Genomic DNA, 69,789 nt, shown 5'->3' on the forward strand with positions numbered 1-69,789 from the left:
GTCATGTCTGCCAAGCATCCCAAGATTTCCATGTGGGAATGGTGCCTCCCCTCAGGCTGGATCACTCCTGGCAGGAGACAGATCCCAGGGCCTTGTCCTGCTGCTTCTTCTGCTCCTGGGGTGTCCCAGTGCCTCCAACACGGATCTGGAGTGTGCATCCCACACGTGTGCTCATTCCAATGGGTGCATCCAACATTTGCATCCAGCACGTGCAGCCGTGGGAATCCGGTGCGTTTTCCTGGAGTTTGCATCCAACGTGTGTCCGACTGCTCATCCATGGGAATCCAGTGCATGCATCCAATGGCTGCATCCAAGATGTCCACCCAAGGGATGCATCCAACATGTCCACCCAAGGGATGCATCCAAGATGTCCATCCAATGGATACATCCAACACGTCCACCTAAGGGATGCATCCAACATGTCCATCCAATGGATACATCCAACATGTCCATCCAGTGGAGGTATCCAATGTTTGCTTCCAATGGATTCATCCAAGGGATGTATCCAACATGTACTTCTAATGGCTGCATCCAACATGTGCATCCAGTGCACGGAACCAATGGATGCATCCAACATCTGTGTCCAACACGTGCATCTATCAAGCGTGTCCAGCATGTATCCATGTTGTATCCAACATGTCCATCTAAGGCGTAGAACCAATGGATGCAACCAACTGACGCGTCCAGAACGTGTGTCCAACATGTGCATCCAACACCTGTATCCAACATGTGCATCCAGTGCCTGTCCCCAGTCCACACATCCAACACGTGCATCCCACCCACATTCCAACACAGAATCCAAGCCCTGCATCCCACTGGGAGTGTGCCCCAGCACAGGGTCCTGCAGCATTCCCCCTCCTCATCCACAGGCAGGGAATCGCTGCCCTCCTGCCATTTCCAACTTGTCCCCCACCTTTCCGTGCCCGGATTTCCTTCCTGGCTGCTCTGGAGAAGGATTTCCCATCTTTCAGCAGGGTCACACCGAGGGTAACGGTGTTCCAGCCTTTCCAGGACGGATGGGGCTGTTGGAGCAGAGCTTCCCTGCCGTTTATCCTCTGGATTTCCCTCCTCTGGATTCATCCCCTCTGCTCCCAGGCCAGGAGACAGCACAGATAGATTTTCTAAGATCCTTTATTTTCCATAAAAAATATTGGATGGCGGCATTCACAGAGCTCTGGTGTAAAAGGACAAGGAAATATTTCCAAATGGTTTCTCTGGCAGCTGGGAATTTCAGCTCCTGTCGCTTATTGACCTCTAATTGTTTCCAGCAGGAGCAGGAGACAGGAAGATCAATAGGAATTGGAGAGACTTAAAACCCTCTCGGTGCACTTCACTGTAGTTAGGAACCACTGGAATTCATCTTCCCGGGATTTCCAGTGGTAATTGGAACATTGGGATTGCTCCATGTGCTGGATTCCGTGCAGAGCGTTAATTCCTTCCCCAGTCCCGCTCCTTGCCTGGTCCCAGGGCTCGGAGCAGCCTCATGGTTCTTCAGCCGCCCTTCCCTGCTGTGTTAGAAATCCAGGAGACCCAAATTTGGGTGGAATTCCAAAGGAGCAGGAGGATTCCGGCAGCTGGAACTCCACAGGAAAGAAGGGATGGATCAGTTGAGTGAGGAGAGCGCTGACACACCAGGATACAGGAGAGGATGTGGGAACGATGTCCCGGAGAGGCCTGAGGATGGAGCTGGATTTTCCCACAGGGAGCTGCTGAGTTTGGGAATGTTCTAGGTGATTTTGGTGTGGGGACCAGGTGGCCACCACTGAGTTGGTCCCATCCCAGCCACCGGTGTTTCCCTGGGAATTGTGCTTCCCTGGGATCTCCTCCGCTCGGTCGGTGGTGGTGCAGCAGGTGCCGGTGGCACTCCCTGTTCCCAAGGGAAGATCTCAGCTCCCAGTGGAAGCTCCTGGCTCCCAATGGAAGCTCCCTGTTCCTGTTGGAAGCTCCTGGTTCCCGATGGAAGATTCCTGTTCCAGTTGGAAGCTCCTGGCTCCTGTTGGGAGCTCCAGTTGGAAGCTCCCTGTTCTCGATGGAATCCCTGCTCCCAGTGGAAGCTCCTGTTGGATGCTCCCTATTCCCTATGGACACTCCCTGTTCCTGATGGAAGATCCCAGTGGAAGCTCCTGGTTCCTGATGGGAGCTCCCGGCTCCTGTTGGAAGCTCCCTGTTCCCGGTGGAAGCTCCTGTTGAATCTCCCTGTTCCCGGTGGAAGCTCCTGTTGGAAGCTCCCTGCTCCCGATGGAAGCTCCTGTTGGAAGCTCCCTGCTCCCGGTGGAAGCTCCTGTTGGAAGCTCCCTGTTCCCGGTGGAAGCTCCTGTTGGAAGCTCCCTGTTCCCGGTGGAAGCTCCCGGCTCCCGGCGCTGCTGTCACCAGGAATCACGGCCCAGCCCTAATCTGTCATTAGCGCATTCAGCACTAATTGCTGGCAGGGTGCCACGCGCCTATTTTCCCGTTTTAACAAAACATTTATGCATGGAAGATTTAATGCCAGGTATCAAGCATATCATTGTAAATTTACCACTAATTAAGCCTAATTAAAATAATTAAATGGCTGCCGAGTCACAATGTGAATGAAAATCACATTTCCTCTCGTGTGCTCGCCCCTCTCCTCGCTGGCCTCACTCCGGCTTCCCAACACAAATATTTTCCCATTTGGATGCGGGAAGAGAGGAGTTTTATCCCAACGACAACGCTGGGATCTGGGGGGAGGTTCCTCAGTTCCAGGACCTCTGGAGATTTTCCTTTCTGGGGATGAAGGATGGACGATCTGACAAATCTGTTCCTCGGAGCTTTTGCATATTCATCACTGCTCGGATTTTTAATCAAAGCCTGGGCCATGAATAATGGATGGGGCTGGGATGGGGTGGGATGGAAAGGGATGGGATCCAGGAGCTCCAGAGGGTGCTCTGGGCAGAGGCTGCAGGGAAAGCTCTGGCTGGAGATCCAGCAGCTCCAGGGAATGCTCTTGGAAGGGCCTCCAGGAGAAACAGGGACACCAGAAGATGTTCTGGCTGGAGGCTGCAGGAAATCCAGGGGATGCTCTGGGCAGGGATTCCAGGTACTCCAGGGGAGGGAAGGAGGGAGGATGGGAGGGAGAGGGAGGGAAAGAGGGAAGGAAGGAGGGAGGGAGGAGCCCACGGCCGGGCCGGTCCCGTTCCCGCTGCTGTCGCGGCCCCTGTGTGGTCCCAGCCCGGGCTCACAATGGGCTCAAAGCCCCTTTGTGCTCCGGCTGCATTTTAGGCTGGGCTCATTCAAGGCCAGCCTGGCAAAGCTCCGATTAACCTTTGCTTTCCCAGGCACGGCCCCATTCTGCCTCTCGGCGGGGTCCCGGCCGCCTCGGCCCGCCGGGAATGGCCGGGAAGGGGCTGGGAATGGGAGTGTGGGAATGGGAAGTGTGGGATTTCCTGTCCGTGCCCGCTGGGATCGCAGGAACACCCGAGGTGCTGCCTGTTCCTCTCCTCCTCCGTGGGTCCCGAGCTCAGGGGGCATTCCTGCTTTGTTATCCCAGGAACGAACATCATCCTCCCGCCATGATGTCATCACCGTCCTGCTGTGACGTCATCATCATCCATCATCATCCATCGTAATTATCGTCATCATCTTGCTGTGACACCATCATGATCCTGGCATGACATCATCACCGTCATCCTGCTGTGACATCATCATCATCGTCATCTTCATCGTGCTGTGACATCACCATAATTGTCATCATCATATTGCTGTGACATCATCATCCTCCTGCCATGACATCATAATAATCATGCCGTGAAATCATCCTCCTGCTGTGACGTAATCCCCCACCATCGTCCTGCCGTGACATCATCCTTCCATGACATCATCATCCAAGCATGATGTCATCCTCCACCATGGCATCATTCTTCTGCCATGACGTCATCCTCCCACGACTTCCTCTTGCTGTGACATCATCCTCCCACCATGACATAATCCTACACCACAGCATCCTCCCTTTGTGACATCATCCTCCTCCTGTGACATCATCATCATCTTGTGACATCATCTTTCTGCCATGACATCATCCTACCACAACACATCTTAGTGCAATGACATCGTCCTCCTGCCATGATGCAATCTCCCCACCATGATGTCACCCTTCTGTGACGTCACCCTTCTGTGACGTCATCCTCCTGCCATGACATCATCCTTGCTTTCCCATCCCCCATTTTCTGGGAATCACATCCTTCCCCAAGGGACACCAGCACAGGAGCCCCTGCTCCCTCTCTCTCCTCGTGCTCCCCCCGGATCAAACATTGGTTTTTTTGGAGGACCATTTTTTTTCTGGGAATTGACCCCTTTGGCATTCCCAGATCCCTGGGCAAACAGAGCCGTTTGTCTCCGTGTTTGCTCATTTCATCCCAAATATTTGCCTGCCAAGCGAACGCCCGTCTCCCGGGATGTGCTATTAATGGGATAATTAGGCAGCCGCTAATGAAAAGGATTCCTGGGAATTGTGGCAGGATTTGTTTTGGCATTTGGAGGCTGGAGTGCTCCAATCTACCTGAGAGTTAATTAGTTAATTAGTGCTGGTGGAACACACCTGGAAAAATAGGGCAGCCAAGGAAGGCTCCGGTTTATTTTCCAGGAGCCTGTGGAATGTGTTTTTCCATGGGATATTGGGGAAGAAAACAAAATCCTCTTTCTTTCAGATGCTGGGATCTTCAGGAAAGGCTCAGATCCTGCTGATTTGGGGTGTCCTGATCCTTTTGGGGTTTCTCTGGTGTCGCTTTGGGGGTTTGGCCGAGAGCAGTGGGAATGGCCGTGGATTTTCCGGATCTTTCCCGGTTATGTAACCCCTCCCTGGCTCCCGCCGTGCTGCGGGTGCTGCTGCTGGTGACAAACCCCGCGTGGGGCTGGCCCCGCGCTGATTAATTAGGAAATTACATTTATATAACCCCTAATCCCCGGCTGGGTCTCGCCAGGGGCTCGGGAATTACATCCAGATTAGCTCCGAGCCCGAGAAAAACCCAGGCTGGAATTATTGCCCGGGCACACATCAGCAAATTGGACTGATCTGGGACAAAACAGCCAAAATTCAGCTTTTTTTGGGGTTTTATTTCCCTTAATTCCCTCCTCCCACGGGGCCTGCGAGGGGTGGGAGCTCTGTGCAGCCGGAGCCGATTCCGGCTGAACGTGGCCTTCGGTTTTCCCAACAAAATTGCTTTTATCCTTCCCAACATGTGTTCCCAAAGATTACAGGGCTGTAATCCCACATGGCTTAACTGGGAGGGGGCTTTGGGAGAGCTCCGGGAACGGCGGCGCCGGAATTCCCCCCCTCCCACCCCAGCTGGGACTGGGAATCCTGGTTATGGGAACAGAAAGAACCTTAAGGGATAAAGGATTGGGAAGGAGGGATTGGAATACTTGGAGGGATTTGGGGGAGCCGGGCGATCACAACAAATCGTTTTTAAAGCGTTTTTGTGGATTTGGTTTGGGGTATTTTTTTTTTTTTTTGTGGAGGGCTGATTGGAAAATAGGTCGTGGCTGCGGATTGATCCGGAGCCCGATCGTTAGAAAGGATGAGTTTTCCCTTTAATTACTGGGACACATCCAGGAGGAAGCCTTGAGGCTTTGGGAATGCTCCACTAATGGACCAAGAGCCCTGCCTGGGTTCCCTGCTCCAAGGGAATTTTGGGATTGATCCATCCTGGAAGGCACGGGGAGCCGAGCACATCCTTGGGAATGTCCTTCAGGAGGGGGTGAAATTCCCAATAGGTTTGGGATGGGCTGGAAAGCAAGGGAAGGACTGGAATCCTAGGAATTCCCTCTGTTCCAGGGAGCTTGGGAGGATCCAGTGGGGCTGGGGCTGCACCCTCCTCATCCTGTCCTGGTGATGGGATCTGGCAGGAACAGGATTCATTCCAGGCTTGGGATTTGCTGGAGGGGGGAATTGCAGATCCTGAGGATCCTGTGGTCTGGGATAACTACGGCTGTCCCGGGATAATTCCCACTGCTCTGGGATAATTCCTGCTGTAATTCCCGCTGTCCCACTCCCTAAGAGGATTGTGAGGATTAAATGAAATCACGAGACAAAAATTCCAGCCCAAATCTGATTTTCCCCTGGGAATCAGGGTTCAAACTTTGGGAACTGTAAACTTTTCCCGTGGCCACTCCAGAGGGGGCATTCCCAGCAGCCAGGCCTATCCCCAGGTGTTCAGAGCAATTCTGGGATTCCCAACGGGATCAGCAAAGCCCCCTCGGATTCCCTGATCCCACCAAAGCGCTGGCACGGGGATGGGGCTGGATTTGGGGCTGGTTTTGCCCTGCCAGGACCCAAATCCTTTCAGATTCCCCATGAAATGTGGCTGGAATCTGCCCGTGGATGCAGGGACACCTCCCACCATCCCAGGGATGGGGCAGCCAGTTTCTCTGGGAATTCCAGCCCAGCCCCTCCCAGGGAAGGATTCCTTCCCAATATCCAGGCAATCCCTGCCCTCGGGAAGGTGGGAATAAAACCCCGGGAGCCTCCCTGACCCAGCATTCCCTTCAATGCAACCCCGGCCCCAGCATTCCCTTCAACCTCCAGGATTTTCCCCTCCAGCCCTGGAAAAATGTCATTTTTTGGCCCCGTGTTCCGCAGCAGCGGCGGAGTCTCCGAGCTGTGGATTTTCCTCCTGTCAAGCAGAGTAAGGAGATTATCCCGCTGCAAATCTGATGGAAAAGATTCCCTTTAAAGTCACCGATAGAGCTCAATAAATAACGAGCTCCGCGGCTGCTTCCCGGAGATACGGGAACAGAAAAAATAAAAAAAAACATTCCAGTGGTTGTTACTGGGAGGGAAAATAACCCCAAAGCAAAACCTTGGGGTTCTCCGGGCTTGGGGCAGACCCCAAATTATGGGTGGGGGTTTATCCCCCTCCTCCTGAGGGTGGACAAAAAATAAATGAAATTTAGGGGGTTTGTGGGAGAAGGAGAAGGACTTGGAGGGGGAGGAGGAGGAGAAGGAAGGGGGAGGAGGAAGAGGATGAAAACAAGGAGGAGGAGGAAGGGGAAGGAGGAGGAGGAGAAGGAAGAGAAAGAAAAGGATGAAAACAAGGAGGAGGAAAGGGAAGAGGAAGGGGAAGGAGGAAGAGAAAGAAAAGGATGAAAAAAGGAGGAGGAAAGGGAAGAGGAAGGAGGAAGAGAAAGAAAAGGATGAAAAAAGGAGGAGGAAGGGGAAGGAGGAAGAGGAAGAAAAGGATGAAAAAAGGAGTAGGAAGGGGAAGAGGAAGGGGAAGGGGGAAGAGAAAGAAAAGGATGAAAACAAGGAGGAGGAGGAGGAAGGGCAACAGGAAAGGGAAGGAGGAAGAGGAGAAGAAAGAGGAAGAGAAGGAAGAGGACGAAAAAAGGAGGAGGAGGAGGGACAAGCTCTCAGCAGAATTTGGGCTCGGCAGAATTTGGGCTCAGGAATCTCCCTCGGACACCGGGAGAGGCCCCGGGGCCACCCAGCTCGGGGCTGCCCCCGGATGATCGATCTCCTCCCTCCTTCCGACCTGCAGGAAGCGCGGCTTTGGGGAGGCTTTTCCCTTTGTTTTTTTTTTTTGCTTTTCCCTTCGCGGGCCGCCGGCGCTGCAGCTCCATTGGAAGCCCGAGGGATTTATGGCCTCTCCAGTTTATTGTTGATACAGATCTTTATCTGCCCCGGGCTTATAACTGACATTTAAATTACACTGCAAACAATGAATCAATATTTATGGATTAGCGCGCCAATACGAGTTGTCCCGGGATTCTGGCTGCCGGCAAACGGGACAATGAGGTCAAGGTCAAGGCTTTGTCTAATGAGGGACCGGCACAGACAGGAGCTGCCAGCCGGGTATTGACTTCCTAATAGGAATGCATTTATGGCCGGCATTGAGCCCCCGCCTCAGTTTCCCATTCCTGCCCTTCCCCGCTGATCACTGGGGATCGTTCCAAGCCCCGAGCCCGGAGTGTGTCCCTGCAAAAACCCGGGAGAAGCACCCGGCTCCTCGCACCCCGCTGCTTTTCCAGCCCGGATTTTCCAAGGGGATACAGCCAGAGCTCCTCGGAGGGGATCAGAGCTTGGGAAATTCATCCCGGGCTCTGAGAACCCAGAGGAGTCAGGATCGACCCTGCAGCCCCAAAAAAACTTCCTGGGATGGAGTCGGGATCATCCCCGCACCCCTTAAATCCTTCCCGGGATGGAGTCGGGATCATCCCCGCGCCCCTTAAACCCTTCCCGGGATGGAGTCGGGATCATCCCCGCACCCCTTAAACCCTTCCCGGGATGGAGTCGGGATCATCCCTGCACCCCTTAAACCCTTCCCGGGTTGGATTTGGGATCATCCCTGCACCCCTTAAACCCTTCCTGACTTTCAGCCTCCAATGGGAGCTTACTCCCTTTTCCTGCCTGAAATCAGGAGTCAAGCTGGCCCAAAAAAAAAAAAAAAAGAAAAAAGAAAAAAGAAAAAAAAAGAAAAAAAAATTAAAAATATAATTATTAATTTTTTTAGGGCTTTTCCAGGCCCTGTTCCTGTGGAATTCCAGCAGCAGCCGTGTGGATGTGGCCCTTGGGGAGGTGCCTTGACAGTGCTGCGGGAACGGTTGGAATCAAGGCTCTCAGAGGGCTTTCCCCGGAGGAATAATTCCCGAATTCCATGATTTTAACCATTGTTTATAGCACCAGGTACCTGCTGCTCGCTGCCTGTCACAATTCCCGGCGATTTCCCTCCTGGCAGAGCCACGGGCGATGCTCCCCGTGGGATTCTCCCCCCAGTCCTGGCGAGCTGCACCCCGAGGAGGAAATTGGGGGAAAAAAGGAGGGATTGGGGGGATTTTTTGGCGCTGTTTTTGAAGCCGTGTTTATCCCCTCGTTAAAAACCCAGCTGAAAACTTTCAGGGCTAAACGAGCCCCGTCCTCCTCCTCCTCCTCCTCGCCGCGTTTATTTACATTATAATCATCCCGAGCCTGCGAATTGTGTCAATTATTCTTTCCTCGGGGCGAGCCAAGGATTCTTTGTTCCTCGCTGGTTTACAAAAGTGAAATATAGGTGAGGTTTCGGACCTTTTAATCCCCCGATGTAATTACTGCTCCCCGCGGGCTCGGCCGCGTTTCGGCGGCGCTGCCGGGCTCAGATTAGACACACAAAGTCCCTGCTCTCCATCAAAGGCTTCCTTATCTGCCCGAGACAGCCAAACAACAAACGAGCCCCAAATCTCGCCGGCCCCGCTGTTTATTTGAGCAGGCCCGAAATAAATAAATCGGCTGCAGCCAAACAGGCGCTTTTTTCCCTGAGAACGGGGGCTCGGCGGGCGCCTGGGTGGGAATTTCCAGGAGCCTGAAGAGGGCCCGCGACTACAGTGGGGCTTTTGAAGTGCTTTTTCCACTTTTTAGGAGCCCAAAACGAGGATGAAACTAAAATGACACGAAGAAATAATCCCCCATTCAGCCCTGAAAGGATTATTCTAATTACTTTGATTATTAAAGATCAGACAGATTTTTTTTTTTTCCCTGCCAGCAGAAAGTAAACCAAGCCCCGAAATCCAAATCCTCGCTGGGAATTGAGGAACGTCTTAAGTAAACAGCGGGAACAAACGGGCTGTGTGAGGACCCGCAGGGTCCGGCAGCCGGCCCGGGGGGGCTCCTTTGTGCGGCCTCAATGGGGGCTAAACGCCCCCCGAGCCCCCCGAGCCGGGGCCGCGTCTCGCCCCTTTCAGATGCAAATGCGGGGGGCTCGCCTTTATCCCGCTCCGAGCTGCCGGTGTCAAGCTGAGCCGGCCTGAAAGAGCCGGGCCGGGCTCCGGGGGGCTCGGGGGGCTCGGGGGGCTCTCCCCGGCCCGGGAGGGGCAGAGCAGATGGTGCCGCCGAGCCCCCCGCCCCGGCCGGGCCGCGATTCGTTTAAGGAGTCTGTTTGTTTCTGCTGATGAGGGCTGTTTAATTTGCACAGCGGTCTCATTAGGCCTAAACCACCAATTAATTTCTTTTGTTCTCATTAAACGGCCGATTCCGAAACATTTCGGCAGCCACAATGGATGGCTCCGAGCCGCAGCCCCGGCATCCTCCCCGCCGGAGCTGGCGGCGTTCCTGGAGCCCCAAAAAACCCCGGCACCGGCCCCGGATCTGCCTGGCTACCTCAGCATCCTCCCCGCATCTTCCTTGGGTACCCCAACATCTTCTCCAGCAGCCCCAGATCTCCCCTGGGTACCCCAAAATCCACCGCAGCGGTGCCGGCGCCTTCCCCGGGCACTCCAAATCTTCTTCAGCAGCTCCAGCATCTTCTCCAGGCAGCTCAGCACCCTCCTGACAGCCCTGGCATCCTGTCCTGGCATCCTCCCCTGGAGCCCCCGGCTGCCCCTGCTACCCTGGCGTTGTCTCCTGGCATTCCCTGGGTACCCTGGCGTCTCTTCCAGGGATCCCAGCATCTTCCCCAGCTGCTCCAGCGTCCTCACAACGCCTCTGGCACCTTCCCCGGCAGCCGTGGCGTTTCCTTGGCAGTGCTGGCATCCTCCCAGGCAGCCCCAGGCTCCTGTCCCTGCTCTCCAGCCCGGTCCCCGCCTGGAAATCCGGGCACCCAACGCGCCCGTCCTGCCCCAGCTGCCGCCCCGGGCTGGAAAAGAGGAGATTCCCGAATCCTGGAGCACGGCGTGGGCTTGCCAGGCAGGCAGGCCAGAGCGCCGAGCTCTCCCCTTGATTTCCCCAAATCAAAATAAGATTTGGAGTTTTTAAAATTTTTTCTTTTTTTCCTTTTTCTTTCTCTCCACTCCATTCTTTTTCCCGGGCCAGGAGGAGCCTGTGCCTTGTGTTTCCCGGCTTGGCCACACACAATTCGCAGCCGCTTTGAAGAAGTCCTTGGCTGTCCCTGAGCGGTTTAATGTCCCCAAGTGTCGCCTTTTGTCCGGCAGTGCCGCTGGGGCGAGCCCGGAGCGCCGCTTGATTTTCCTGCGGCTCCGCCCGGGCTTGGGGATCGAGCACCCGAGGGGAGTCTCCGGAACCTGGAGCAGAAATTCCCAAACCGAGCCCACCAGTCGGGATAACCTGGATTTGGGGTTGGTTTGACAGTCAGGGCTGCGCTTTGGGATGTCCTGAAATAATGAAAAAAAACAAGGAGAACACAGAACTGCTCCCAGGGCTGGAATTCCTCTGGAGCCGGGCTGGGAGAGCTGGGAATGTTCCCCTGGAGAAGGGAAGGATTCAGGGAGAGCTCAGAGCCCCTGAAGGGCTCCAGGAGAGCTGGAGAGGGACTGGGGACAAGGGATGGAGGGACACAACACAGGGAATGGCTTCAGAGTGGGAAAGTGGAGATTTAGATGGATATTGGGAAGGAATTCCTGGCTGTGGAGGTGGGCAGGCCCTGGCACAGCTGAGGCTGCCCCTGGATCCCTGGAATGCCCAAGGCCAGGCTGGAGCAGCCTGGGACAGTGAGAGGTGTCCCTGCCATGGCAGGGGTGGAATGGGATGAGCTTTGAGGTCCCTCCCAACCCAAACCACTCCGGGATTCCATGAGAAGCAACAAATCCCAGCCCTGTCCCTGGAATCCCCTGGGAACGCTCCCAGCTCCCTTCCCAACCTGGAGCAGGCAGCTCGGGGCCCTGCCCATGGCCCTGGGGTGGGAATTGCTGGAACAGCCTGGGATAAGGTGCATTGGTCTTCAGGAGGGCAGGAGAGCCGGGAAGGAGCCGCGGAGTGGCCTGCGAGGGGCCCTGTGCAGGGATCACCGGCCTTGCTGCCAGGAACGGAGAGGAACGGGAAGAGCTCCAAGCTGGGGATGGCACTGCTGCTCCCTGCCCCTGGAAAAACCTTCCTGCCCATGGAAAACCCTTCCTGTCCTTGGAAAACCCTTCTTTGTCTATGGAAAACCTTCCTGACCATGGAAAACCCTTCTGTCCTTGGAAAACCATTCTTTGTCTATGGAAAACCTTCCTGCCCATGGAAAACCTTTCTGGTCCATGGAAAACCCTTTCTGCCCATGGAAAACCACTTCTGTCCTTGGAAAACCCTTCTTTGTCTATGGAAAACCCTTCCTGCCCATGGAAAACCTTTCTGGTCCATGGAAAACAATCCTGGTCCATGGAAAACCCTTCCTGCCTATGGAAAACCATTCCTGTCCTTGGAAAACCCTTCTTTGTCTATGGAAAACCCTTCCTGCCCATGGAAAACCTTCCTTGTCCTTGGAAAACCTTCCTTGTCCATGGAAAACCTTTCTCGTCCACGGAAAACAATCCTAGTTCATGTAAAACCTGCCTTGTCCATGGAAAACAATCCTAGTCCATGGAAAACCTTCCTTGTCCATGGAAAACCCTTCCTGTCCTTGGAAAACCCTTCCTGTCCTTGGAAAACCCTTCTTTGTCCGTGGAAAACTCTTCCTGTCCTTGGAAAACTTCCTGCCCGTGGAAAATCCTCCTTGGAAAACTCTTCCTTGTCCATGGAAAACCTTCCTTGTCCATGGAAAACAATCCTTGTCCATGGAAAACAATCCTAGTCCATGGAAAACCTTCCTTGTCCATGGAAAACAATCCTTGTCCATGGAAAACCTTCCTTGTCCATGGAAAATAATCCTAGTCCATGGCAAACCCTTCCTTGTCCATGGAAAACCTTCCTTGTCTGTGGAAAACTCTTCCTGTCCTTGGAAAACTTCCTGCCCGTGGAAAATCCTCCTTGTCCATGGAAAACCCTGGACCTGGAAAATGGGGATTTGGGGCTGGTTGGGTGGGGACAGGCAGGGAGCTGGGAAATGGGGATTTGGGGCTGGTTGGGAGCAGGCAGGGATCTGGGAAATGGGGATTTGGGGCTGTTTGGGAGCAGGCAGGGATCTGGGAAATGGGGATTTGGGGCTGTTTGGGAGTAGGCAGGGATCTGGGAAGTGGAGATTTGGGGCTGTTTGGGAGCAGGCAGGGATCTGGGAAATGGGGATTTGGGGTAGGGACTGGCTCGTCCCAGCCTGGAGCTGCTCTGTCTCTTCTCCGGCGATCTGCTGGTGTTCTGTAAATTCCATGAAAAATTTATGGCCAGGACAGAAAGGAAAAATGGGAAATAAAAAAAAAAAACAAAAAACCCAACCCAACCCAACCCAGGGGCCAGCTGAGCCTCCCCATAAATTCCCGGGATTTGCTTCCCAGGGTGGTCCGGGAGTGCGTGCCAGGGGGAGGATCCCAGGGAGGGGAGAGCAGCTGATGGAAGGTGTTACGAGTAGAAAAGTTGTCCAATTTTTTAAAAAGTTAACAAGTCAAATCGATTGCTGCCAGGCTGGAGTTCTAACTACTCGTCGTTAATTGTTCCGTGTTGCAATCACCTGTCGTTAATGGTTTTTCTTTAATTACCTGCTGGTGGTGGTTACAAATCCCTCTTGGTCGGGTGTCCCCCTGTTCTTCCTGGGAAACGGCACCCGGGAATGTGAGGGGGAGGTGGAGACACCAAAGGCAAACACCAGAATTTGGTGCAAATGTGGAAACACCAAATCCAGCAGGAAAAACCCCAAAAACAACGAGCTGCCACGGAATGAAGAGATCCAGGTGGTGTCTAAAGGTGGGGAACTGAATCCAGTGTCTGCTGAGATCCTTTCTACCTCTCACCCTCACCTAATTAAGAGAATTAAGAGATCCAGGTGGTGTCTAAAGGTGGGGAACTGAATCCAGTGTCTGCTGAGATCCTTTCTACCTCTCACCCTCGCCCAAGGATGTTGGCTGGAAAGAGGACCTGGAATTCCAGAGTGAAAAATCGGAATCTCCTGGTGCTCTCGTGAGGGTGGAAGCCCCAGCTCTGCCTGCAGACCAGTGGACACAGCTTCCTCCTCCTCCTCCTCTTCCTCCTCCTCCTCCTCCTGGGCTCCCCTGGGTCCCTCTCCGAGCCCGGCCGGCGCCGTGGGAGCAGCCCAGGAAATCCCGGCCATCCATCAATCCCGGTTCTCCTCCTTCAGCGTTCCAGGTGTGCCCAGAGCAGCTCCTGGGGTGGCACGGGGGGCTGCCCAGCGTGTCCCTGTCCCCCAGTGTGCCTGTCCAGCCCCAGCTTTGGCGAGGGTGGACATTCCCAACAGCTGGAGGACCTGGAGCGATTCCAGAGGCTCTGGAGCCGGGCTGGGAGAGCTGGGAATGCTCACCTGGAGAGGAGAAGGATCCAGGGAGAGCTCAGAGCCTGAAGGGGCTCCAGGAGAGCTCAGAGGGACTGGGATGGGCATAGGGAGGGATGCAGGACAGGGATGCAGGGCTGGGGTTCTCCGTCCCCTCCCAGCCCTGCCTGCTCCCGAGGGGAGCTCTGCCCTTCCCCCCTGCATTCCCAGCCTCCCCAAAGCCACGGATACGCTGATCCCGGGGTGCAGGCAGCTCCTCCCTTCGCTCCTGGCCCTTTGCTGCCAGCCTGGAATATTCCATGTCCATCCCTGCAAATCCCAGGGAAGCAGAGGGTGCCAGCCAAGTGCCACCAGCCCTGCCCCAGGAGCCCTCTGGGTGCTCTCCCAGCCTGGAAAAGCACGGAGTTTTTATTAAACCATAAAAATCTCCCAGATCTCATTAAGGCCCAGCTGCCCCCGCAGCCCCAGCAGCGCTTTAATGCAATTTTTTATCTTTTCTGATTAACGCTGAACTGCTCAGCCCTGGGACAAACCCAGCCCTGCACCCCTGGGACCTCCCCAAAAAACTGGGGACACCCTGGGGGTGACACAGGCACCCACAGCCCTGGGGACACCCCAAAACCCTGGGGGTGACCCCACGGGGTGACACAGGCACCCACAGCCCTGGGGACACCCCAAAACCCTGGGGGGGACCCCACGGGGTGACACAGGCACCCACAGCCCTGGGGACACCCCAAAACCCTGGGGGGGACCCCACGGGGTGACCCAGGCACCCCCAGCCCTGGGCTGGGTTTCCCAGGCAGGGCCCAGCTCGGGGGGTCCCTGCAGCCCCCGGGGGTCCCTGCAGCCCCCGGGGCTCCGTGGCTTTCCCGGGGATAACAAGGCCTCTGTGTGCTCCCAGTTTTTGTTTGGGGCTGGAGCTGGCTCCGGAGGGAAGTGTTGTGTGAGGGTGTTGTGGAAAAGCCTTGGCTCCATCTGGGAGCTGTCAGGGAAAGGCTGAGCTCAATCACACGTTGTTATGAATAGCAGCGTTTGAGCCTTTAAAACCTTCGTCTTTTTTTCCTTCTCTTTTTATTTTTTTTTTCCTCCTTTTTTTAAAATTTTTTTTCCCCTCCCCCAGGTACATTCCAGCTGGGATCAATGCTCCCCAGGAATTCCCCCGGAGGAAGTTGGCTGTTCACCAGCTCATCTTGTAAAAAATAATAATAATAATAATGGTAAAAAAAAAAAGATTCATTATTCCTGTTGAGCTGAGATGAAACAATTCCCTGGAATTAACGAGGCTCCTTTTGGCCAGTCCGGGTTCTGCTCCAATGAAAGTTTTTATTGTTGCCCAGAAAAGCCAAAAAAACCCAAATTCCCCTGGGGGGTGAGGACGGGGCTCTCCCAGGGCCCTCCAAGAGGTGCCCCCAAACCCCGCGTTCCCAAATCCTGGATGGGCAATGCCAGGCAGAAACCAGGGATGCTCCGGGCTCAGCAGGGTGGGGGAAGCTCGTCCCACATCGCTGGGGGACAGAGGAGGGGGTTAAAGGCAAATCCAACCCCCGGAGCAGGGTGGGACAAGAGCCTGGAATGGCAGGGGACAGCCCTGGGGACAGGAGTGGCAGTGCCAGGGACAGCAATCCAGGGAAAAGGGGATTTCTGGTGGGTGGATCATGGAATCCTGGAACGGTCTGGGTGGGAAGGGACATGGAAGGACATCCAGGCCCATGGCAGGGACACCTCCCGCTGTCCCGGGGTGCTCCAGCCTGGCCTTGGGCTCTTCCAGGGATCCAGGGGCAGCCACAGCTGCTCTGGGAATTCCATCCCAGTGCTCCCCACCCTCCCAAGGGCACAATTCCTTCCCAAAATCCCATCCCTCCCTGCCCCCTGGGGTGGGGAGCCATTCCCTGTGTCCTGTCCCAAGTCCCCAGTGTCACCATCCCCTCCCTCCACGGGCACCCTGTGCCAGCCCCGGGACGGATTTTTCCAGCAGCGCTGGGATTTTTCCTGCCGGGCTGTTTCCCTTCCCGCCTGGGCTCTGCTTGCTGGCATTTTTATTTGTTTTTATTTTTATTTTTATTTTTCCGGGGCGGATTAAGCCGCTGGAGCTCTGACCCGTTCCTGCCGTGCTCCTGCGGGATCCCGGGAAGCCGCAGATCCGGGAAGAGGAGCACGAGGAGCATCCCAGGCCCGGGGCGAGCCTTTGGAAGCGATGCCAGCCCCGGAGCGGCGAACAAAGCGCGGGCAGGGCCGCCCCCAGCGCGGGCACAGCGGCCCCGCACAATCGTTCATTATAACTCAATTACTGTAATTAAAGCTGCAGAGGCAGGGCCGCCGAAGGGAGCCGTGCCAGCAGAATTCACGCTCGGCGGCGGCAGCCAGCGACAGCGGCAGCTGGGGGTGTCCCCGAGCGCCGCCGCCATCTGTCCCCAAGCCGGGGGTGGCACCAGGGCAGCAGGGCTGGGGAGGGAGGGGAGGGGAGGGATGGGAAAGGGGATGGGGAGGGTTGGGAATTGGTTGGGAAGGGATGGAAAGGGATGGGAAGGGGATGAGAAGGGATGGAAGGGATGGGAAGGGATGGGAGGAATGGAAAGGGATGGGAAGGGGATGGGGAGGGTTGGGAAGGGATGGAAAGGGATGGGAGGGATGGAAAGGGATGGAAAGGGGATGAGAAGGGATCGTGAGGGTTGGGAACAGGTTGGGAAGGGATGGGAGGGGATGAGAAGGGGATGAGAAGGGATGGAAGGGATGGGAAGGGATGGGGAGGGTTGGGAATGGGTTGGGAAGGGATGGGAAGGGATGAGAAGGGATGGGGAGGAATGGAAAGGGATGGAAAGGATGGAAAGGGATGGAAAGGGGATGAGAAGGGATCGTGAGGGTTGGGAACGGGTTGGGAAGGGATGGGAGGGGATGAGAAGGGGATAAGAAGGGATGGGGAGGGATGGGAAGGGGATGGGGAGGGTTGGGAAGGGGATGAGAAGGGATGGGAAGGGGATGAGAAGGGATGGAAGGGATGGGAAGGGATGGGGAGGGTTGGGAAGGGGATGAGAAGGGATGGGAAGGGGATGAGAAGGGATGGAAGGGATGGGAAGGGATGGGGAGGGTTGGGAATGGGTTGGGAAGGGATGGGAAGGGATGAGAAGGGATGGGGAGGAATGGAAAGGGATGGAAAGGATGGAAAGGGATGGAAAGGGGATGAGAAGGGATCGTGAGGGTTGGGAACGGGTTGGGAAGGGATGGGAGGGGATGAGAAGGGGATGGAAAGGATGGAAAGGGATGGAAAGGGGATGAGAAGGGATCGTGAGGGTTGGGAACGGGTTGGGAAGGGATGGGAGGGGATGAGAAGGGGATGGAAAGGATGGAAAGGGATGGAAAGGGGATGAGAAGGGATCGTGAGGGTTGGGAACGGGTTGGGAAGGGATGGGAGGGGATGAGAAGGGGATGGGAAGGGATGGAAAGGGATGGGAAGGGGATGAGAAGGGATGGAAGGGATGGGAAGGGATGGGAGGGATGGAAAGGGGTGGGAAGGATGGAAAGGGATGGGAAGGGGATGAGAAGGGATGGGGAGGGTTGGGAATGGGTTGGGAAGGGATGGAAAGGGATGGGAAGGGATGGGAGGAATGGAAAGGGATGGAATGGGATGGAAAGGGATGGAAAGGGGAAGAGAAGGGATGGAAAGGGATGGAAAGGGATGGGGAGGATGGAAAGGGGGATCCTGTCATCCCGGATTCCCCGGTGGGCAGATCGTGTGGATGTGCCTGGGCAGAGCTGGGTGTGTGCTCTGCTTTGTGGCTGGGGTGGGCGCAGCTCAGCGTGACACGGGCCACAGAACATGGCATGGGACATGGGACATGGAACATGGCATGGTACATGGAATGGCATGGGACACAGAGCATGGCACGGGACACAGAGCATGGCACGGGACACAGAACGTGGCACGGGACATGGAACATGGCACGGGACACAGAACATGGCACGGGACACAGAATGTGGCACAGGACACAGAGCATGGCACGGGACACAGAACGTGGCACCGGACACAGAACGTGGCACAGGACACAGAACGTGGCACGGGACACAGAACGTGGCATGGTACATGGAATGGCATGGGAGAATGGCATGGGACACAGAACATGGCATGGGACACAGAACGTGGCACAGGACACAGAACGTGGCACGGGACACAGAACGTGGCACGGCCCAGCACGGCTCTGCTGTCCCTGCCCCTTTCCCAGTGCTCTCCTTCAGGGACACAGCCCCAGCCTGGGAAAAGCAGTTTTGATCCTCCAGGACCAAACCCCTGCCCACCTCCTCGGGAGCCCTTCTGTGCAGGGATCCCACGCTCACACAAGGAAATCACCAACAAGAAGAGGGCAATGCCACCCAAAAATGCCGTGTGCCAGGTGCCACCTTCACATCCTCAGGATCCCGGGGAAGCCATTTCCAGCTCTGCCTTTCCTGCCAGCGTGGGCCAAGCCTGACCTGAGAGCGCCTTTAAAATCCCTCATGGATTTAGAATTGAAAATTCCAGCGTGGCAGGGAAGGGTGGGAATAATTGAATTACAAAACCTGGGAGCTGACAGCACAAACGGGACTGGGAGAGCCCAAGAGCTCCTCCCCAGCACTGGGAAAAGCCGAGTCCACCCCGTGGAGTGCCGAGGGCAGCTGGGGAGGGAAGGGAATCCTTTCCCTGTGCTGGGCTGGAAACGCAGCCGGAGCCACTCGGGGGTCCCTTCCCCTGCCCTGCCCGGGCTCTCCCCATCTCCCAGCAAAGGATTCCTTGCCATTCCGACCTTTCAGTGGTCGCCCGTGCGAGCCCCCCGCGCATCCAGCCTCTTCCCTGCCCGTGATCCCTGCCCGTGATCCCAGGCGCTGCTCCTGCCCTCCATCCCTCCATCCCGCCCCCGCAGCAGGTCCTGTCACCTCCGATCCATCACGGGACGCTCCAGCTGGCCCAGCTCATGGAAGGGCTTTGAACGGGGCCGGCAGCTCGGGAATGCCGCTGGGAACGGCGCTGCTGCAATCCCGGGAAAAAGGATTCCCTGCATCCCAAAATCCTGGCAGGAGCAGAAGTGCCAGGGTGCTGGAAGGGAGGGAGGGGGTTTGGGATGCGCCGGGAGGAGCCCAGCCCTCGGCAGCACATCCCGCGGGATGGGGGAGGATGCTGAGGGCTGGGAATTTCTCCCATCGATCCTGGGCTCCATCCCACCTCCAGCACCACCCCCAAACTCGGGGGTCCCTGTCAGGGCTGCCCCCCAAGCCTCCCCTGTCCTGCCTTTCCCCCCACCTCCGTGAAATTCCATGGATCAGAGGGTTTAGAAACACTTTGCTTGCGGTTGAGCTTCAGTACATTGACTTTTTATTCTTTTTTTTTTTTTTTTTTTCTTTTTTTGGCCCTTTTTTACAAAAACCAGTGGTAGTTATTAACAGCTGTACAGATTCTGCTACATACTTTGGTGTGAAGTTGAGAGCCTGGCTCCGGGCGGCTCCGGAACACGCAATTCCTGCAATTCCTGCATTCCACTCCTGGCATTTCGGGGAGAAAAACCGAGCAGCTGAGCTGCAGCCCCCCGGGAGCCCGGGGGACACGAGCTGGGGGTGACCCCACTGCCAGGGGGGCCCTGGGGACAGGGCAGAGCCCCCCAGCCCTGCCCCATCCCTGCAGAGCGCGCTCCGGAGCCCACGGAGCTGGGAATGCTGTGCCCAGGGTCAGGGTGCAGAAAGGGGCACGGCTGCCCCCACAGATCCCAAAAACCGACCCCAAAACACCCCCGGGACAGCCCTGGACCCCTGCAAGGCTCCGCTGGCCCCAGGGCCAGTCGTTAATCTGAGCCAAACCACCCTAAAATGCCTTTCCCCAAAAGCAGCTTTAGAGAACTTTTCCTTCCTCGGATCATCAGTGCCCCAGACTGATCCCACGCTCCCACGGAGCCACCCGGCCTGGAACATTCCCCCAGCTCAGCTCAGAACCCTCCACTTGGATGGGAACAGCAGCAGAGCTCTCCTCCTTCCCAGCCCCTCCGTCTGCCCCGGGAGCAGCCCGAGGGATGGGATGGGATGGGATGGAGGCTCCTGGGAGGGCTGCAATTCCAGGTCCCACCTCTCCATCCTCCTCTCCAAACCCTTCTCCCCTCAACCCTAAACATTTTATTTTTTTTTTTTCCTTTTGGACCAGATCGAACTCGCCAAAAATAATCCATAAAAATGCGGTATAAAAATCCTCTGCCGTGTGCTACGATACAGGTGAGCACTTCTGCTACACAAATACTTTTATTTTCCCGTTAGGTCTTTGTTTGTTTTTTTTTTTTTTTTTGTCCTTTTTTTGTCCTTTTTGGAACCCTTTAGTACAAAAGGCCTGTGGGGGGAGGGAGTTGCTCCATAAAACCAGAAGACACAAGACCATAAAGCCCACAAGGACCACAAACAGCCCCCCCACCACACACAAACCCTACTTGTTAGTAAACTTTTCGCTTTTAAAAAAAACTGTATTTTTTTTTTTTTGTCTTTTTTTTTTTTTCAAGGTTATCAATTCTAATTCTTTACTTTCTTTTGAATACAAAACACATAAGTTTGCTATTATCTTTCGTGGCTCCCTGAGCTGAATTTTCTAAGCTTTCTTTGAAATCACTCCTCATTTGCTTCTGTCCGAAGACCAAGAAGGGCTTGCGTGGGCTTCCCCTTTTCTTCAAACATCCAAGCACGGAAAAAAAAAAAAAAATAAGGGTAAATCCATAAATCCATCTATAAAAAACAAACCCCAAGGTGATTGTGTTGATGTCCCGTCAGTAGCTGAGGATCCGAGCGATTCCCCACCATCACTAACACACGACGCACGACAGGAGGAACAACTTTTCACCAGTGGACATCTCTGCTCAGCCTGGATGGCAAAGTCCCCACGGACACTTCCAGAGGGGGGAAGGAAAAGGGGGAAAAAAACCCCAAAAAAAAAAAAAAAAACCCAAAAAAAAAAAAAACCAACCAAAAAAAACCCCCAGAATAAAATTGCCACCACCAAAACCATCAGTGGAATACAATTACAGCAGACAAAAATACACAACTAAGTGTACTGGGAGGGTCCCCCCTTCCCACGCTATTTCCTAGTCCAGTATTTACATTTTTCACAAGTCTTATGCGGGATGCACAAAAAAAAAAAGTCCCAATAAAAAAGGAGTCCTTTATAGTGCCACCAAAGCCAGACGGAAAGAACCGGAAAACAAAACAACAAAAAAAAATCAAAAGGAACCCCAAAACCTTAAAACCAAATAAAAATCCGTTTAGGGCTTCCATGTGTGCCAGAGTTGCAGATCTCCAAATAAATCCGAGTGTGGCGGTGCCGGGCGGAGCTGGGCCGGGCCCGGGGCCTCCCGGAGCATTCCCGGAGCATTCCCGAGTGCTGGAAATCCCAGGCTCAGTAGATGACCTCGTAGACCGTGGCCTTCTTGTCCCCAGAGCCCGTGACGATGTACTTGTCATCCGCAGAGATGTCACAGCTCAGCACGGACGAGGATTCCTTGGACTGGGAAAAGAGGGAGGGGAGAGAACACATCAGGGTGGGAGAGGGAGAGAGAACCCAGCAGGGTGGGAAACAGAACCCATCAGGGTGAGAGAGACAGAACCCAGCAGGGTGGGAGAGAGAGAGAGAGAGAGAGAGAACCCATCAGGGTGAGAGAGAGAGAACCCAGCAGGGAGGGAGAGGAAGAGAGAGAACCCAGCAGGGTGGGAGAGAGAGAACCCAGCAGGTAGGAAAGAGACAGAACCCATCAGGGGGGGAGAGGAAGAGAGAGAGAGAACACACCAGGGTGGGAAACAGAATCCATCAGGGTGAGAGAGAGAGACAGAACCCATCAGAGTGGAAGAGAGAGAGAGAGAGAGAGAGAGAGAACCCATCAAGGTGGGAGAGAGACAGAACCCATCAGGGTGGGAGAGGAAGAGAGAGAGAGAACACACCAGGGTGGGAAACAGAATCCATCAGGGTGAGAGAGAGAGACAGTCTCTCCAGGATAATGAGAAAGAGAGAGAGAGAGACAGAACACATCAGGGTGGGAGAGGAAGAGAGAGAGAGAGAACCCATCAGGGTGGGAAACAGAACCCATCAGGGTGGGATTCCAGGATCTCCCAGCAGCATCCATGCTGGGGGCAGCACCACATCCCGCACCTGACACCCATTTTGGCTGCCCCAAAGGATCTCCCCTCTCTCCAGGATAATTGGGAATGGGAATCTGGGAGCAGCCCCCACCCCGTGCCCTTCCCAAGCTCTCCTACCTGGAAGATGCTGGCTCCGTAGGGCGTCCTCCAGGCATTGAGCAGGTTGTCCTTCCCAGTGCTCACAAACCACTTCCCTGCGTTGGGAATTTGGGATCAGCAGCTGAACCCTGCTGGTGCCACCTCCCCAACCCTTCCCTGTCCCCACCGTCTGTCTGAGCCCAGAGATTTGGGAGAAATGGCAAAACCTGGAGGTTCCCTGGGGAGTCCTGTCCAGCCCCACTCTGCTGGGACAATCCCAGTGCTGCCACAGCTGGGATGGGGTTATGGGAATAAACCCTGCCAAAACCAGGATGGGGGTATGGGAATAACCCAGGGAATAAACCCTGGCAAAACCAGGATGGGTTTATGGGAATAACCCAGGGAATAAACCCTGGCAAAACCAGGATGGGTTTAGGGGATAACCCCCACCACAGCTGGGGTGGGTTTATGGGAATAAACCCTGGCAAAATCAGAATGGGCTTATGGGAATAACCCAGGGAATAAGCCCTGGCAAAACCAGGATGGGCTTAGGGGATAACCACAGCCACAGCCAGGATGGTTTTATGGAGATAAACCCCACCACAACCAGGATGGGTTTATGGGAATAAACCCCAAGTGCAGCACCCACGGGATGGATCCTGCTGGAAACATCCGTGCTCAGCCCCCCTTGCTGTGCTGAGCTGTTTCCCAACCCCTGGAAGCGCCCACAGCCAGGCCAGATGGGGCTTGGAGCACCCTGGGATCGAGCGCTGCGCTGAGCACCATCCCTTCCTGCAGTTCATGGACATCCCCGTTTCCCAACCCCTGGAAGCGCCCACGGCCAGGCCGGATGGGGCTTGGAGCACCCTGGGATCGAGGGAGGTGTCCCAGTTTAAGGTTCCTTCCCAGCCATGCCGCTCTCCAGGATCCACCCCTGCCCTGCTGCGGGCTCACCGCAGTAGGCGAACTTGAGGGAGAGGACGCAGCTCTCGTGCAGGTGCAGCTGGTACTTGTCGGGCTTGGTGTGGTGCAGCACCTCCACGTTGCTGCTCTCCATGCCCACCGCCAGCCACTCGCCCGTCGGGCAGTACCCCAGGGAGAAGATCTGCGGATAGGAGCGGGATAAGCGGAGATCAGCGGGAATTCCCAGCCCTCCAGGGATGGGAGATCCTCAAGGTGACTCTCCCAGCCCAGCTGCTCTGGGATGTGTGGCACTGCTGGAGCTGCTGGCCAGCCGCAGATGGGTGGAGCAGGTGGGGAGAGGCAGATCCCTGCGATGGGATGGATCCATCCCTGTGCGTCCCTTGCCAATGGGACGCAAGGTCCCAGCTCTGCCCCTCTGGATCAGGCTCTGCTGGAGGAGGCAGGATCCTGATCCCTGACCCCTGCTCTCATCCCACCCCCAGGGCACCCAGAGATCCCTGTTACATCCACAGGCATCCCATGAAAAGAGCTGCTTCCTCAACAGCAGCCTCGTCCTGCAAGGATGGCAAAGATGAGCTGGCACAAGATCCAGGGAGCCCCATGGCCCCAGCATTCCCGAGCCACCCCGAAACCAGCGGGAACAGCCACGCTCGGAGCTCCCAGGGGGTTTTCCCAGCAGGAAAAGCCCCTCCAAGGAGCAAGGGGCCGAGCAGGACCCCCTGTTTTCCGTGGGGATGGATCCCTGAGGCCGTGGCCCCGCTCCCTGGCCCTACCTGGGAGGTGAAGTCGTGCTGCTGCAGCTGCCGGCCTTCCCGCAGGTCCCAGGAGCGCACCGTGTTGTCCAGGCCCCCCGTCCACAGCTTCGTACCGTCGTGGGAGATGTCTATGCAGCTGGCCCCGTCCGTGTGCCCTTGGAATTGCCTTGGGAGCAGAAAAAATGATGGAGTTCTGCAAGGGGAGCGCTAGAAAAAGCACGGAGCTGCGTTCAAGGTGCTCAGACGACGTTTGTGTGGCGCGTCCACGCCAAATGTTCCTGGAAATCCATCCAGGAGCATCCTGGGCTGAGGAGCACCAGCCTGGCCAAGGATGGGGCTGGTTTAGGGATGAGCACCAAGAGATGGTGAAGCAGCACCAGAGGGTGTTCCAGGTTCCAGCCCCGAGGGGATGGGGGACTCCCCATCCCTGGAATGTTTAAGGCCAGGATGGAAGGCTTGGAGCAACCTGGGATAGTGGAAGGTGGTTTTGCCCATGGAAAAGAGGAAAGGGACATCAGTGGGACAAAGAGGAAAAGGGACCATGATGGGGAGAAGAGGAAAAGGGACCATGATGGGGAGAAGAGGAAAAGGGACCATGATGGGCAGAAGAGGAAAAGGGACCATGATGGGGAGAAGAGGAAAAGGGACCATGATGGGCAGAAGAGGAAAGAAACAGCAATGGGGTGGGGAAAGAGGAAAAGAGAGATTGATGGCAGGAAGAGGAAAGGGATGTTGACAAAAGAAGAGGAAGAGGGACACTGACAAAAGGAAGAGGAAATGGGATACTGACAAAAGAAAAGAGACATTGATGGAAGGAAGAGGAAGTGGGACATTGACAAAAGAAGAGCAAAAGGGACACCGGCAGAAGGAAAAGGAACACTGACAAAAGGAAAAGGAACACTGACAAAAGGAAAAGGAACACTGACAAAAGGAAAAGGAACACTGACAAAAGGAAAAGGAACACTGACAAAAGGAAAAGGAACACTGACAAAAAAGGAAAGAACACTGACAGGAAAAGGGACGTTGTGGGGGAAGAGGAAAAGGAACACAGACAGGAGAAGGCGAAAAGGAACGCGACGGGATGAACACAACCTTCAAGGTCCTTCCCACCCCACCCCAGCGCAGGACCCCTGGGCAGCAGGAGCCCGGCGGGGGCTCACCTGACGAGGGTCTGGTTGTGCAGGTCCCAGACGGCGATGTTGCCGTCGCTGCAGCACGAGAAGCACACCTTGGCGTCGGGGCTGATGGCCAGCGCGTAGCACGCGGGCGCCGACGACGTCAGCTCGGCCTTGATGCGCGGCGTGGGCGACGCCAGGTCCCAGATGGTCAGGGTGCTGGCCTCGCCCCCCACGATCAGCGTGCGCCCGTCCGGCAGCAGCTTGCAGGAGCGGATGTAGTTATCCCTGTTCTGGGGACACAAGGGACCGTGAGGGACGGCCTGGGGAAGGGGGAGACGGTGACGGAAGGGGAAGGGGGTGGAGAGGAAATGGAATGTGGAGGGGGAAGAGGAAGGGAGTGCAATGGGGTGGGAAAAGAGGAAAAAGGGATGTTGATGGGGAAAGAGGAAAAGGGACGTTGATGGGGGGGTGGAGAGGAAACGGGATGTGGAGGGGGAAGAGGAAGGGAGTGCAACGGGGTGGGAAAAGAGGAAAAAGGGATGTTGATGGGGAAAGAGGAAAAGGGACGTTGATGGGGGAAAGAAGAAAAGGGACGTTGATCAGGAGAAGAGGAAAAGGGACTTTGAGGAGAAGAGGAAAAGGGATGCTGATGGGGAGAAGAGGAACAGGGATCTTGATGGGGAAAGAGGAAAAGGGACGTTGATGGGGAAAGAGGAAAAGGGACCTTGATAGGGAGAAGAGGAAAAGGGACCTTGATGGGGAAAGAGGAAAAGGGACGCTGATCAGGAAAAGGGATGATGATGAGGAGAAGAGGAAAAGGGACGGTGATGGGGAAAGAGGAGCAGGGATGTTGATAGGGATAAGAGGAAAAGGGACATTGATGGGGGAAAGAGGAAAAGGGACATTGATGTGGAGAAGAGGAAAAGGGACGTTGATGGGGGAAAGCGGAAAAGGGACGTTGATGAGGAGAAGAGGAAAAGGGACGCTGATCGGGAAAAGAGGAAAAGGGATGATGATGAGGAGAAGAGGAAAAGGGACTTTGATGAGGAGAAGAGGAAAAGGGACATAAGGGATAATGATGAGGAGAAGAGGAAAAGGGACGTTGATGGGGAAAGAAAAGGGACCTTGATGTGGAAAGAAGAAAAGGGATGTTGATGGGGAGAAGAGAGGTAACGGGAAGAGAAATAAGACAGTAACAGAAGACAAAGAGCTGGTAACGGGGAACGGCAGCAGGATGTTAAGGTGGGAAGAGGAAAGGGAGGACAGAGGGGGAAAGAGGAAACATAAATGGCACCGTGGGGAACAGAGGCTGACGTTAACGGGGAGAAGATGATTAACAACACGGGAGGCGGGTGACGGCAGGGGACACAGCCCTGGGGACAGCAGCAGCCCCACCACGGGGACGCCAGCCCTCACCAGGCAGTCCAGCTGGGAGATGGGGCTCTTGCTGCCGGGCTGGCTGATGTCCCAGATCTTGACGCAGCCCTTGCCGCCGGTGTAGACGTGGCGGGTGGGGTTGCTGATGGTGACGGCGCACACCACCTCGCCGTGGCTCAGCGTGTTGATCTGCCGCGCGTGCCGCGGGATGCCGGGCCCCGCCAGCGCGTCGTGCGGGAACGGCACCGGCTGCATCTGCCCGTCCGCGCTCACGTGGAACGAGTAGGCCCTGCCGGGGTGGGAAAAGGGCTCAGCTCCAGGGATGGAGCCTGCGGGGCTGGCACACCGCGGCCGCAGCGCCAGCCCCGGGTGAAGGCCGCCCTCGTCTCCCTCCCGGCCGCTCGTCCCCTCCGATCCCACAAAAATCCAAGCGGGGCTTACGGTTTCCCTCCAGGGATGGACGCCAGGCTGGAGGGCAGGCCCGGGGCTCGCATGGGTGGGTGAGGGTCAAACCCGACCTGCCAAGAGATGCACGGACACAGGTGAGGCCGGGAACGCCACACGGCTTCCCAACCACAACCCCCTGGGGACACTGGGCAGCTCCTGCTTTTCCCCTGCTGCTCAAAGCTAACTGGCATTTGTCCCTGGCAGGAAGGGGAACCAGCCAAAGGTTTTTGGGTCTGCAACCAGGTGGGACACGCTCCCTTTCCCTGTGTTGTTCCCAAGCCCCAAGGGATGGATTCAGCCACGTTGTACACAGCACCCTGAGGGCAGAAACCCCAATCTCTGCTTTAGTGGCAGAGACCCCAATCTCTGCTTTAGTGGCAGAGACCCCAATCTCCGCTTTAGTGGCAGAGACCCCAATCTCCGCTTTAGTGGCAGAGACCCCAATCTCCGCTTTAGTGGCAGAGACCCCAATCTCTGCTTTAACAGCAGCTTTTGACTCCTTGCTCTGCCTTAAAACAGTTTAGTGAGAGGAATGGGAAGGGGGTTGAGGAATGGGATAAGGGGCCAAGGAACAGGAAGGAAAAACCCCAACCCAGTGACACATGCACGTCACCCCACCTCCATCCCCAGCCCTTCAATCCAAAGCACAGCTGGCTTTGAGAAGGAGCCCCAACCTCCCAGCCCCCAGGAGCCCCCCAGCCCTCCCCCCAGCGAGAAAGGAGCTAAAAGTGCTACGTACAGCTCCAAAGCTCACCATTGGTGACCGGCCGTAGGCGGCGGCGGCGGCGGCGGCCGCGCTCATCTGCGGCGGGAGGTTGTGCAGCCCCGCGTAGGCGCCGGGGCTCGTCAGGGACCCGTTCATCTCGTGGTGCCCCATCATGGCAAAGGGCGCCGCGTAGGAGCCCGCGATGGAGATGGGCGTCCGCAGGGCCGAGGCTGCGGGAGGGGGACACGGTCAGGGTGGGGACACGGGCAGGGTGGGGACACAGGCAGGGTGGGGACACAGGCAGGGAGCTGAGGACACGGGCACGGAGCTGGGGACACGGGCACGGAGCTGGGGACACACATGGGGACGGCTGGGAGACGGGACGGAGCTGGGGACACGGGCACGGAGCTGGGGACACGGGCACGGAGCTGGGGACACGGGCACGGAGCTGGGGACACGGGCACGGAGCTGGGGACACGGGCACGGAGCTGGGGACACGGGCACGGAGCTGGGGACACGGGCACGGAGCTGGGGACACGGGCACGGAGCTGGGGACACGGGCACGGAGCTGGGGACACGGGCACGGAGCTGGGGACACGGGCACGGAGCTGGGGACACGGGCACGGAGCTGGGGACACGGGCACGGAGCTGGGGACACGGGCACGGAGCTGGGGACACGGGCACGGAGCTGGGGACACGGGCACGGAGCTGGGGACACGGGCACGGAGCTGGGGACACGGGCACGGAGCTGGGGACACGGGCACGGAGCTGGGGACACGGGCACGGAGCTGGGGACACGGGCACGGAGCTGGGGACACGGGCACGGAGCTGGGGACACGGGCACGGAGCTGGGGACACGGGCACGGAGCTGGGGACACGGGCACGGAGCTGGGGACAACACACGGGCAGGGAGCTGGGGACACGGGCATGGAGCTGGGAAACGGGCAGGGAGCTGGGGACACAGACATGGCTGGGACATCGGCACGGAGCTGGGGACACAGACATGGCTGGGACATGGGCAGGGAGCTGGGGGGGACACACGGGCAGGGAGCTGTGGGGACATGGGCACGGCTGGGACACGGGCACGGAGCTGGGACACGGGCAGGGTGGGGACACGGGCACGGAGCTGGGGACACGGGCATGGCTGGGACATGGGCAGGGAGCTGGGGGGGACACACGGGCAGGGAGCTGGGACACAGGCAGGGAGCTGGAGACACGGGCAGGAAGTAGTGGGGGACACAGGCATGGAGTGGGGGGACACACGGGCAGGGAGTGGAGCAGAGCACAGCCACAGGAAAACCCAACGCCATGGAGTCCATCCCCACCTTCCTCCCAGCCCAGAGCACTGAGTGCCATATCCCTGGACACCTCCAGGGACGGGGTCTCCACCACCTCTCCCTGGGCACCCTTTTCACAAAGAAATTCCTCCTGATGTCCAACCTGAACTTCCTCTAGCACAGCTTGAGGCTGGCCCCTCATCACAACCCTGCTCACTCCACGACCAGCCCTCCCTCCTCACCCCATCAGCTGTCCAGACCCAGATTAGGTCCCCCATAAACCTGACTCCCACAAATGCAATCCCCCCAGAGCTGCTGTTCCCCGTTGTCAGGGACAAGCCGAAGTTGTGCTGGGGACAATGGTGACACCCAGTACCCACCCAGGGGGTCCATGCCGCTGGGTTTGCCGGGCATGGGCCGCAGCCCCGGGGTGCTGCTGGTGCCCGGGGTGGGAGCGTCGTTCCTGGGCGTCGGAGTGTTGGACTTGAGGCCGGGCGTGGAGGATTTGTCATTCTGGGGGGAGAAGAGATGGAGAACGAGGGATGAGCTCCAGCTGCTGGGAGCCACAGCCCCCGCCCCAGGGACCCCCGGGAGGGACGTACGTGGCCCAGGTCCTTGGTCTTGGAGGAGGGAGTGCTGCTGGAGGAGGCCACCGAGGCCGGGCTGTTGGGAGCGTCCCCCTTCTTCAGCCCGCGGGCTTTGTCCAGGCCGTTCTCCGGGGGGGAATGGGCCGGGCTCACCCGGGGGGTGGCGGGGTCCTGTGAGGTGGGAAAAGCCTTGGAATTCCCTCAGTGGGAAGGAGGGGCTCCCTCCGGCTTCCCCTTCAGGCCGGTGTTGGGAGGTCCCTAAGGAATCAGCTCCCACGTCCCAAAGCCAGAGCTCACCTCGTTGGAGACATCGACCACCAGGTCATCGCTCTTGTCACCATCGCTGTCCTGGAACACAAAGCGTGTCACACCCTGCAGAGAGCCCCAGAAACTGGGGGGATCAGCCCCCCGAGGAGCCAAACCACCCCCAACAGCAGCAGGACACCCGGGCTGGAGATCAGGGGATATTTTTTCATGGAAAAGGTGGTCAGGTGCTGGAAGGGGCTGCCAGGGCAGGGGTGCCTTCAGCCAGGGGAGTGGTTGTGGCACTTGGGGACGCAGATTATGGTGGCCTTGGCAGTGCTGGGGGATGGCCCAGGTGTCCCCGTGGCCTGCAGGGCTGTCACTGTCACTCACATATCGGCTCATGCTGTCCTTCTCCTCCGCTTTCCGCTTCTTGGAGTCGATGCTGTAGTCCGTGGAGCTCCGGTGCTTCTCGCTGGCCCGCAGGCTCTCCGAGGGGGACACGGAATTATTCTGTGGGGATGGGAGAAGCTTTGAAGGGGGAACAGAAGGAAACAAGGCTACACAAGCAGCAGGTCCCAGGGGACACGCACAGCCCTGTCCCAGCAGGGATGAGAGCCCCTGGTCGCCCCCATGCCACGGGATCCAGGGGACAGATCCAGCATCAGCCTCGCTGGGAGCACTGGGAATGCTGTGAGGATCCCCATGGACACCTGAGCTGCTTTGCTGCAATAGCAGGAAAAAGCAGGAGGAGGCTGTTTGTAAAAACATCTGGGAAAAGCCACATGGCCAGGAATGGCAGAACCCAGCTCTGGAATGGCACAGCTCTGCTCCCTGGGAATTCTGTCCTTGCCTCAAGCAGCAAAGCCCAGGACGTGCTGGCATTCCCAGGAAAGCTCCAGAGCCCGGAGTTCTCCCTCTGGCAGAGCTGGGAGCCTCAGCCAGAAGGAGCAAAGGAACGGCTGCATCCCAGCCCTGGTACCAAAGGACATCCACAAAATGTCCTGGAAAACCCACGTGACCAGGAGTGCCATGGCACAGGGGGGATTCTGCCCTTGCTCCAAGCAGCAAACCCAGGAGATGTTGGCATTCCCAGGGAAGGCTGGAGGCAAACACGGCAGCACAAGAGGAGAATGCCTGACCCTGATCCTGCGTTCCCTCCCCTCAGTCCCTGGGAGCAGCAGCATCCATCCCCGTTCTCTCCCTGCACATTCCCTCCTCTCAGTCCCTGGGATCAGCAGGATCCATCCCCGCTCTCTCCCCAGCCCAGGATCCATCCCCATTCTCTCTCTGCACATTCCCTCCCCAGTCCCTGGGATCAGCAGGATCCATCCCCATTCTCTCCCTGCACATTCCCTCCCCAGTCCCTGGGATCAGCAGGATCCATCCCTGCTCTCTCCCCTCAGTCCTTGGGATCAGCAGGATCCATCCCCATTCTCTCCCTGCACATTCCCTCCCCAGTCCCCGGGATCAGCAGGATCCATCCTGGTTCTCTCCCTGCACATTCCCTCCCCAGTCCCTGGGATCAGCAGGATCCATCCCTGCTCTCTCCCCCCAGTCCCTGGGATCAGCAGGATCCATCCCCATTCTCTCCCTGCACATTCCCTCCCCAGTCCCTGGGATCAGCAGGATCCATCCCTGCTCTCTCCCCTCAGTCCTTGGGATCAGCAGGATCCATCCCCATTCTCTCCCTGCACATTCCCTCCCCAGTCCCCGGGATCAGCAGGATCCATCCCCGCTCTCTCCCCAGCCTGCCAGCCCCGCCGTTCCTGAGCCGTGCCCGCCTTTCTTCCCCGGCTGAAAGGGAGAACCAAAGCAGTTCATGTTTCTCCTCGGTCCCCACTAAGCAGCTTTGGATAACACGGAGCTCTTTCTTCCCAGGCAGTCATGCTGAAAACCCTCGCAGCTCCCAGAGAATCATGTCAGGCATTTAGAGGCATCGATCCATTCAGCCCCGCTCCTGGCCCGCCGCCAAGGAACTAAATATTTTTTATTGCACAGGCAAAGGCTGGGGAAAATATGAATGACTAACGCTGATTATCGCACACATTAAACCTCCACGGGGAATACCCCGGCTCGCAGTTTATGGATTGGGAAGCTGCCCGGCTCCGACGGCCCCCTGCCCGCCCGAGGAGCGGGTTAATGATGCCCAATTCCCCTCTGCCTCTCCCCCCTCGCAGAGCACTTCCCTTCCCCGCTCTCCAAAGGGCTGTTTGTGGGCTCGGGGCTGGCAGGAAATCGCTGCCGAGCCGCAGCTCAGCCGGGCTTTGTCCTGGCAGCTTTTCACACGGAATGCTGGGCTGGGGAACGAGCTCCGGCATCACCGAGCCCGACCTGGGGCCAGCCCCACCCTGTCACCAGCGCAGGGAGCTCAGGGACACGTCCAGGACATGCCTGGACACCTGCAGTGCCTCCCTGCGCTGCCCCTTCCGAGGTTTCACAGCCCTTTCCATGGAGGAATTCCTCCTGATGTCCCATTTTCCCTGAGCACTGGGGTGGGAGGTGCTGGCTCAGCCCCATTCCATGAGCAGGGCAGCCCCCACCTGGCTCCTGCCACCCTCCACATCCTCTCCATCCCTGCATCCCAAGGGCAGCCTCCGAGGTGTCTCCAAAATCCAGGGATTTCCCTGGTTAGGAGCTGCTCAAGCTTCCAAGTCCCGCATAATACGGAGAAACAACCAACCCCATCCCAGATTAGGTGGCCCCAGAAATTGGGGGAGTGATCAGGAAGGAACCAGCTTCCCTGAGCACCCAGGGGTTCTGGTCTGACCACGCTCACTCAGCCAAAATGATGGAATTTCCCGACGTTCTGCCACAAGCAGAGGGATTTAAATCACGTTTCCAAACCGCCACCACGGAGAAGGTGACTCTGCTCATCCCAGCACAGCTCTTCCAGGCAGGATGAGGGATTTTACTGCCTGGTTTATTATTTAATACGAGCTGTGCCAAAGGCAGCCCTGCAGCTCCCAGCCACCAGGTGGGTTTTTAAGGGATAAATCCAACTCAGCCGTGCAGCCACCAGACAGTGGGAGCAAAAGGAAGGAATGGCACTTACTGCACTTGAGTCTCGCTCTTCAGGAGATGCCAGGGCAGAGGGCAGGGCACAAAACAGAGACAGGAAAATAAAGCAAGTTAGGATAAGTCTTAAAACAGAAAAATAAATGCAGAACCTCCTCGTGCTCTTAACTCAAGCCCTGTCAGGGCTCTCTCCAGCTTTAGAATCTCCCTCCATCCATCTCTCCCATCCAATTCCTGTCCCTTTTTGTCCATGTGATATATCTGGCCAAACACAGCTGGACATGCCCTGGATCCAAAGGGAATGGCAGCAGCCCCAGGTCTCTGTCCCTGGAGTCACCCCATGGCCCTGGGGGCACAGCTCCACACCCAGGAGGTGGCTCAGCCCTTCCTCTGTACCCAAATTGTGCATTTTCTCTGGAAGCTCTAGGAATCTGAATCCATGCAGGAAAAGGAATGGAACAGGAGCATGGCTACCAATGGTTTTGTCTCATTGCTTTTTTTTCCACCCCAAATCCCCCAGCAGAGCCCAACAGCTCAGGGAGGCTGTGGGAACCTGCCCTGCCAATGGGAGAGTGGAAATATCCCAAATCCTCCTGTGCTGGTGGACAGGGGGATCTGCCAGGACAATGCTGAACACCGCTGGTTTGCAGCTGGATCCACAGACCCTTCCATCTGCTAACAAATGGTCAGATGCCAAATAATGGGGAAAAGCACCAAGCTCCTGCTGCACAGAGCTGGATCCCTGACCATGGCAAGGCTCTGGTGGTGATGGAGAGGAGGAGGAAGAGGAGGAGGGTGAAGGCTGCTTTCCCATTAAGGCACAGCACAGGAACTGCAGCCAGGCTCCACCAAAGGCTGAGCATCATTTTAGGGAATTCTGCATCCCTAAAAAGTACAATCCCATGATCTGAATGCAGCTGACCTGAGGGATGGGGTGGTGGGAAATGAGCCAAGACAGGACCAGGGAGCTCCCCCAACATCTGAGGGACCTGGAGCAACTCCTGAGGAGGCCACAGAGCTACTCCAAGGGCTGGAGCTGAGCTGGGAACATTACCCTGGAGAAGGGAAGGCTCCATGGAGAACTCAGAGCTCCTTGCAGGGCTAAAAGGCCTCCAAGAGAGCTGGAGAGGGACTGGGACAAGGAACAGGACACAGGGAACGGCTTCATAGTGGAGAAGTGGAGATTTGGGTGGGATATTGGGAAGGAATTGCTCCCTGTGAAGGCAGCACAGGGTGCCCAGAGCAGCCGGATCCCTGCAAGCGCCCAAATCCCGCCGGGATCCTCCCCCCCGGTGTCATTTTTAACCTTCCTCTCCCTTCCAACCCACCCACCCCGGGACTGAGGCCGCGGGATCAGCTGCCCCTCTCACCTCTGTGGTCCAGGTCGTGGTGGTTCTTCTCGTCCTTGACGGCCAGGTGAGCCTGGCTGCCCAGGGCGCCGAGGGCCAGCAGCCCCGAGCTGGTGCCGGTGACCGGCGGGATCCCGGGGGGCTGGAGCCCCGAGGGGTGCGGAGGCAGCTGCACCGGGGGGCCGTGGGCGGCGTGGGAGAGGTGCTGGGCCTGGAGCTGCTGCTGCTGCAACGAAAGCACCAGTGAGCCGCGAGGGAGAGGGGGACGGGGGACACCGAGGGACGGTCCCGGGAAGGGACGGTCCCGGTGGCGCTGGGAGAGGCCCCGCTGGATGCCTGGAAGGAGAAGCCCCGTTAGCAGGAGGGCTGAGGTGCCCAGGATATCCCCAGGGATGTCCCCAGGGTTGTCCCCAAGGACACAGCCCGTGGCAGAGCACACGCAGCCCTCTCCCCACACATGGCTGCTCCCCAGGACAATCCTGCATTCCCGGAATTCTGAGGACATGGTTAGTTTGGCTTTTCCAGCAGTAAAAGGGGAAAAAAACCCCAAAAAACAGGAATCCCACCCAGGAGGCAGAGAGACTCCATGGCTGGAGGGTAGCAGCTAAACCAGTCAGAGGGAGAAAATTCCAGCACCCAGGAGCCTCCCAGGCAGCTCAGCACAGGGAAGCTCTGCTCATTTGCTCAGGAGCAGCTTCCAGGTGTTTCATGGGGGAAGGAAAATTCCACACAATGGCCTGGTCCCATCAGGATCCTGCTGCTCCCAGCCCCTTTTGACAGGGGATAAATCCTGCAGGGATCCTCCATTCCCACCATGGGGTTGGACATACCCCCCCACATTCCCTGGAGCTGCAGCCCTGCCAGGATGGCACAGGCCCCCAGCTGCTCCCAGGGTTTTTTGGGAGTGAACCCCAGCCATCCCAATCCCAGCACTCCCCCAGCCATGGAGATTCACTGCCCGCCCCAGCTGGGCTGGAAAAAGCTGAACTGCAGCTCTGGGGAGAGAAGGGAAAACCAGACACACTCCCTGCTTCAAACACAACCCTGGAAGAAAACCAGCTGAAATGCAAGGAGCCACTCCCGAGAGCCCCCAGGCCTGCCCTGGTGCAGCCAGGAGGGTCTTGGAGCTGCTGCTGCTGCCCGGGACCCTCCTGCCTGCACCCACAGCCCCTCCAGCAGCTCCAGGGAAATCACATTTGGGCATCTGAGCACAACAGGAATCACGGGCTGGGGACACCTGGAATGAGGGGACACCCAGAATGAGGGGACCCCCAGGCTGCAGCAGAGCCCCTCCAGCCCACTCCAGGTCTCCACAACCAGCCTGGATCAGGATTTGTCCCAGGGCACTCTGATGGACAGCAGGACGTGCTGGCACAAGGGCCAGCCCAGTGGACACCCCCAGGAACACACCAAAAACACCATGGGGATGAAGGGCTCCCCAAAACAGCATCCCCAGGGATGAAGGGCTCCCCAAAACAGCATCCCCGGGGACGAGGGGACACCTGGAACGAGGGGACCCCCGGGCTGCAGCAGAGCCCCCCCAGCCCACTCCAGGTCCCCACAACCAGCCTGGATCAGGATTTGTCCCAGGGCACTCTGAGGGGCAGGGATGGACAGCAGGACGTGATGGCACAAGGGCCAGCCCAGTGGACACCCCCAGGAACACACCAAAAACACCCCAGGGATGGAGGGCTCCCCAAAACAGCATCCCTGGGGATGGAGGGCTCTCCAAAACACCCCCGGGGATGGAGGGCTCCCCAAAACAGCATCCCCGGGGATGGAGGGCTCCCCAAAACACCCCCGGGGATGGAGGGCTCCCCAAAACAGCATCCCCGGGGATGGAGGGCTCCATTCATGTTCCCAACAGTTCCATCAAGGAAATTTCCAGCCCATCTTGGCCAGAGCTGCAGCAGGTGCACCCAGGTGCCCCTGGATCCCTGCAGTGCCCAGGGCCAGGCTGGATGAGGCTTGGAGCAGCCTGGCACAGTGGAAGGTGTCCCTGGGTGGGATTTGAGGTCCTTCCAACCCAAGGCATTCCATGATTCCATGGCAAGTTTCCCCACACCAAGTCCAAGTTTTGGGGAGCAGCTCTGGTCCATTCCCGACGGAAGGACCCATTTTGGGCAGCAGGTGCTGACGTGCTGTCCCACTCCGTGGACACAGCAGGATGGAGCAGGCCCTGGCTGGGCCACCCACCCCTTCCAGAGCTGCTTTCTCATCCCTGTGGGATGGAGAGGGAAATCCCCATCCAGAAGAAGATTCCAGGTGGGAGCTGAGGGCAGAGGCCACAGCCCCAGGCGCAGGAGATCCACGGAAGCAGCTCTGACATCCCAGCTGCAGCAGCAGCCACACGGAGAAAGCCATCAGGCCTCTGCTGCAGGAAATCCATAAATCCCTGAGCCCTCCAAAAGCAGGAGCTGGCTCTGCCAGCAGGATGGGAAGCATCCTCAGGATGGACATTCCAGAGTGTCCCAAATCCAGGACACGGAGCAGAGCTGGGGGCGAGGGGCACAAGGTTGGTCCCTCAGCAGCTCCTCAGTGGCAGGATCAATCCTCTGGCACCAAAACAAATGGAACAGATCCTTGGGGCTCTTCCCAACCCCCATTTCACAGGATTGCCAGAGGCAGGGCTGGCCACCGTAGCAGAGAACGGCCCTGGGTGGTTTTCCAGCACCTCCAACCATTCCCACATTCCTCTCCTGGGAGCTCTCCATTGGTATTTCCATATTCCATCCCTGGAATCCACCAAGATCCAGCGGTTTATCCTCAGCAATCTGCAGCTTCCAGAAACATCTGCACGCTGTAGCTCATCCCAGCAGCTTTCCACCCACAAAAGGGACGTGGCCTCGTGGGACAGCAGCACTCCAAACCCCCAGGGCGTGGATGACAATTCCAACCCTGGAACAGCCCAGGGGACAGCACAGCCCCACCACGAGCCAGGCAGCAGCACCGTGGGGAGAAGGATCAGCACCTGGACTTGCTCCAGCAGAGAAGAAAAAACTGGGATTTCTTCCTGGTTTTCAGGCTGCCAACAGATAAATCCAGCTGGGGGCTCAGTGAGCTGCAGGAACAGCCCCTGCCAGGACGTGGAGGCAAGGTCAGCACACAGCATCGCTGGTGGCCCACAGCAACACCTCCAGGCGGGTTTGGTTTTCTCCCCTCTGGCAGGGGAGAGCAGAATCCGTGTGGGATGTCCTGGAGCCTCGTCCCGGGGTAGCCAGGATGCCAGAGCAGGGCTGCAGAGCTCCATCCGTGTCCCAGGCAGGTCATTCCCGTGGCAAGGAGAGCAGGATGAGCCAAGGAGCCTGGGGCTCATCCCAGGGTGGTGCTGCAGCATTCCCAGTGCACCATCCTTCCCGCACATCCTTGGGAACAAGGTCCTGGAGACTGCGAGGAGGGGCACAAACCCCACCTGGCACTCGGTGGCACAGTGTCCCCTGCTGGAAAGGCCCCATCCCATCCCTTATCCCAAGCCTGGAAATGCTGGGTACCAACAGCAACACTGGCCGAGGGCCTGCTGCAGCATTCCAGGGATGGGGAGGCTCTTTGGGAACCCCAAATCCTATCCCATCCCTTATCCCAAGCCTGCAAATGCTGGGTTCCAAGAGCAACACTGGCTGAGGGCCTACTGCAGCATTCCAGGGATGGGGAGGCTCTTTGGGAACCCCAAATCCCCCTGCCCAGGGACCGAGGTCCTGCTGGACAAGTGACACACACAGGACAAGGGTTTGGAGCAGCATTCCAGGATCGTGGAGTGACTGAGCCCATCCACAACTCAGGATGCTGCACTGGGGCTCCAACTGAATCCCAGCATCACTTTGGGCTCCTCCTGTGCTGGGAGTGATGTCCCCAGTGTCCCAGGAGGCTGGGGAGGGATAACAATCCCAGACAAGAATCCCTGCACAGCCAGCACGGAGCTCCCGGGGTCCCTCAGCGGTGCCACACGGATTTGGGGACACGGGAAGAGGGTCCAGATTTGGGAGGAAGGCTGGCAAGGAGTGTCTGCTGGTGGAGTGGCTTTAATTGGATTATGTCCATCACGCTCCACGCCTTTGTTCCCGATTTAATGGTTCAGCACTTCAGTTCAGCGCCGGCATTAAATTTAGTGACGGAGTTTAATCATTTCCAGGGCAATCATTTCCAGGGCCACAACCAAATCAAGGCTCCATTTCAGCCCAGCCTCGAGCGCAGGAGCTGCGAGACAATGGCCCAGATGCATAAAATTAACAGTTCTTGACCTCAAAAGGGGCAAAAAAAAGAGATTTGCACCGTTTGGGGGGGGTTTGGGTGTTGCAGGATCTGCACCGGGGTGTTGGGGAAGGCTGGGGACAGTGGGGCCACCCAGGGACACCAGGACACCCCAGTGCTGAGCAAACCAAGCCAGGGACGTGTCCATGTGGGCAGTCCTACAAAAACACCCTGCTGAGGGCGGGGAAAACACCAAATCCTCTGAGTTTGGGGGCTCAGGGGGCTGGAGCTGCCACCCAAACCAGCCCCATGCTCCAGGAGGAGCCTGGAACCATCTCTAAAAACAATGGGAGGCCATGGAATCACCATCCCCTCCTGCCAGCAACAGCCCCACACTAACAAACCACCCCATGCACTGAGGGGAGGAAGAAAAACCAAATCCTTTGGAATTTGTGTCTTTGTGGGCACCAGAGCAGGTGCAGGAGCACAAATCCTCCACCCCAACCAGCTCCAAGCTCTGGGATGAGCCTGGAACCATCTCTGAAAGCCACGGGAGGCCATGGAATCACCATCACCTCCTGCAAGCCTACAGCAACCAACCACTCCCTGCACAGAGGGGAGGAAAAAAGGCAAAATCCTCTGGATCTTCTGCTCTGGGAAGCTCTGGAGCAGGTGCAGGAGCACGGACCCAGCACCCAAAGCAGCTCCAGGTCCCTGGACAAGCCATGGAAGGCCGTGGGATCACCGAGCAGCAGCGTGTCCCTCCCTGCTGGGCCAGCCCAGAGGAGATGCCCGTGATTCCTGCTGGGTGATTCCTGCTGGGAGCTCCTCAGGGAGGCAATTAAAGGGCTGGGCTGGCTGTTAATGACAGCAGGGCCTCGCTGTGACCCAGGGAAGCAATTAGCCAGGGAATGGGGGTCACAGGCCACCTTAATTGAATTCCAGGATCTTCTTCTTCCAGCGGCTCCTGCTCCATCCCCAGCCCACCCCAAACGGGTGAGGAGCAGCAGGAGGCTGCAGGATCACCCCAAAACTCAGCTCCCATTCCTGGGGCACTTCCCAGGTGGCACCAGCCCCACCACGAGGGATCCAGCTGCTTCCTCATTCCCAAAAATTGCAGGAGCCCAGAGCACGATTCCACAGTGGGTGACACCCATAAAAGGCAGGAAAATGGATGGAAGATCAAGTTAGACACAGAAAATCATAAAGATCCTTGAAGCCTACGAAGTGTAAATAGTTATTAAAAAATAAAAATCATTATAAATGAGTCTTTTCACAAAGAAACAAAGCCAGAGGAGCTCTGGGGCCACCTGCCCAGGACGTGGGCTGGGAATTCCGACGTCCCGGGGTTTGCTGCAGGACCAAGGCAGTGACAGCAATTACAGAAAGGATTAGAATTGTTAATTTTCAATCAGAACCCCTCAATCTGTGCGGGAAAGGGTCAATGCATGGAACAACAACTCCTCAGAGGGCACAGCACATTCCACACCAACAGCCCGGCAGAGACAAGCCTGGCCTCAGGGGCTGGGGAGGCTCCCATCCCAAATCTCCCCAGGAACATCCCACTGCAATCCTGGAGCTGCCAGGGGGGCAGCAGCTCCCAGCCCTGTCCTGCTGGGGTCGGATTGGGGCAGTTTTGGGGTTTTGGGACAGCCAGGAGCTGCGGGATTGGGGCAGTTTTGGGGTTTTGGGACAGCCAGGAGCTGCGGGATTGGGGCAGTTTTGGGGTTTTGGGACAGCCAGGAGCTGCGGGATTGGGGCAGTTTTGGGGTTTTGGGACAGCCAGGAGCTGCGGGATTGGGGCAGTTTTGGGGTTTTGGGACAGCCAGGAGCTGCGGGATTGGGGCAGTTTTGGGGTTTTGGGACAGCCAGGAGCTGCGGGATTGGGGCAGTTTTGGGGTTTTGGGACAGCCAGGAGCTGCGGGATTGGGGCAGTTTTGGGGTTTTGGGACAGCCAGGAGCTGCGGGATTGGGGCAGTTTTGGGGTTTTGGGACAGCCAGGAGCTGCGGGATTGGGGCAGTTTTGGGGTTTTGGGACAGCCAGGAGCTGCGGGATTGGGGCAGTTTTGGGGTTTTGGGACAGCCAGGAGCTGCGGGATTGGGGCAGTTTTGGGGTTTTGGGACAGCCAGGAGCTGCGGGATTGGGGCAGTTTTGGGGTTTTGGGACAGCCAGGAGCTGCGGGATTGGGGCAGTTTTGGGGTTTTGGGACAGCCAGGAGCTGCGGGATTGGGGCAGTTTTGGGGTTTTGGGACAGCCAGGAGCTGCGGGATTGGGGCAGTTTTGGGGTTTTGGGACAGCCAGGAGCTGCGGGATTGGGGCAGTTTTGGGGTTTTGGGACAGCCAGGAGCTGCGGGATTGGGGCAGTTTTGGGGTTTTGGGACAGCCAGGAGCTGCGGGATTGGGGCAGTTTTGGGGTTTTGGGACAGCCAGGAGCTGCGGGATTGGGGCAGTTTTGGGGTTTTGGGACAGCCAGGAGCTGCGGGATTGGGGCAGTTTTGGGGTTTTGGGACAGCCAGGAGCTGCGGGATTGGGGCAGTTTTGGGGTTTTGGGACAGCCAGGAGCTGCGGGATTGGGGCAGTTTTGGGGTTTTGGGACAGCCAGGAGCTGCGGGATTGGGGCAGTTTTGGGGTTTTGGGACAGCCAGGAGCTGCGGGATTGGGGCAGTTTTGGGGTTTTGGGACAGCCAGGAGCTGTGGGATTGGGGCAGTTTTGGGACAGCCAGGAGCTGTGAGATTGGGGCAGTTTTAGGAGAGCCAGGAGCTGTAGGATTGGTGCAGTTTTGGGTTTTGGGACAGCCAGGAGCTGTAGGATTGGAGCAGTTTTGGGTTTTGGGACAGCCAGGAGCTGTGGGATTGGGGCAGTTTTGGGGTTTTGGGATGGCTGGGGACTGGGAGCTGCCCTGTGTGCCCTCCTGAGCGCAGGGTTGCCTCTGCATGTGGTAAATGATAGGAATAAAAGGGGAATACACACGGTGAGAGGCAGATTGGGAAGTCCACGTACCCCGATGATAGCATTCAACTCCGTCATTGTCACTTGCTTGGCACGTTCAACAGCCTGGGCCACCTGCTGTTGGTGCTGTGGGGACACAGGGCCTGGGTCAGCCACAGCCTGCTGCAGAACCCCCCAGGCATGGGTTCCCTGCTTTTGGACCCTATTTTGCCTGGTTTTCCCTATTTTTTTGCCCTATTTTGGGTGCAGCAGCTCAGGGGGACCTTCCCAGCTCCTCAGGGAAAAGGGGAAGCCCCTCGCAGCCTTCTGGGCTCAGTGCAGCCCCCCAAGCTGAGCAGAGCCCCTGCAGGGCCCAGCTCTGCCCATCCCAAGGGTTCTCCAGCACTCAGGCAGGATTTAAATCCCATTTCTCACATGCAGCCCCCACCCAGGGACTCAGCACTGCCTGCGAGGGAGGGGAAACCCCTGGCAGAAGTCACACGCCCTCAAAGAGGGCTTGGAAAAGTCCTTACCTCTTGTGACAGAAAAGGCATGATCTGGGCTAAAATGGTGTTCAGTCTTTTAGCAATTTCTGTCTGAAAAAAGGGAAGAAGGAAAAGCAGCAGTCAGCACCCAGCAGCAGCCTCCCACGGGTGGCACCAGGTTTCCTGGCAGCAGGCCACAGATTCCTTCCCTGTCCCTTCCCAAAATCCCCTCTCTGACCCCTCTCCCTGTCCCCTCTCCCTGCCCCTTCCCAAAGTCCCCTCTCCCTGCCCCTTCCCAAAATCCCTTCCCTGTCCCCTCCCATGGAGGCAGCAGCTCCCAGCAGAGGCACTGGGAGCCCCCTCAAGCTCTCCAGCCCAGAGACACTTCCCTGCTTCCCTGGGACACTTCCATCCCCTTCCCACCAGGGAATGAGTGTCCTGGAGCAGCCTGGCAGTGTCACACCAGCCTGGACTAGGCTGGCTCCAAGAAAACAGCCAGGCTCATCCTGGGAGCAGCTGCTGCATCCCAGGAAATCCAGGGTTTGGTGGTCCCTCCATCTCCTCCCGCTCCCAAGGCTGCCGTGGGGGTTTGGTTTCTCCAAAGCACACTTGGCAAGGCCACCTGCCCTGTGCAGGGAGATGAGTCCCCAGCAGGGCTGGGGCTCTGCTCTGCTCCCTGCCCACGGGTGGGATTCCCTTTGCCAGCCTCACATCCTGCTCTGGAGACAGCCTGGATGCACCAACACCTGCCAGCTGCACCCTGGGGGAGCTTTACTGGAGGAAAAACCCCAGTGGACACCCAGCCCTTGCTGGGGATGGTGGGACACTCTGCTCCTGCTACACAAACAAGCACCATCAACATTCCCAGCAGCACCAAGAAATGGAAAATCCTGATCTGCCCCAGCCTGGAGTCACCCCCATGGAGGGAACAGCCCCACAGACCCCAGAGCTCCGGGTCCTGCTCCAAGGGGTCCCCACAGAGCTCCCCATGGGCTGCAAAGCCACAGGAACATTCCTGGCCATCCTCTCCTCCAGAAACACTCCTGGAGATCGGGTTACACCTGATGCTTTCCTTAGGAATTAGCTCTGTGGGAGCTTCCAGGGATGCTCCCGGTGGGATGGCCATGTCCCACTGCAGGGATGCTCCTGGTGGGATGGCCATGTCCCACCCCAGGGATGGCCGTGTCCCACCCCAGGGATGCTCCTGGTGGGATGGCCATGTCCCACCCCAGGGATGGCCGTGTCCCACCCCAGGGATGCTCCTGGTGGGATGGCCGTGTCCCACCCCAGGGATGATCCCAGCAGGATGGCCATGTCCCACTCCAGGGATGCTCCCAGCAGGATGGCCGTGTCCTGGCTCCCAGGGGTTAACTCTGGCTGCTCCTGGCCGAGGCAGCTGTGAAAACAGCTCCAGCTCCAAGTCAAACACGGCCGAGCGGCCGCGAGGATCCAGCGCCACAACAATGGCCGGAGCCGAGCGCTGGCACGGAATCAAACGCCCCGAAATTCCTTCCGCCAGCCCCGGCAGCTCCTTATCAACAGCACAAGTGATTAACCGGGAGAGCTCCGGCCTCCTGCTGCCAAGGAGCCTCCTGCCTGGGACAGCCACAGCCAGCCCTGCTCCCAAACCCCCCACAGCCCCCCAAATCCACCCCGCGGCTCACCCTGCTGATCCCACAGCCCAGCTCCCTGGGACAGCACCCCTGGGTTTTAAGCCCAGCCAAAGCAAAGGAGCCCTCAGCTCCACCTGCTCTCAAGCTCCCCGAGGAAGATCCCCAAATATCCTAATTTGGGGGAGAAATCCCAGTGGACACCCAGCCCTTGCTGGGGATGGTGGGACACTCTGCTCCTGCTACACAAACAAGCACCATCAACATTCCCAGCAGCACCAGGGAATGGAGACACTGGGAAAATCCTGATCTGCCCCAGCCTGGAGTCACCCCCATGGAGGGAACAGCCCCACAGACCCCAGAGCTCCGGGTCCTGCTCCAAGGGGTCCCCACAGAGCTCCCCATGGGCTGCAAAGCCACAGGAACATTCCTGGCCATCCTCTCCTCCAGAAGCACTCCCGGTGATTGGGTTACACCTGATGCTTTTCTTAGCAATTCCAGAGGCAGGGAACGTGCTGGCACACCGTGCCAAGGCAGGGACGGCTGGAAGTGACCACGGCTTGGACTCAGGTACCCCGGCCACAGCCACCAAGGCACCGGGATCATCGTGGCCCTGAGCGTGCACGGATCCAGCAGGCAGCCAGGGATCACGGAATCCTGGAACGGTTCGGTCAGAAGGGACTTCAAAGCTCATCCAGTTCCACTCCCTGCACCTTCTAGGAGCCCAAGTTGCTCCAGCCTGGCTTTGGACACTTCCAGGAATGGGGCAGTCATGGGCACAGTGTCCCACCCCCTTTCAGGGAAGGATTCCTTCCCAGTATCCTGCCTGTCCCTGCCCTCGGCAGTGGGAAGCCACTCCCTGTGTCCCACCACTGCAGGGACGCTTTGCTGTGGTGACCTCTGTCCCCAGCACCAGGCTCTGGCCAGCACAGGGTTTCCAGCACCCAGCACTCCCACAAGAGCCGGGCTGGAAGCTCCAAGTGCCAAACCCGAGCCCAGCCCCGGCGCCGTGGCCGGAGCAGCCGGGCTGGCACCGCCAGTGCCACCAGCCCCCGTGGTGCCACCGCCGTGCCCTGCCACGGGAAAAGCTCCTTCCAGGCTTTTTGGCACGGCACTTTGATCAGATTATATTTAGCTGCAGCTCCATGAAAGATTTGTTCCTCCAGCTCTGGCTGTTGGATGGGGATGCAGCGAGCGCGGCCGCTGCTCCAGGAGCTCTGCCCTGGCAGCCCCCGGGTTCTAGAACAAATCTGATCCATGTTTGAGGGGACAGCACCAGCCAGCTTCCCTGGGCTGCACCCTGGAAAAACACAGCATCCAGCCAGGCTGATTCCATGGAGCAGCAAGGGAAGGAGCTGGGTTTTCCCCGGCCAGCCCTGACCAGCAGCACACGTGATGCTTCCACCTCTAAACGCAAAACTTCCAAGTGAGATGCGAAGCCAAACTCCCCGTTCCACACAGAAAGAGACTTCCCACGTGGGATCCAGCAAGCACAGAGATATTGGATGTCCAAAATATTATGTTTACAACAGTGAGGTTTCCTGCGAACACGAGATTCAATAGTCTTTAAATATTTGCTCACTTTCCCTTTTCCCATTCCCTGGCACATTAAACTCCAGTTGTCCCCATTACAACTTTAATGGGAAGGGAACGGGATTCTCTGGAATGCCAGGAACAGGGGAGGGCTCCAACATCTTCCCCTTCACAGGGCTCATCCATCCCCTTGCCCAGAGCCCCACCTCGAGCTGCTCCTGCCAAGGAAAGCCTCCATTCCCACTGCAGGTTGCCATGGCAATTCCAGCTCCGCATCCCCTTCCGCTGCCCTGCATCTTCCCTGGACCAGGGCGGATCAAACACCCGCAGGGGGCACGGGCAGAGGCTCCCAAACACCCCGGGGAGCCAATCCCGGGATCCTCCTGGCTGTTAAAAAAGGGCAAGGAGTCTGGAGAAGCTGAAATCCCAACTAATCCCCCCTCGCTCTGTGCCCCTGCCAGGAATCTGCCCTGCTCCCTGCCCAGAGCCTCCCGGCGTGGGGTTTCAGCGAAACCAGAGAGAACATCTGCACCGGTGATAAATCAACACCGGCACCACTTGGCCCCGGCTGAGGCTCCTGTCACCTGCTCTTAAAATGGCCAGAGCCACCAGCAGCATCCGAAGCACTTGGGGACACAGGGAGCTGCTGCTGGGCTCGCAGAGGTGGCAGCTCGGTGTTGGAGAGCTGGGGCTGGCTGGGCCCTGCTCTCCCAGCCCTACACCTGGATGGGGCAGAGGGAATTTAAAAATAAACCCCCCGGGTGTCAGTCAAGGCAGAGCAGCATTAGAACTGAGCCAAAGGCTGGGAGTGCAGAGCTCCAGGCTGGATCCAGGCTGGGGGGGGGACACCCAGACAGGGCTCTGGGCACTGGGGACACTCCTTGTGCCAAATTGTCTCAGCCTTGGATGTCCAGGAGGCAAACGGGAGCTGCAGGGATGTGCCAGGCACGGGGTGACCCCCCCAGGCAGGTGCCAGCACCCCCCCATGGCACAGGACAGGACACAGATCCCTCCTGGGCTCCCTGTTCCTGGGAGGATGGAGCTGCCTGCAGGAACCAGCCCCACTGGCATTGCTCAGCATCCCAAAAAACCCCTGCACAGAGCACCCCAAAAAACCCTGCACAGAGCACCCCGAAAAAACCCCAAACAGCAACACCAGACCGGCAGGGAACACCCCAAAACACCCTGCACCAGGCACCCCCAAAACACCCTGCACACATCACACACCCCTCAACCTCTCCCCCAGATGGAAAATATTCTCCACGGGGAAGGGAATGCCACCAGGCCATGGCGGGTGGAGCCCCAGGACAGATTTTGGGCCACACCAGCCCCAAGTCCTGCCCTTGCTGCTGGCTTTATGCAGGAGGATGAAGGATGGGGAGAAGGTGCTGAACACAGAACACTGCAAAACACCCCAAAACAGCCCTACTTACACCCTCAAATCCAGCAATCTCCAGAGGTGGGAGGGAACACCAGGATTAGCCAATGCCCTGCTCAGCCACCCCACCAGTCCCACCCTGTGACTCAGAGCGTTGTCCAAACGCTCCCGGAGCTCTGGCAGCCTCGGGAATGCCAGCATTCCCTGGGAAAGAACAAATTCACCCGCACACCCACAGGGCACCTCGAGCCCTGCAGGGGCTGCAGGAGCACGGCCCCAGCACCACCCCAACCTTCTGCTCGTCTCCAAAGCACAGCTCCCCCCCAAACCCCGAGGCTCTGCACCCCACAGCCCCCTCCAGACCCCCCCAAACCCTGCCCCCTCCCCCGGCAGGAGGAGGAGTAAATCACACCGAGGCGTGAAGCACCAGCAGCATTTGTTGAAACCAGGATATTGTCTCTTTAAGCACATGAAAATCAGGCCCTTGAGCAGTGTGGTTCTCACTCGGGCGCACAATTATGGGTACTTTCAGCTGTCTACCACTATTTCAAGTGCTCTCTCCAAGCGGGCTGTCAATGGCATGTTGAAAGCTATTTGTGGCTGCTATCGTTATTAGCAAAGTGGAGAGCCTGGCTGATGAGAATTAAATTCAGGGCGGGGGTGTGGAGGGGCAGGACACAGCCCCTCATTAGGGAATTACCACCAGCAATGGGGTAAAGCTTGCAGAGAGCCCCAAAACTCGGCCAGGAGCCCCCAAAACTCAGCCAAGAGCCCCCAAAATCCAGCCAGGGAAGACAGAATTCCCTTCTGCCTTGGGAGTGCTGAGAGCACACAGCTCACAAATTACTCGGCTTGTGAAGTATTTAGCAAATTATTACCTGGCACTCCTTGCTAACGAGCACGACAGAAAGGATATTGTGTTCCTAGAATATTCTAGAAACACACACACAAAAAGCTGCCTCTCTCCCCTGGAAGTGTTGGGGGGTTTAGGTTTGTTCCAAGCATTAGGCAGGAAAACAAGAAGTGCTTCTGTGGAGCGTTCTCAGCCATAACAAGAAATCAAAGGCAGCACAAAGGTTCTGTCCTCCGAGGTGTCCCGTTTCCCCACGCAAAATGAGTTTTCCTTTTGGAATGGTTATTGCCCTCGGCGATTATCCACGGAGATCTGCACAGAAACAATGCACGGCCGACAGGGGAAGGGAAGTTTCTTTTGGAAAAATCAATTAACCCGACCGAAGGGAAAGAAAAAAAAAAAAAAAAGTTTTGTCGGGGTTTCAAAAGAAAACTCCTGATTGGAGTCGGGTTTAGGAAAGCTGAGCCCGGGGAAGGAGTTGAGTTCAGCAGGAAGACTGATGTAAGGAGCAATTCACTGCAGCCGACTGGGGAATCACTTCCTAAATATTTCCTTGCATATGGAGTTGTTTATGAAACTCCATTTTTTCCCTAATGAGAAACAAAACGAGAAGAAAGAGGGGGGGGGAAGAGAGCAAAAAAAAAAAAAAACAACCCAACCCCACACGCAGCCACATATGCACACACTTAATATTCAGCGTGGAAGAGATAATCTGTTATATAAGCCCACAGACAGACAATCCCCTTTTGCTTAAAGATGAAGTATCCATCAATGTTTGTCTGGAGCAGATGTAATCACAAGCAGTCAAGTCTGGAGGGCAGGACACTGCATGAATAATTCAAGCACTTCAGTCTACTTGATTGTGTGCAGATAAACACAAGTCAACCGCTAAACAGGTCAGCTGATAAACTTGTTTGTTCAGGACCAGCCACCCTCAGCCAGATGCCGGCAGGACCACGCCGCAATTAGCGGGATGCCTTGCGGGATGCAGGGCCGGGGATGCCTTTCAGGGGATGCTGCGGCCCCGGAGAGGGGGGAAAACCCACCCCGGGTGCCCGCTGCGGTCCGGCGCTCCTCGCCCCGTTTTCGCCTGGAAGCGCAGCCCGGGCTGCTTTGTTCGCTGCGATGCTGTCAATTAAAGAAGGAGACAGCTCCAGCTTCCCCAAGTTCCCGGCAGATGTCACCGGGAAGGGCTCGGGATGCTGCTGGAATGGCTCGCACGGCTCCCGGCAAAGCAGTGACCACCCCGGGCATCCCGGGCTGGCGGCACCGGGAACCACCAGGACAGGAGGGGATGAGGCAAAGCGGGAATTCGGAGGAATTCTCGAGGCCAGCCCCGAGACCCCCGCGGCACACGGAGGAGGGGCTGCTGCTCCATCCGCACCTCCTGGCGCTGCCAAACCTCGGGATGCACCCATGGACCGGGGGAAGCACTGGGGAACGTCTTGGGAACGGCAGCTCCCGGCGAGGGAAACAACCCAACATCCCAGGCCATCACTCCAGCATCTCCCAGCAAGGGAACCGACCCAACATCCCAGGCCATCACTCCAGCATCTCCCAGCGAGGGAACCGACCCAGCATATCCTGGGGTGCCATTCCAACATCTCCCAGCGACAGAACCAACCCAACATCCTGGGGGTGCCATTCCAGCATCTCCCAGCGAGAGAACCAACCCAACATCCCAGGCCACCATTCCAGCATCACCCAGCAAGGGAACCGACCCAGCATCCTGGGGTGTCACTCCAGCATCTCCCAGCGAGGGAATCAACCCAACATCTCCCAGCGACAGAACCAACCCAGCATCCTGGGGGTGCCATTCCAACATCTCCCAGCGACAGAACCAACCCAACCTCCTCGGGTGTCACTCCAGCATCTCCCAGCGAGGGAATCAACCCAACATCTCCCAGCGACAGAACCAACTCAGCATCCTGGGGGTGCCATTCCAGCACCTCCCAGCGAGGGAACCGACCCAACATCCCAGGCCACCATTCCAGCATCTCCAGTGACAGAACCAATCCAACATCCAGAGGTGTCACTCCAGCATCTCCAGTGACAGAACCAACCCAACATCCTGGGGGTGCCATTCCAGCACCTCCCAGCAAGGGAACCAACCCAACATCCCAGGCCACCATTCCAGCATCTCCAGTGACAGAACCAACCCAACATCCTGGGGGTGCCATTCCAGCACCTCCCAGCGAGGGAATCAACCCAACATCCCAGGCCACCATTCCTGCATCTCCCAGCGAGGGAACAGACCCAACATCCTCGGGTGTCCCTCCAGCATCTCCCAGCGAGGGAACAGACCCAACATCCTCGGGTGTCCCTCCAGCATCTCCCAGCGAGGGAACAGACCCAACATCCTCGGGTGTCCCTCCAGCATCTCCCAGCGAGGGAACAGACCCAACATCCTCGGGTGTCCCTCCAGCATCTCCCAGCGAGGGAACAGACCCAACATCCTCGGGTGTCCCTCCAGCATCTCCCAGCGAGAGAACCAACCCAACATCCTGGGGTGTCACTCCAGCATCTCCCAGCACCGAGCAGAGCCATCCCAACACCCAGGTAGGAGGAGGGTGGGCAGAGGAGACCCTGAGCCCCAAGAGCCTGGCCTGGGGTCACTCCATCCCTCCAGGTCACCCCGGAGCCCCCCGCTGCTGCCGAGGTGGCCGCTGTCCCCTGCTGGCAGCAGGCCGGGCCTACCCCATAATCCCGAATTTTGGGGTGCTCCCGAGCACCCCAGCACGGTCCCCCCAGCCCGGGGGTCCCCGCAGCCCCCGCACAAGGACAGCGGCCCCGGGCTGGAGTCGGGATTATCTGCGTGGAAGGAGATATTTATAAAAAACTGAAGAGTAAGCAGGAATTATTTTCGCTGCCCCGTGACTACGGCGCAGAAAGGCGAGGGGAGGAAGAGAGAGGCGCATTCAGAGGCGCTGCTTTGCATCTCATCAGCGCCCTGCGAGCCTCCGAGGAGGAGGAGGGCGATGCCGCTATTAAGCCAAACCACTCCGGAGTTGAATGGGGCTGATTTGCGAGAGGCAAAGTTGATGTCAACTTCTATCTGCCCTAAGTTCTTAATTAGAGCTCCTTCTAAAACCAGTAAGCAGCAGCAGCACAAATAATCAGGTCTAATCTCAATAATAACTTTATTCCTTTAAGTTTTACCATCATGTGCGCAGCCTTTAGGCTCTTTACCGATAATCTTATCAAGGTAGCACACCACATTCTGCTGGGGCCTTCTCTATTTTTTTCCTTCAGGCAAGTTACACATTAGAGAAGACTGGAAGGGAGGGGAAAAAAAAAAAAAAAAAAAAAAGCCAACAAAACCAAAACCCCAACCAGCCCCAAACATTGCTTCACTTCCCAGATGCAAAGACAGCTCCGTGACATTGAGCAACACACGGTGAGCTCGGGAGATAATTCCCGGCTCGGTCTCACGCTCGGGCAGGGCCGGGAGCAGGGGATGACCTCAGGAACAGCCCCGCTGTACCCACAACACGAGCGGGGCCAGCACAGCAGCCCCTATCAGTGTTTTCCAAGCCTTGGGAACGCGCTATTCCAGGTATTGACCTCCCAGCACGGGAGGCGAGGCTGTTCTCACCTCTCTGCATAAACACTCTGCCTAAAACCGAAATTCCTCGTGAATATCGACAAAATGACCCCACCGAGTGCCATCAACCCGCGGCTGCCAATTTAACAGCCGGGCCACGGGATCCCACCTGGAGTCACATCCCTGCCTCCAGCGCTTATTCCCTATTTAGTGCAATCAGGGCCGATTTTACCTCAGGTGGAGGAAAAGGGCAACAGGAGATCAATCAATCGCAACTTCCCCCCTCGAAATTACTCACCTGTTTGTGCATTTCAATATTCAAACCGTACGACATTTCGTAGTACTGGGAAAGGAGAGGGGAAAAAAAATAGAAATAAATTCAATTAAACACCAGAGCCAAGGAGAATTTGAATTCAGTTCACAGAAGGTATTTGCATAAGGTCATTACCAAAAAGCATCCTGGGCAAAACTGGGCTTAAAGCACGGGTAGCCAAGGAAATTACACCTTATAACAAGCAGATGTTTATGGGTTTAACTGGCAGGCACTTAACGAGGGGACACTCCTTTTGACTCCTGTTTTCTCCTCCTAAGCTACTTAGAAAAACAAAGAGGCGCAGAGCTGGGTGACAGGCGTCTGCTCAGCCCTGGCAGAACAGGTACAGCCCGGAGTCTGGCCAAAAATCCAGCTTCTCACCGGGGGGGGCGGATTTGTTCCCCCCCAGGGACCAGGGGAGCAGCCGGGAAAGGGGGCGCAGGGTCCTGCCAAACCCCATCAGAAACCCCAAGGAGCCCACCCGGGGGCCCGCCGTGCTAATTTAGCTTGGAAAAAGAGCGTTTTGTGGCAACAAAAGTGCCCGTTTCCCTCGGGAAGGATGAACGGGAGGCGGGGGGAGGAGCTGGGATGGCTCCCGGGTGGCCTCGGGGCAAGCAAGGGGGGGACCCCCACCAGCACCAGGGATCCCCCCGAGCTCGGGGTCGCCGCTCCAGCCCCCCCCCGACCGCAAAGGGGTTAACAGGAAACTTGGGATGGCGCTTCCAAAGCGGCTCGGAGCGCCGGGCACCGCCGCCCCCCCCACCCCGGGGGTCCCCGTGCCGGGGAGGGGGGGGGTCCCCCCGGTCCCCCCCGTTCGCAGGCTCGCAGCTAATGACATTTGCAGGCTGATCCGAAATCTGATTAAAGTCTCTCACCATAACGTAATGGCGCTGCATTTCGGTCTTCTCGTTCGCCAGCTTGTCATACTCCACTTTGAGGCTGGGGGTGGGGAAAAAAAAAAATAGATCAAAAAGCCACAGCGACAACAACAACAACGCGGCGGCGGGAGGAGGGTCCCGCGGTATTCCTGCGGCCGGGAGAAGGGGAAGCAAAGCCAGGAACTAACGCCGGAGCACGACGGCCATGGAGGAGAGGAGGAGGGGGAGGAAGGCCGTACACATCCGACTTCCCGGGCGCCGCGGACATGCGAGGTGCGAGCGGGTCCCCCCGCCCGGGGGCGGCCGTTCAGCTGCGTCCAGCCGGGATCGCCGTAACTCCGGGAGCCATCGCGGAGCGGGCGCGGAGCGGGGCAGCGGCGCCCGAGCACGCGGTGCCGCCACAGCGCCCGGGCGGAGCGGGGCGGCGGGCGGGGGACAAAACCCGGGCGGCCTCGCCGCCGTCAGCCAATCAGAGGGCGCCGCGCCCACGTGGGGCCGCCAGCGGAGGGCGCCGATTGGGCGGCGCCGGCGTAACGTCACAATGGCAGCTTGTGTCTGACGGAGGGGCGGCCGCCAGCCACGCCCACCACCGCGGGCCCCGCCCCGCGCAGGCCCCGCCCCGCCCCGCGCCCCCCGGCCCGGCCGTGACTCGGGCCCGGCGCTGCCGTAACCCCGGCCCGGTTCGGGCTGTAAAACAAACACAGGCGCTTTGGCACCGGAACGCCTCCGTTCCGCACCGAGAAAGCGCTCGGTACGAGCCGCCCGCACCGCAAGGCCGCCCGGCCTCCCCCGGCGGCCGCGCGGCCCCTTTGATGTGTCGTGAGGGCCGCGCTGCTCCCCCTCCGCGCCTCCCCTCACGCCTGAGGGGCTTTAACGAGGAACACGGGTAATGGCGTTAACGTCAGAGCCTCCCGCCGCGCCCGCGGGACACCCGGCTGCGCCCCCGCGGGGGACTCCGCGCCCGCCGCAGCGCAGCGGGAGCAGCCCCGGTCCCGGCGGGCCGGAGGGAGCGGGGCCGCAACACCGGCGGCCTCACGGGCGGGCCGGGCCCGGCCCAGCGCACAAAATGGCCGCTCGCCCGCGCGTCAGACGGAGCCTCCGCCCCACGTGGGGCCGCGCGCCGCTCAGCGCCGCTCCGCCAATCGCGGCGCGGAGCGGGCCGCCGCTCCGACGCGATTGGCCGGGGAGAGCGGCGCTGTCAATCAAAGCCACGCGGGGCCGCCGGCGCGCAGCCCCCGCCCGCCATGGCGGCGTAATTAGCCCGGGCCGGCGCTTCCTCCAGCTCAAACAATCTGTCACCGCCGAGCCGGGCGGGCCGCGGCACCGCCGCGCCTCGCCGCCTTCTCGACGGGAATGAAACGCCGCCGCTTTAAATAACGAACAGCAGGCGGAGCGCCCCGAAATGCCGCCCCGCTCCTCGCTTCCCGGCGCGGGGGTGCGGGCGCCCCGCTGACCCCCGGGGTGCGGGACGGGGGTGCCCCGGCCTCCCCCTCCCCCCCCGCCCGCCGCTAATTGGGCGCGTTCCGGTTGGTGACGTGACGAGCGCTGTCAGCGCCCGGCGCTGCCCATTGGCTGCCGGCGCCCGGCCACGCCCCTGCCCCACGTGGGGCGCGGCCGGAGCGCGGCAAAACGCGGAGCGGAACGGAGCGCGGAGCGGAGCCGTTCCCGGCCCTTCCCGGTTCCCTCATTTTGCAGCCTTTCGGCTTTTCTGGGGGGGTTTGCCTCTGTCCAGGCAGCAGCTCTTTGTGAATCCCCTGCGCTGCGCGGGGTACGTCGGGGTGGTGTTGGGGATCCGTTGGGGTACCCACAGGAGCATATATTGGGATGGATGTTGGGGTGTCCATCTATTGGGGTGTCCATCCCTTGGGGCGTCCATCCCTTTGGGCATCCACAGGAACACCCATCAGGATGGACATTGGGGTGTCCATCCCTTGGGGTGTCCATCCCTTGGGGTGTCCATCAGGACGCACATTGGGGGGTCCATCCCTTGGGGTGCCCATCAGGATGGACATTGGGTGTCCATTGGGGTGTCCATCCCTTGGGGCATCCATCCCTTTGGGCACCCACAGGAACACCCATCAAGATGCACACTGGGGTGTCCATCCCTTGGGGTATCCATCAGGATGGACATTGGGGTGTCCATCCCTTGGGTTGTCCATCAGGATGGACATTGGGTGTCCATTGGGATGTCCATCCTTTGGGGTGTCCATCAGGATGCACATTGGTGTGTCCATCCCTTGGGGTATCCATCAGGATGGACATTGGGGTATCCATCCCTTGGGGTGTCCATCCCTTGGGGTATCCATCAGAATTGACACTGGGTGTCCATTGGAGTCTCCATCGGGATGTCCACTGGAGTCCCCCTGGGGTGTCCCTCGAGTGACCCACCAGGACCCCCCACCGTGGAGCAAAGCCCCCCTGGCAGGCAGCTCCTGGAGCTGGGATAACGTGGGAGCACAGCTCCCCGAAGCACTCGGAGCGGGAGCAGCTCCTGGAACCTCCTGTGCTGGAGAAAAAAACCAAAAATCAATGGCAAGGAGCAAGGCTGGAAACCTTCGTGGTCCTTATTGCTCCTGCAAAGCTCTCCCAGGGTGACAAGGTGACAGGGCTTTAGTGGAGGGACGTGGCCGAGCTCCCGGTGTCACACACTGCCATGGCTCCCGGGAGATCCCAAGGGAAAGGGAACAGCGCCTGGGAATCCTCCCCTTGGGCAGGGAATGGGACACCATGCTGCCCTACCTCAGCACTCTGCCCTTCTCCCCAGAAATTCCCAGCAGGAAAGGGGGGATTGTCCCCAGCTCTGTCCCCCAGGTGAGACCCCACTGGATCCCAACCTCAGAGGGACCTGGAGCTGCTGCAGCAATTCCAGAGGAGGCCCCGGAGCTGCTCCAGGCTGGAGCCCCTCTGGAGCCAGGCTGGGAGAGCTGGGAATGTTCCCCTGGAGAGGAGAAGGATCCAGGGAGAGCTCAGAGCCCCTGGCAGAGCCTGAAGGGCTCCATGAGAGCTGGAGAGGGACTGGGGACAAGGGATGGAGGGACAGCACACAGGGAATGGCTCCCAGTGCCAGAGGGCAGGGATGGGTGGGATATGGGAAGGAATTCCTGGCTGGGCTGGAATTCCCAGAGCAGCTGAGGCTGCCCCTGGATCCCTGGCAGTGCCCAAGGCCAGGCTGGAACACCCTGGGACAGGGGGAGGTGTCCCTGCCGTGGCAGGGGTGGCACTGGCTGGGCTCTGAGGTCCCTTCCAAACAATTCCAGGGGTCGAGGATTCTGTCCAGCCCCCAGTCTGCAACAACTCCAGGGGTCGAGGATTCTGTCCAGCCCCCAGTCTGCACCCACTGAGCTGGGGAACGTGGAAAAGGGGGTGATTCCCGTGGTGGGGCTGAGCCAGACTCTCTGTCCCGGGGACTTTCCGAGGCCAGGCTCAGGGGACGTGAGGCCGCTGGGAGAGGAACAGAAAGCGGTGATTTCGCACTGAAAATTCACTTTATTGCTCAAAATAGAAGCCATTAGCTGGGCTGTGCCCCTCCCCCTGTGGTACTTATGGACAAATTCTGATTTTTACTTAATGGTTTCCCTGAAAAGGTTGTAATTTTCTTCCCATTCCCATCGAGCCGCAGCTCCAGCGCTGCTGTGGTGAGCTCCAAGGGCCGAGGATGGCTCTGTTAATTGATATTCCTCATGCTGGGACTGCGCTGAAAGAGGAGATGTTTTATTTTAGCTTATTAAAACTCACCTGGTTGGGGGGGGAAAAAAAAAAATCAAAAGAACGATTAGGGGTGAAAGGAAACGTTCTGGTTCGTATTGATTTAAGGTCTGCTTAAATTGATATTTGCACATCCCAATTAGAAAGCCGTGATCTTTTCCCAGAACTTCTTTTACTTTTTTCTGAGTTGGTTTTTCTGTTTCTGAAGGATCTTGGGAGGAGCTGCTGTCTCCTCCCCCAGCTGGCCACGGGTGCCCCGAGGATGGAGACCCCTCCGGGTGGGGATGAGGATGAGGATGAAGGCTTTGAGGACATTCGGTGGCGCTCAGTGTCTTGCAAAGAGCAGCTCCCCTCGGGTGGTGTCCCCACGGAGGGTTGGGGTTTTGGGGACAGTGTGGCGCTCCCTCCCTGGGAATGTCACAGCTCCAAGGGTGGCTCTGTCCCGTTCCTGGTGCCCTGTGGGGTGGCACAGCCGGGAAGGGAAGATGGAGATGTTCCCTCCCCATATCCGGGGAGAAACTTCGGGCTCAGCTTCTGGGCACGAGGTGTTGTGACACTTGGTGACACCATCCTGTCCCCAGCAGCCTTTCGGGGAAACCGTCCGAGCTGCCCTTCCTTCCCCTTCCTTCCCCTTCCTTCCCCTTCCCGAAACTCCCCTGCGGGATCAGCCACCGTCCCCATCCTCCCACGGCCCCTCCCTGCCCCTGCCACCCCCCGGGGGTGCCCACAGCCCCCCCAAAACCCCGGGAGGGACACGAGGGAGGGACAATCCCGCAGGCACTTCTGGAAGGGTCTGAACATCCGCACAGCCACCGCCACCCCCGGCCTCGTGCGGGACACGGGTCAGGGCAGGACCCCCGGAATGTCCCCGTGCCCCTGGACCCCCGGAATGTCTCCGTACCCCAGGACCCCAGAATATCCCTGTACCCCAGGACCCCCGGAATATCCCCGTACCCCAGGACCCCCGGAATGTCCCCGTGCCGCAGGACCCCCGGAATATCCCCGTATTCCAGGACCCCCGGAGTGTCCCCGCGGCCCCAGGGCCCCCGGAATGTCCCTGCACCCCAGGACCCCCGGCATGTCCCCGTACCCCAGGACCCCCGGCATGTCCCCGTACCCCAGGACCCCCGGCATGTCCCCGTACCCCAGGACCCCCGGCATGTCCCCGTACCCCAGGACCCCCGGCATGTCCCCGTACCCCAGGACCCCCGGCATGTCCCCGTACCCCAGGACCCCCGGCATGTCCCCGTACCCCAGGACCCCCGGCATGTCCCCGTACCCCAGGACCCCCGGCATGTCCCCGTACCCCAGGACCCCCGGCATGTCCCCGTACCCCAGGACCCCCGGCATGTCCCCGTACCCCAGGACCCCCGGCATGTCCCCGTACCCCAGGACCCCCGGCATGTCCCCGTACCCCAGGACCCCCGGCATGTCCCCGTACCCCAGGACCCCCGGCATGTCCCCGTACCCCAGGACCCCCGGCATGTCCCCGTACCCCAGGACCCCCGGCATGTCCCCGTACCCCAGGACCCCCGGCATGTCCCCGTACCCCAGGACCCCCGGCATGTCCCCGTACCCCAGGACCCCCGGCATGTCCCCGTACCCCAGGACCCCCGGCATGTCCCCGTACCCCAGGACCCCCGGCATGTCCCCGTACCCCAGGACCCCCGGCATGTCCCCGTACCCCAGGACCCCCGGCATGTCCCCGTACCCCAGGACCCCCGGCATGTCCCCGTACCCCAGGACCCCCGGCATGTCCCCGTACCCCAGGACCCCCGGCATGTCCCCGTACCCCAGGACCCCCGGCATGTCCCCGTACCCCAGGACCCCCGGCATGTCCCCGTACCCCAGGACCCCCGGCATGTCCCCGTACCCCAGGACCCCCGGCATGTCCCCGTACCCCAGGACCCCCGGCATGTCCCCGTACCCCAGGACCCCCGGCATGTCCCCGTACCCCAGGACCCCCGGCATGTCCCCGTACCCCAGGACCCCCGGCATGTCCCCGTACCCCAGGACCCCCGGCATGTCCCCGTACCCCAGGACCCCCGGCATGTCCCCGTACCCCAGGACCCCCGGCATGTCCCCGTACCCCAGGACCCCCGGCATGTCCCCGTACCCCAGGACCCCCGGCATGTCCCCGTACCCCAGGACCCCCGGAATATCCCTGTACCCCAGGACCCCCGGAATATCCCTGTACCCCAGGACCTCCGGAATGTCCCCGTACCCCAGGACCCCCGGAATGTCCCCGTGCCCCAGGACCCCCGGAATATCCCCGTGCCCCAGGACCCCCGGAATGTCCCCGCGGCCCTGGAAGGGGCTGCAGCTCCCCGGGGCGATGCGGTTTTGCCGCGGGGCGGCGGGGGAAGGCGGCGGGGCCAGAGGCGCTCCCCGGCCCGCACACGTGTGCGCGCAGACACCGCACACGCCCGCGCCCACGTGTGTCCCTTGTGTCCCCTCCTCCCCGCCGGAGCAGCCCGGCGTGACGGGAGCCGCCCCAGAGGTGACTTTATCGCTGACAAGGCGGTGCCAGCCCCGGTCACTGGTGTGTGTTTACACTGCAGGTGACATTATCTGCCCTCCGCGCAGGGCAGGACCCTGCCTGCCAAATTCCCTTCAGCTTTCAACTTTATCTAAACAAGGATTTCGGAGCGGGCAGGCGGCGGAGCGCTCGGGAGGCAGCGAGCCCGGATATTTGGATTTATATTTGGATATTTATATATTGATTTGGATGTTTGGATGTTTGGATGTTTGGATGTTTGGATGTTTGGATGTTTGGATATTTGGGTATTTGGATATTTGGATGTTTGGATGTTTGGATATTTGGATGTTTGGATGTTTGGCTTTGCGGGGAGCTGGGCTCTACCTGCTCTCGGCAGCAAGGTTTGCCAGCGCCCCTGGCAGGAGGGGGCTCAGCCCTGCTCTCCTCCTGCCCCGGGCTCCGTGGAGAACCCGCAGGCACCGGGAGGCACCGGGAGGCACCGGGAGGCCCCGGGATGGGGCAGGAGCAGCTCCTCTGAGGGCGATGTCCCTGCTCGCGGCAGGGGCTGGCTGAGCCCTTTGGGGTCCCTTCCCGTGGCCGGTGACATCCCCAGGCGCTGTCGCTGTCGCCACAACAGCCCCGCTTGCCGCGGCCTTTCACAAGCCCGGCTCCCCCGACCTCGCCCTCAGCCGCCGATTTGCTTGAGCAACGCCAGTGCCGGCCCAGCCCGGAGCCTCCTGGGGGGGCCCTGGGGGCAGCACCCCGGCTCGGGACCCCCCCGACCCCCCCGAGCCCCCGGCAGGCTCCCAGCATCACACCCGGCACTGCTGTGCCTGGATTTGGGAGTGGTGGGTGAGGAGCACCCCGGGGTGCTGCGGGGAGGGGGAGCCCCAGAGCCCTCCTGGCAGCAGGGACAGCTCCAAGGAGCTGGAATTGCACAGTTCTGCCCAGGACGTGGGGACGGCGGGAGCAGGGATCGTGCCCAGGACTCACACTGCGGCCCGGGTCCCATCCCAGCAGCTCCACTTTGGGTTGGAAGGGGCCTTGAAGCCCACCCAGTGCCACCCCTGCCATGGCAGGGACACCTCCCCCCGTCCCAGGGCGCTGCGAGCCCCGGCCAGCCCGGCCTGGGACATTCCAGGGATGGCAATGCCCAAGGATGTTAAATCCTCAGGAGGACGTGGGAGAGGAAGGCAGCCTCGGCTGTGCCCTGCACATCCCCCCCGGGCCCCCTGCCTGGAGCCAGGTCACTCTGGGATCCTCGTGGAGCTCCCGGGTGATCCTGGGAGCTCCTGAGTGATCCTGGATGCTCCTGCGTGATCCTGGGAGCTCCTGGGTGCTCCTGGATGCTTCTGGATGGTTCTGAATGCTCTTGGGTGCTCCTGGATGCTCCTGGGTGCTCCTGGGTGCTCCTGGGTGCTCCTGGATGCTTCTGGATGGTTCTGAATGCTCTTGGGTGCTCCTGGATGCTCCTGGATCCTCCTGGGTGCTCCTGGATGTTCCTGGGTGCTCCTGGATGCTTCTGGATGGTCCTGAATGCTCTTGGGTGCTCCTGGATGTTCCCGGGTGCTCCTGGATGTTCCCGGGTGCTCCTGGATGTTCCCGGGTGCTCCTGGATGCTCCTGGATCCTCCTGGATGTTCCTGGATCCTCCCGGATGCTCCCGGGTGCTCCTGGATGCTCCCGGGTGCTCCTGGATGTTCCTGGTGCTCCTGGATCATCCTGGATCATCCTGGATGTTCCTGGATCCTCCCGGATGCTCCCGGGTGCTCCTGGATGCTCCCGGGTGGTCGTGGATCCTCCCGGGTGCTCCCGGGTGCTCCTGGATCCTCCCGAGTGCCCCTGGCTGCTCCTGGATCCTCCTGGCTGCTGTCCCGTGCCCGCCGCCCCCGGATCCCGGCCCGCGGTGCCGCGGGCTCACCTGCCCTCCCCTCCCGGGGCAAACAGCTCAGCCCCGGCTTTTGCTGAGCACTGTCTAATTATAGATATTATATTGCAAATGGCTTTTGGGCCTGCTAATGGCATTACTGGTGTTATTCTTCTACTTGTTAATTATAACCAATTTGTTTGGGATGCCTTCCCAGTTTTCGGCTGTAATTGCTCTCCCCATTCCCTGATGGCTGTGACTCAGCAGAAACTCCGCAGTTTCGCTCAGGGATGAGGTTTCTCTTTGTCTCTCCTGCCAAGCGTGGCTGCAGACGCTGCCTGAGCGGCGTGGCTACTGCTCCCCCCCCGCCGGTGGCCACGGGAGGGGCCGGCGGGGCTGCGGGGCTGGCAGCGGGACCCCGGCAGCTCCCGAGGGCTCGGGCGCGGGTTTGGGATGCTCCGGAGGAGCCGGATCAGGGCTGTGACCCGTGAACCATCCCAGGATCCCGCCCGAGAAATCCCAGCCAGCTCCGTGCGGCCACAGGCTTAGCCCGGGCAACGGGGGAATATTAAAGGGATTGTTTTCTTTTTCTTATTGCTAAATTCTTAAGAAGTTTGCTCTTCTCCTCTGGCCGGCGTTAACTGCAGATAAGTTATTTGGAAAGCGAGTATTTCAGCAGAACAGCCGCTCAAGTAGCCTAATACACACATTAGAGTCTATTTGCACTTAAAAGAAGTGGGAGGTATTAAATCAGCCCCTGGCCAGATAGGCATTGTATAAACAAGAGCTGTTAACTCCTACTTGATAGCGATGATAGCGAGGGAAAGCAAAACAGCCCTGCAGTGTCACCACCGGCCTGACACAACTTGTTGTAGGTCCGGGCAGAGAAAGAAAACAAATCCCTGGGAGCTCCGGGCTGCGGGGGGATGATCCCAAACCCCTCCCGGCCCGGCGGGGCGCTGCCGGCGGCCGGACAGGAGGCGGACACGCCGTGGACAACCCGGTGGACACGCTCACGGAGCTGCGGAGCCGCCGGGAGTGGGGACAGGGGGGGTCGTCCCCTCGGCGTGGGGGGATTTCCACCCTGGGTGCCGCTCCGGGGGCTGGGGGAATGCTGCTGCCTGGGTATTAATGAAATTTATGAGTCAGAGCGAGCAGAAGAAACTGTTTTCGGCTGACTTCACTCACCACTTCCTCTCCTCGCCTTCGCCTCTCCCGGCAGCCCACTTATCTCCGCCTGGAGCGGTGCCCACCGCCCCTGCCCGGTGCCGCTCCCGGGAGGGGCCGGTGCGCTCGGCTCCGCTCCCCGGCGGAGCTCCCTCCCTCCCTCCCTCCCTCCCTCAGTCGCTCAAGCACTCTCAAGTTGTTCTCTGTGGCTAATCAAATGTCAAAACAAGCTGCCCCTGTGATTTGGAGAGCTTTTAAGCAGGAAGACATTCACCGCCGAGACACGAGAGTGCCGGCAGCGGGAGCGGCCCGGGCTCAGCGCCGCCCCCGGGAGCTGCTGGGCTCCTCCGGGTCCCTCTGCTGCTCCCGGGAGCTGCTGGGATGGTTGGGATCCCTCTGCTGCTCCCGGGAGCTGCTGGGCTCCTCGGGGTCTCTGAGCTGGGGGATTGTCACTGTGGAGCTGGTGGCACTGATCCTATGGCTCATCCAAAGCCAGCACTGCTGGGACTGGGGCTTCTTCCATGCATATATCCATCCATACATCCATGGTTCCATCCATTCTTGGATCCATGAGGGGGCAGTGACACGCGGGGCTGTTCTGGGAAGATCCAGCAAATCCTCAGGAACACCACATCCCAGAGAGCTTTGTCAGCCAGCCGGCAAGGTTGGGAAGGGCTTCACACTCCAGAGACAGCCAGGGCACCGCTGGGAGCAGGTTTGGGAGGAGCAAAATCCCTGTGGCATCCCCCAGGAGCCTGGGGGCCGCCGTGCCAGCCCAGTGCCAGGAGCTTTCCATGGGGCTCTGGCACAGGCCCTTCCCTCTCTGCTGCTGGAGGGGCACAGCCCAGCCCAGCCTGGCTGGGAATTCCCAGGGAACAGCCAGCCCAGGGCTGGGAGCTGCCAGGGCCCCGTGGGTGATGCTGCAGCAGGAGCTGAGCGCGGCCTGCGGAACAGCCCCGACCGAAGGGCCCAGCCCAGCTCGCAGTGAATCATCCCGGGCACGGAGGCCATCCCCAGCTCTGGAAGGGCAGCAGCTGCCTCTCCCTGAGGTGTTTGGGAGCAGCTCTTGAGGAGTCAGGGCTTTCCAGTCTGTGTCATCTACCACAATCATGGAATTCTCGACGTGCCCCACTGCCAGCTGCTGCCCTGCATGGGGAGCACGGATCCCTGGGGCTGCCTCTGCTTTGGGCACCTTTGGCTACCCGGCCTCGTGCCCTGGGTGCACAGGATGAGGATCCAGCTGTGCTTCAGGAATCCCAGGGTGGTTTGGAATGCAAGAAAACCTTGAAGCCCATCCCATCCCACCCCTGCCACGGCAGGGGCACCTTCCACCATCCCAGGCTGCTCCAAGCCCTGAGCAAACTGGCCTGGGACATTTCCAGGGATGGGCAGTCACAGCCTGGGCTGGTGGAAGGGGTCCCTGGGGGGATTGGAAGGCCTTTGAAGGTCCCTTCCAACACAAAGCACCCCGGGATTCTGGGATTCCAGGGGAGCCCTGCTCCTCCCTGGTGCAAGGTGGCTGCTCTGAGGGCTCTGGGCTCTTTGGGGTCTCCCTTTTGGCCCCATCACCCTCGTGCTGTGGCACCACCAGCCCCTCCAACAGCTCTGTATCCTCGGTTCCAGCTCATTGAGGGGGTTTGGGACCCGACCTGCACGGCCCCCAGACCCGAAGGAAAGGATAAAACATCAAATGATGCTTCTGGAGCACGAGAAATTCCTGCTTAGATGATGAATGTTGCCATTTCTTGCTTTAAGAGAGCACTGAAAGCTGCCCGAGCCAGCATTTATCAGGGGTGCCTGCAAAGGGGCACCAGACAGCCCCAAATAAATCCCCAAATAAATGGGATTACGGCCCTGCTGTTCCACCTTCGGGTTCTCCCTCACCTCGTCCTTCTGGGCGAGCTCGGAGTGACAGTGAGGAGCCTCCCCGGTCCCTTCCAGCTCCTTCATTAGGGACATCCCAGGCTGCCTGGAAAATCCTTCCCGGACGATGCTCTGGAGGAATCCGGTCTGGACATCAGAGAGGCCTCGTTCCTGCGCTGTTATTTTATTAAACCATTAAAAGGCACTTCTTTAATAGCTCCAGAAATACCATTTTTTTTTTTCATGTGGCTGCGGCTGCTCCCGCAGGTTCAAAGCTGTCTGGCTTCTGCTGCTCCGCCGGGAATTGGGGATAATTGGGACGAGAGCCTTCAAAGGAGAGCCGGGTCGGGCGGAGCTGACACCGCTCGGTCCCCGCCGCCCAGCCGAGCCCCGGGACCGGCCCGGGGCATCACTGGTGGCCCAAGCCCCCGCAGCCTGCCCGGACACGCCGCTCTGGGTGCGGAGATGAAAGGCTCCTGCTCGGCAGCGGCGAAATGCAAATGCCGCTGGAACGAGCTGTTAATTGTCAAACCGCAGCATTTCGGGGTGATCGGCCCCGAGCGGGCCCGGAGCTCCCCGGGAACGGGCTCCGGGAGAGGAGGATGTGCCTTGTTTGTGGCTGTGGAGGATGCAAAGGAGCGGGGAGGGATGTGGGAATGCAGGGGGGGAGAGGGAAACCGGAGAAGTGGGAAAGGAGAGGGCGGGGGGACAGCTCTGCTGGCCATGGCTGGGATCCCAGGGGATGCCATGGGTGGGACAGGGCGGGGGACAGCTCTGCTGGCCCCATGGGTGGGACAGGGCGGGGGAGAGCTCTGCTGGGATCCCAGGGGATGCCATGGGTGGGACAGGAGAGGGGACAGCTCTGCTGGGATCCCAGGGGATGCCATGGGTGGGACAGGAGAGGGGACAGCTCTGCTGGGATCCCAGGGGATGCCATGGGTGGGACAGGAGAGGGGACAGCTCTGCTGGCCGTGGCTCGGATGACCCCACGGGCAGGGAGACTCCCGATGGAGCGGGAGATGGAGGCTGGAGAGAGGCTCAGCCGGCTCCTGGGAAAGGCCGATCCCATTGGGAATGGCCCCGGGGCGGCTCCAGCGCCTCCTCCCGAGGCCAGGGCTGCTCCCAGCTCGTTGTCACCACGTCCCGCCGCCGCTGTCGCTGCCCCGCCGCTCTGAGGTCCCAGCAGGAGCTGCTCTCTGGTGTTTCCTACCGAAAAGGGGAGAGACGGGTGGCTCGACCCTGTGAGAAGGGACCCCAAATCCCCCCTGGGACAGAAACCTGCAAATCCCCCAAAAGGGCCCGACCCAGCAAGAAGGGACCCCAAATCCACCCTGGGACAGAAACCTGCAAACCCCCCAAAAGGGCCCGACCCAGCGAGAAGGGACCCCAAATCCACCCTGGGACAGAAACCTGCAAACCCCCCAAAAGGGCAGCCCCGGCCCCCAGCCCCCGCCGGCACCTGGCGCTCCCTGCGGGAGGAACGAACGCGTTCCAGGGCACCGGGATGGTTTTTCCCCCTGGCTTTGGGAAGACTGAGAACCCCCCAGGGCGGAGAGCGGCTCCTTCAGAGCCGAATTCCAACAACCAGGAACTCGTGTGTGTCTTGGACTGGAATCCGGTGCGGCTGGGGCCATGTGCAAGATGTAATTTAAGCTCCAGCTCCGGGCCCAAATGTTCTCCAAGTGCGGAGGTTTTGGCACCGAGGGTTTGGTTTGGTCCCAGCTTTCATGGCAAATTGAATAATCACAGGAGGGGGAGGAACGGGGAGACAGCAAGAGGGAAAAAAAAAAAAAAAAAACAAACCCAACAACACTCGACAGTTCTTCCAAAAGTGGAAAGAACCAAAACACATTTTGGCTTCCTCAGCCCTGAGCCGGAGTTATTTCCCTCTAGATCTGCAGCAGCTTTTCCAACAACCTTTTTCAATTTAGCTTTTTATTAAAATCAAGCCTTGCCCTGGCAAATCCGTGGAGCTGCCTCCTGCCACGCCGTGCCCGGCTCTGCAGCTCCTGCTCGTGCTGCTGGCACCCCGAGCAACATTCCCTCGAGCAACATTCCCAGCTCCCGGGGCCTGGGGCAGCCCGGCCAGAGAGCCCCGGGCACGGCCCTAAATCACCCACCCGAGTGCTGACTTTCTGGCCCGCTCTGTCTTTTAATTATTCCCATGTTTACGGCTTGCTGCGGCTTACAGGGTTTTTCCCCTGCAATGCCTGTTTTCCTGACAATTAGCCCTGCTGGATGGGGAAGCAGGGATCAGGGCATGGAGCTCTTCTCCACAGCAAAAACCCAGGGATGGATCTCAGCTCCACAGCCCAAACCCAGGCATGGAGCTCAGCTCCACAGCCCCATTTCAGGGATGGAGCTCAGCTCCACAGCTCAAACCCAGGGCACCGGGCTCAGCTCCACAGCCCAAACCCAAGGGATGGAGCTCAGCTCCACAGCTCAAACCCAGGGATGGAACTCAGCTCCACAGCCCAAACCCAGGGATGGAGCTCAGCTCCACAGCCCAAACCCAGGGATGGAACTCAGCTCCACAGCCCAAACCCAAGGGATGGAGCTCAGCTCCACAGCCCAAACCCAGGGCACGGGGCTCAGCTCCACAGCCCAAACCCAGGCATGGAGCTCAGCTCCACAGCCCAACCCCAAATCTCCCTCCCGGCCGCAGCCAGCCCCAGTTGAGCCCTGGGAGCAGCATTGGCCAGCCCAGTTAAGCACTGGGAGCAGCGTTGGGATCAGCCTGGGCTCAGGCTGGATGGGCTGGAGCACCCTGGGACACTGCGAGCCATCCCTGCCACGGCAGGGGGGGCACTGGGGGGCTTTCAGCTCCCTTCCCACCCCGACCATCCCAGCACTCCGTGATCCCTCCTCACCTGCAGCTCCAGCTCCAAACCCCACCTGTAAAGCCGCACCTGAGGCCCTGCAGGGAGAATTTTGCAGCCCTGGGAGCAGCGTTGGGATCAGCCCCACCTGTAAAGCCGCACCTGAGGCCCTGCAGGGAGAATTTTGGGGTGCGAGGGGGTCCCGGCAGAGCCCCCTCCAGCCCTCCTTAGGCAGCGCTTCCCCGGAACGAGGCGGGAGTTGCTGTTAATCAGCTACAAACGATTAAGTCATTGGCCCAAGCGCTTGGCTGCTGCTTTGGCGAGGAATTAGGCCTCCATAAAATCAAGCAGCATGAATCTCCGAGATTTACACGCTGCTTTCTTAACAGTTTTCAGTATATTTCAGTAGTTAATAAAACTAAATGCTGCTTTGTGTAAAAGGTAATAGATTACGATCGGGGGGGTTTTACTGGCACTCAGTGTGTTCAGCCAACACCTCATACGTTCACCTCGCAATCCACGGAAAGCACTTTGTGCAGATTAAAAGCAGATTTATCACAGATGTGCCTCAACATTATGCTTGGCTTGAACCATTAGACTCCTGGAGTTTAAAGGTTAGGCTTTAATGACTTCAAGGAAGTCGGGTGCTTTTTAAAGCTTTAAATAAGCAGCTCGGATACTCCTGGCATTCCCAAACAGGGCAGACTGGTTAAGGGCTGCTCCAAGGATGCAGAATTCCCACTCGGAGTCTGCTGGGCACAGCCCTTTGAAGCAGGCCTGGCTCAGGAGTTCAACCCTCATGCAAATCCCCAATAAATTATTTACCAGATGAAAGCGCTGCCCTGAAAACTGTGGTGGTGGAGCAGCTTCCCATCCTCATGGATGGGATGGGAGAGACGGTTCTGCTGGAATGGGACATCAAATCTTGTCCTGTTCCATGGAAAAGGACACCTCCCACCGTCCCAGCCTGGCCTTGGGCACTGCAGGGATCCAGGGGCAGCCACGGCTTCTCTGGGAATTCCAGTCCAGCCCTGCCCATCCTCCCAGGCAGGAATTCCTTCCCAATATCCCATCTGTCCCTGCTCTCTGCATGAGGGGACACCTGGCTGAGGGGACACATGGATGAGGGGACACCTGGATGAGGGGACACCTGGCTGAGGGGATACCTGGATGAGGGGACACCTGGCTGAGGGGACACCTGGCTGAGGGGACACCTGGATGAGGGGACACCTGGATGAGGGGACACCTGGATGAGGGCACACCTGGATGAGCAGACACCTGGATGAGGGGACACCTGGATGAGCAGACACCTGGATGTGGAGACACCTGGATGAGGGGATACCTGGCTGAGGGGACACCTGGATGAGGGGATACCTGGATGAGGGGACACCTGGAAGAGGGGACACCTGGATGAACAGACACCCAGATGAGGAGACACCTGGATGAGGGGACACCAGGATGAGGGGACACCTGGATGAGCAGACACCTGGCTGAGGGGACACGTGGCTGACCCACCACGGCGCTGCAGCCCCGATGGATTTTGCACTCGATGGATTTTACCCCGATGCTCCAGGACCTCTCCGTGCCCCCCTGTGGGATTTTGGGTTCCCCCATCCCTGTCCTGGCTCTCCCCCGTGCTGGGAGCGCTCCCGGGCCCCGCCGAGCCCCGCCCGGGGCCGGAGCATCCCGGAGCTGCCGGCGGTGGGGGAGGATTCCGGCAGAGCAGCCGTGCGTGTTTGATGTGGTTTAAATTAACCTCGATCGCTGTCTAATATTTTAAAAAGACACTTTTTCTAACATGCGGGAATAATGTAGGAGAACTAATGTTCCCTCCTGAAATGCCTTTCAGGATGGTGATAAAAGTGCACTTTAATCTGCTGGGAGAAGGCTCCGGGAGGGAGAGACGTCACCCGGACAGGTGGAATCGTGGAATAAATACAATCATTAATGAGAAGGAAGGATTTGCATCTCCCGACTTTTCCACAACACCTGCTCCATTGATTTGTTGTTGGGTTGGTTTTTTTTTTCTCTCCAAGCAGCTTTATTTTGTTTCCTGAGGGTCAGGAGAAGGCAGGGATTCGGGATTGTGGCCGTCGTCAAGCGACACTTCCAAAGGCTGTAAAGCGTCAGGGAAGCAGCGCCTGGGAACCGAGGGCTCCATTAAGTTTTCCCTGCGAAATTAAGCACCTTTATTGCCTTAAATGAGAGTTACAGCCTAATGACGGCCCCATGCAAATCCCAGGGCTGCTTCCCACCGCGGCGGGCAGGGAGGAGCTGCGGGGCAGGGAGCGATCCCAGCCCGGGCCTCCCTGCCCGGGGGAAGGAAGGAGCCCGAGGCTGTGGGGACAGGGGGACAAAGAGTGCCAGGAACACCCAGGAGGGGGTTCTGTGTCCCCTGCCTCCCCAGGAGGGATCCCGGGATAAGGGACAAATCCCGGGGCTGGGTCCCAGCTTCCCGCAGAGGTTTCACCGACTGGGATGGTTCCAAAATTCCCTCATGGATGGTGGATACATGGGCACTGCCAGAGAGCTGTGGCTTCACCCGTGTCACCCCCAAACGTCAGCATCACCCCCAAATGTCAGTGTCATTCCCAAACATCTGTATCATCCCCAAACGTCAGCATCACCCCCAAATGTCAGCGTCATTCCCAAATATCAGCATCATTCCCAAACATCTGTATCGCCCCCAAACGTTAGCATCACCCCCAAATGTCAGCGTCATTCCCAAATTTCAGCATAATTCCCAAACATCTGTGTCACCCCCAAACATCAGCATCACCCCCAAATGTCAGCGTCATTCCCAAATTTCAGCATCATCCCCAAACATCTGTATCGCCCCCAAATGTCAGCATCACCCCAAATATCAGCGTCATTCCCAAACATCTGCATCACCCCCAAACATCTGTATCACCCCCAAATGTCAGCATCACTCCCAAATATCGGCATCATTCCCAAACATCTGCATCACCCCCAAAGGTTGTCATCATCCCTAAATATCAGAGTCAATCCCAAATATCAGCATCATCCCCAAACATCTGTATCACCCCCAAATGTCAGCATCACTCCCAAATATCGGCATCATTCCCAAACATCTGCATCACCCCCAAAGGTTGTCATCATCCCTAAATATCAGAGTCAATCCCAAATATCAGCATCATCTCTGAACATCAGTTTCACCCCCCCAAACACTGTCATCATCCCGAAATATCTGCATCATCCTCCAAAACCACCAACACCCTGAAACATCAGCGTCATCCCTAAATACCAGAGAGACCCCCAAACAGCCGCATCACCCCCAAACACTGACGTCGTTCCTAAATCCCAGAATCACCCCCAAACACTGGGGTCGTTCCTAAATACCAGCATCACCCCCAAACAGCAGCACCCCCCCCAAACGCTGAGATTGTTCCTAAATACCAGAGAGACCCCCAAACAGCCGCATCACCCCCAAACACTGACATCATCCCGAAATATCTGCATCATCCTCCAAAACCACCAACACCCTGAAACATCAGCGTCATCCCTAAATACCAGAGAGACCCCCAAACATCATCATCCCGAAATATCTGCATCATCCTCCAAAACCACCAACACCCTGAAAAAACAGCATCATCCCTAAATACCAGAGAGTCCCCCAAACAGCAGCACCACCCCCAAACACTGGGGTTGTTCCTAAATACCAGAATCACCCCCAAACACTGAGAGTGTTCCTAAACAGCAGCATCACCCCCAAACACTGACATCATTCCTAAATACCAGAATCACCCCCAAACACTGAGATTGTTCCTAGATATCAGAGAGACCCCCAAACATCAACATCACCCCCAAACACTGACATCGTTCCTAAATACCAGCACCACCCCAAACACTGAGGTTGTTCCTAAATACCAGAGAGACCCCCAAACATCATCATTACCCCCAAACACTGAGGTTGTTCCTAAATACCAGCACCACCCCAAACACCAGCATCACCCCCAACCACTGTCATCGTTCCTGAACCCCAGCAAACAGCAGCAGCCCTGGCAGGGTGTGGGGGGCGGGATGGGGGTGGCAGCAGGGGACACGGCTCTGGGCTGTCCCTGGAGCTGTCCCTGGAGCTGTCCTCGTGCCGTTCCCCTCCTCTCCCCCACACCCCCCCACCTTGTGGGAATCTCAAG

At 58.5% G+C, this 69,789-nt stretch overlaps 1 protein-coding gene across 7 annotated transcripts; it reads right to left on the minus strand.

Annotated features, from left to right (window-relative positions):
• Positions 1-20,251: 20,251 nt before the first annotated feature.
• On the minus strand, positions 20,252-51,794 carry TLE3 (TLE family member 3, transcriptional corepressor). 7 transcript variants are annotated; one of them, XM_041418402.1, is made up of 18 exons: positions 51,731-51,794; positions 50,841-50,885; positions 41,673-41,735; positions 41,212-41,286; positions 34,043-34,244; positions 32,710-32,726; positions 30,048-30,167; positions 29,709-29,759; positions 29,427-29,582; positions 29,205-29,337; positions 27,596-27,777; positions 26,836-26,912; positions 26,434-26,683; positions 25,060-25,307; positions 23,918-24,065; positions 23,175-23,325; positions 22,260-22,336; positions 20,252-21,513 (listed from the first exon to the last, which is right to left on the minus strand). In XM_041418402.1, exons 1-18 carry the CDS (start codon positions 51,749-51,751, stop codon positions 21,406-21,408), a joined length of 2,124 nt encoding a protein of 707 aa, XP_041274336.1. In that variant the 5' UTR covers positions 51,752-51,794; the 3' UTR covers positions 20,252-21,405. The 7 variants fall into 7 exon arrangements, with proteins under 7 accessions (XP_041274336.1, XP_041274334.1, XP_041274335.1 ...); XM_041418400.1 differs by having other exon boundaries at positions 27,581-27,777; XM_041418401.1 differs by having other exon boundaries at positions 34,043-34,247.
• Between the last annotated feature and the right edge of the window lie 17,995 nt (positions 51,795-69,789).

This window comes from Onychostruthus taczanowskii, unplaced genomic scaffold (assembly GCF_017590055.1).
Source record: "Onychostruthus taczanowskii isolate IOZ18803 unplaced genomic scaffold, ASM1759005v1 scaffold6, whole genome shotgun sequence".
In the NCBI taxonomy this organism is placed as follows: domain Eukaryota; kingdom Metazoa; phylum Chordata; class Aves; order Passeriformes; family Passeridae; genus Onychostruthus; species Onychostruthus taczanowskii.

What these genes read in the sequence shown, in the direction of transcription:
- TLE3 (XM_041418395.1), bottom strand. Translation starts at nt 51,751, where the DNA reads ATGCAGCGCCATTACGTTATG. An exon ending in CAATGGTGAGCTTTGGAGCT is followed by an intron (nt 26,913 to 27,580) that starts GTACGTAGCACT and finishes ATCTCTTGGCAG; the next exon opens with GTCGGGTTTGACCCTCACCC. An exon ending in TCCATCCCTGGAGGGAAACC is followed by an intron (nt 26,684 to 26,835) that starts GTAAGCCCCGCT and finishes CCACCCCGGCAG; the next exon opens with GGCCTACTCGTTCCACGTGA.